At 41.8% G+C, this 72,089-nt stretch overlaps 1 protein-coding gene across 1 annotated transcript; it reads left to right on the top strand.

Moving 5' to 3' along the window:
• Positions 1–22,057: 22,057 nt before the first annotated feature.
• On the top strand, positions 22,058–67,814 carry Anxa13 (annexin A13). Its single transcript, XM_090339353.1, has 11 exons — positions 22,058–22,133; positions 38,086–38,161; positions 44,282–44,376; positions 49,590–49,760; positions 52,963–52,996; positions 53,099–53,178; positions 54,512–54,580; positions 55,027–55,128; positions 59,763–59,838; positions 63,305–63,417; positions 67,271–67,814. The coding sequence occupies exons 1-11, from the start codon at positions 22,119–22,121 to the stop codon at positions 67,388–67,390; spliced, it is 951 nt and encodes a 316-aa protein (XP_090195479.1). The 5' UTR covers positions 22,058–22,118; the 3' UTR covers positions 67,391–67,814.
• Positions 67,815–72,089: the final 4,275 nt, after the last annotated feature.

The raw sequence follows: 72,089 nt of genomic DNA, 5'->3' as shown, positions 1-72,089 counted from the left end.
TGAAAGACACGATAAGACTGTCTTCTATCTGTCCCCACAGTAACACTAGTTAGCCTCAAGAGTCCAGCCTCTTCCACTAGCTTTCCAAGTATAAGCTTTATACAGTATATGACTTCAATCCCTGAGTTTTGCTTGTGTTATTGTTTGCTTGACTGCTTCTAGTTGTTCTTCTAAACCATCTTCTTGAGTCAACTTCATCTGGAAGTCTTTTCCTGATTTTATCTCCCTCCCATTTATTCTCCTTTGGTTGGGCACCCCATAACACCCAGAAGTGATATGCCAAATATTTAAAAAATAACTCTTAACACAAATCCCCTAGGAAACAGATCAATAAACTTATATGGAATCATTGATATAATCTCATGGCCGCAAGAGTGGAAGGCAGGAAAGGAGCAAAGCAAATAGAAGAGAACGCCTTTTAGAGGCTAGCTGCTTAGTCTTGTGTGGCACTTCGTGGGAGCCATTTTGAAACCCCTGAACCTCACAGCAGTTACCTGGGAGAAGAAAGAGTGTTGGCTCTTTCCTGTCTTTAGTCTCCCATTGGTCTAAACTCAAGCCATGGAATAGCGGACTCCCTCTTGATGAAGACCTGGTATACCCAAACCTCACAGCAGAGCTTCCCTCCATCACAGTCCCTTCTATATTGTATAAAATGATGTTTTCTTCCACCATTATTCTGCCAATGATACCAACGCATTTACTATGCACACCTGTAGCGCTCAGCTAGCGCCAAGCACACAGTTGGGAGGTAGGGAATTTGTTTTGTGGTTCCACGATCGTTTATAGGACACCTACAGATTGTCAGTGGGGTGAATTGCACAAGCAGGTTATAAAAATGTTGAAACTCAAAACCTGTCTTTCAAACCAGTGCCACACCTTTCATGAACTAACTCCAAGAACACTGGCTTCTGGTGTTCCGTTGCATTCCAACTGCATTCTGGCTTGTCAGGCACCTTGGTTCTTACTAGATATCACAGGACAATCTTTCCTTGGATTGTTGCTTAGACTAAATTTCACATAATTAATAATTCAATGAGTATGCATAATATCGATAATTAGGTACATATAATTTACTATGGATGGTGTTGAGGAATGCTTACATGCAACTGAACTTTCTACAATAAGATTTGTATGTATCTTTTCAACCAAATGAAGGCATTCCTTTTAACAGTCTTCATTCTGCATGTCATTGCAAACAGACTTCTAACAGTCTTTGTTCTACATGTCATTGCAAAGAGACTTGCAACAACAGGGTATCAAGCCTAGCATTTCCCCCCTGGAAGCTAAATCATAATAATTGGCAGCATGGGTCAAGATGGCATAAAAGAATCTCTTTCTGCTTAACTTTGTGAATGAGAAGAGCCAGTGTAACAAAGAAGAAACTAAATTGGGGAGCAGGGAGGAGAAGAGAGAGGGGGGAGCATTAAGAAACATGAGAGAGAGACAGGACAGCAGAAAAACACAGAGAAACAGACAGGTGGAGTAAATTCAAAAAGTGAATGCAGCTACAGCTCCCTGGAAAAGAAGAACAGCTAAAGCTTCTACCATACACCAAGCTAGACAGCTATAATGACAAACTAGCAAACTTAGCTGAAAAACAAACCTGCACATCACAAATCTTAAACCCAGAATGTTGATTTGATGGGATTAGCTGTTATGACAGGATAGCCTCAGACAAGAAAGATAATTTTTTGCTCTTCATATTTCAGAGAGTTATACCAAGGCACCTTCTTGAGACAGGGCCTATTTATTTGAGATAGCTACTCTGGGGACTTCAAGGAATTACTACAAGTCAGGAAGTTTTAGCATACCCTAGCCAAAGTATATGGGAGAAGAAAATCATGTGAGGCAGTTCTGAAAAGGGAAAGGGTTTCAAGTGGGCCTGTTGAGAAGTTTAAACAGCAAGATGCTTAAGCAGTAAAAGGTATAGTAAGAAGATGGCAGTCCTTCATTTTTAAAGATAATGAAAAAAATAAGGAAAGTATGACTGGAATATGAATTACCTTTGGATCATCCTTAAGAAGAGATATAAGCTAAAAGCATACAAAACATATTTAAGACAATAGATGGTTTCCCAAAGCTTGAGAAAGAGACAGTCATGCATGGGAGACTTCTAGAACCAGAAATGGGTAAGACCAGAAAAGAATGTCTCCATGGAATAGTATAGTTAAAAAATATATTTTCTAGAACAAGGAAGGGATATTGAAAGCTGCAAGAGAAACACCAAGTTACAACCAGTCCTAGGGCTTCAACTCAGGGCCTGAGCACTGTCCTTGGACTTTTCTCAAGAGTTCTACCTCTTCCTACTCCTTCCATGTATATGGTACTAAGGTATCAAACCCGGGTCTTCATGTATGCTAAAGGAGCATTTTACCACTAGGCCAAACTCCCAACCCTGGAAGATTTTTTTTTAACATCTATGACAAATAAAAACTACAAGTATTCATGACCACTAAGCCAGCACTGAAAGAGACTTAATGAATCTGATAGACAGTAGAGGAAGATAAAAGCAATCTTGGAAATAAGGGAAAAATAACCAGGATATAGAATCAGCTCAAATACCCCTCAATGGATGAATGGATTGAGAAAATGTAGTATATATACAACAGAATGTTAGAAAGAATCCATCCATTAGAAAGAATGAGAGTGTACCATTTGTAAAGAAATGGAAAGAACTGGGGAAAATTATTACATGAAGTCAGGCCAAGAGAAACAAAGGATTCATGTTTCCCTTATATGTGGAGACTAGATTTAGCTTATAGTCTTGTAAGTTGATAAGTTGAATATAAATTTATTAACTATAATATGATAGATTCAAGGGATAACGCAAATAGTATAATTACTTAGAAAGCCAAAATCAAAATTCAGCAAAATAAAACACTAGAAAACAGGTACTCAAAAGGGATCATATCAAAGGGAAAGGGGTACAGAAATGGAGAGGATAAAAAGAGAAAAAAGAAATTAAGTATCCAATGTATACCCTACAAAATTAAGATGACATTTGGTGCATATATATTTACAGTTATTTCTTCTTGCCCAATTGTTCTCTAATATGCTTTATTTGTTGTTTGAAGTCTGCTTTTTCAGGCAGGTGTATAGTGAATTCTTTTGCTTAGACAATCTTTTTCTGGATTTTTTTTTTTCACTTTAAGAGAAAGGGGAGCTGTGGACTGAGGCTTGCAAAGTTGCAGTTATGGAGAATGAATAAGTCCAGAGACCTAATATGTAGTGCAAACAATGAATAATGTAGGTAGCTGAGATGATGAATATATTAATTTCCTTGACTACAGTAATCATCTCAATATACATATAGGCATGTGTATATGTGTATATCAAAACAGAATTTCACTTTAAAATATACAATGGCAAAAAAAACCCCAAAACCAAAAAACAACCCTTTCTCATTACAATTTATTCACATCAATTAAACAAGTGACTTCAGTTTTGGTTCTTTTTTGCTTAAGCTGGGCGTGGTGGCTCATACCTATAACCCTAGCTACTCAGGAGGCTGAGATCTGAGGATCACAGTTCAAAGCCAGCCCAGGCACAAAAGACCATGAGACTTTTATCTCCAATTAATCACTAGAAAACAGGAAGTGGGGCTGTAGTTCAAGGGGTAGGGTGGTAGCCTTGAGGTGAAGAGCTTAGGGACAGCACCCAAGCCCAGAGTTCAAACCCTGTGACCTGCCCCTCCCCAAAAGAAAATGTTTCTTAAGATAAGCATTACCTAAAGAAATGTGCCAAGGAGTATTTTTATTACTGCCATTTTTATTTCCTGATTCCTGGCAAGCGTATCCACAAAAATGTGTGTATCCACATCTGTTGTGTATATATACATGAATGTGTATCAAAACATAATGTTCACTTTATTTACAGTAGAAAACAAAAAACCCAAACCTTGTGCCTATCCTGGGGCTTGAACTCAAGGCCTGGACACTGTCCTTCAGCTTTGTCGCTCAATGCTAGTGTCACCAGTACACGTGAGCCACAGCTCCCCTTCTGGTTTTTCACTGGCTAATTGGAGATAAAAGTCTCACAGAACCAGGCTCACACCTGTAATCCTAGCTACTCAGGAGTCAGAGGATCGTGATTCAAAGCCAGCCTGGGTATGAAAGTCCATGAGACTCTTATCTCCAGTGAACCACCAGAAAACCAGAAGTGGCGCTCTGGCTCAAGTTCTAGAGTACTGGCCTTGTGCTAAAGAGCTCAGGGACAGCGCCCAAGCCGAGTTCAAGTCCCATGACCAAAAAAGAAAGTCTCACCTTTCACTCTCCTGAGTAGCTAGGATTACTGGTGTGAGCCACCAGCACCTGGCTGAGGAGAACAGTATGCCTTCAGATTTTTAGCCCTGTTTGTTTTGGGCACCTCTTGAGCTCAAAATCCTCTTTGTCTCCACTAAACTTCTACTTGGCCACTCTGAGCCTGCTACATGACTTCATTCACTGATGACGGAAGATACCTGAGGAGCAGATAAAAAGAGCGGATTTTTAAAGGCAAATTCTGCAAACTAAAATGATTCATCATGGCTACATTAACTAAATTTCTAGTGAGGCACAATGCCATTTGTGTTAAGAATTCAGTCTCTAAAAGCTGTCTTAACTATCATGAAAGGTAGGGAGCCTTAGTCATCTGTGGGAAAATGACATGCAATATTGGTCAGCAAGGACATTTTCCACCCATGCATTAGTCAGCAGGTAATTTATTAGCTTCCTGTTCTATTAATCATTGATCTGTTATCACTCCACATGACTGATAATATAGCCTTTATTTAAGATCACTTGGGAATTCTCATATGCTCCAAGAAAGGATGGGGAAAGGGCTTTTAACTCCCCCCCCCCCTTTTTTTAATGAAGCTGTGTTGCTTGGTCTTTGCTTCTGCCTTGTGGAGATAATCAAACATTAGTCAGACTCCAGAGTGGAGCCACACAGGCTGTCATCCTGGGGAGAGAGAAAGGCCTCCCAGCAAGAAAGTCTCCACATGTGCCTTCTTTATAAATTTCAGAGCTCAAGTCAGCCAACAACAGAAAGTCAAAATATGGGAAAGTTCAAAAGATGAAGGACTTATATCTCAGGCATCTTAGTCACTGTGTCTCCTCATAAAGTGAAATTAATTTCTTACATAGCACAGGCTTTAAAATGCCAGTAAATCAATGTGAGCTTGAAAATGAGAATGTTGCTTTTGGTTGTGGTTATGTCAGTAATAAAAATACTCTTTGGCACATTCATGCAGGTGATGCTTACCTGAAACAAATTTTTGAAACCAAAAATAAAGTCTCTCTCTTTTTTAAAATCAATGTGAATACATTTTCACATGACAGGGTTGGATTGATGCTTTTATTAGTCTTGAGATAGGAGATTCACAGTCTACCTGGTCTGTTCCTTCACTTTAGAGTTACAAACGTGAATGCATGATACATACAGGCAATTACAGAGCAGGGTCCCGATGAGGCCTACAATGAGGTCACAATGTTCCTAAGAGGATTTAGTCACCTGATCACTCTCCTTCCTGTCAGGCCAAGGCAAATTCTCACAAATTAAATATCATTGGTTCGTTTTTTTAAAAAATTAAATGAAGAATGTGTTCATATTATTTTTTAAATAATAAGATCTTGAGAAAAAGTAGCTCTGTACACATGAAACATATATTCCAGAAAGTCTGAAGCATGGCTTACTAAAATAAAATATATTTTGGACCTGCTAGCCCGGTTGAATACCTTCCCTCTACAAGTACTCATAGCTTATCTTCTACTTTATCTTCCTGTGTGCTCTTACTCAATCCTCCCCCCACCACCACTTTCCAGCTCTTCCACTTCCTCTTCAAACAGATAAGTGTTAGTCTCACTGCAGGGATCTCCTCCTTCCTCCCCTCCTCTCCCTACTGTCTTCTCCTCTTTCCTCCCACTTTCCAAAATGACTTTCCATCTGGTTTTTGTTGTATAGATGCATATGTCAGTGACACCATCCCCCAATCCAGACATTCACCTACACTTGCCACTTTGATATCTCCACCTGGGTATCTAATAAAAATCTCTAACTTCACAAAGCTAAAATCCCTGCATTCTGCACTTTCTTCCCTCCACTACATCTTCCTTATCTCCATTAATGGTACCAACTTCTATTTAGGTGCTTGCCCCCCAGTCTGAGAGGGGCATCCTTGATTCTACTTGGGTTGTCATTGAGAGTTAGATTTGCAGGCACTAGCAAGGCAACCAAATGAGTCCTATCTGACATAATTCCTTACTTTTCTTTGTCAGTCATGGGGCTTGAACTCTGATTCAGGTACTGTTCCTGAGCTCTTTTTTTTTTCTTTTGCCAGTCCTTGGGCTTGAACTCAGGGCCTGAGCACTGTCCCTGGGCTTTCCTCAAGGTTAGTGCTCTACCATTTGAGCCACAGAACCACTTCCAGCATTTTTACTATATATGTGGTACAGAGGAATTGAACCCAGGTCTTCATTGCAAGCTAAGCAAACACTCTACCACTAGGCCAAACTCCCTGCCCATCCTGAGCTCTTTTGCTCAAGACTAGTGTTCTACCATTTTAAGCCACAGTGTCACTTCTGGTTTTCTGGTGGTTAATTAGAAATAAGTCTCATGGACATTCCTGCCCAGGCTGGCTTTGAACTGAAATCCTCAGATGCGAGCCTCCTGAATAGCTAGAATCACAGACATGAGATACCAGTGCCCAATTTGATCATCGTAATTTAGGTCTGGAAGAAATGGAGAGATGAAGTCAAACTCTCATATTTGCATAACAAGAGACCTAAGAAGGGGAAAGTGTCTTTCCTGTAATTGCAACCCTAAATAGCAGAACTAAAACCCTAAGTTTTGCTTTGTCAGTCCATTTTTCTGCCACAAAATGCATATTAAATTAAGATGTTTCTCTTTATGTCGATGCTTTATTTCTCCTGTAAGATCATAAAAATTGGCAAGGGCTAGGGCAGGAGCTGAGTCCCCAGTCTGTCATAAGTCCCATAGTTCAAATGTGTCTTGCACATGGCAAATGTATATTAAATATTTCATGAAGGCCTGTCAGAAGCATTGCAAATGTGTAACTGTTAGGATAGTCACTACTGGAAAAGTGGGGACTCAAGAAATTCTGTTGCTTTCTGGAGCTATCATCCTTTCCTACACATTTCAGCCTTTTGTCTTGGTGAAGCAACAACCTTCAGGAAGCAGACACTACATGCTGACACTGTGGGACTGTGTCAAGCAGTAAGCCAGACTCTACGCTTGGGAAGGAAGCTAAGAACTCATGTGAAGAGGAAATATAGGCAACCACAAAGAGCATGTTGCTGTGTTTTTGCTCAGGTCAATCATCTCAAATTTTGGGGTTCTATCTAAATTACTGGATTTAAAGGAAATGCTACTTTGTCTCTCTGCAGAAGAAAAGATCAAACAAGTGTTCAGCTTTGGAAAATTGCATTTTTGTGCTTTTGTTGCATATTAATTCTAGATGGCTATAAAAGAGTCTGAAATATGGTCTTAATAGCCTACATCAGGAGCCAGGCAGGGACTTGAGCCAGCAGTGAACAAAACATCAACTCTTCTCCTCCCTCTCTTTTCTTTCATCCCCAAGGAGGATGAAAAGGCTGGACAAAGAGAAGTACACTGAGGAGTCGGGGCTATAGTACAGTGATAGAGCACTTGCTTCTGGGTTCAATCACTAGCACTGTAAAAACAAAATACGTTGAAACAATATATACTGATTAGAAGGACTAGAAGTTCAGAGAATGGGGCCAGAATGAGGCAGGGAGAGAGACAGTTTTTTTAAATGTGGTCAGTAAAGACAAGTAAAAAGTGATGTTTCAATGAAAGCCAGGAGGAGGAGGGGGAGGAAAGAGGAAGAAGAAGAAGAAGAAGAAGAAGAAGAAGAAGAAGAAGAAGAAGAAGAAGAAGAAGAAGAAGAAGAGGAAGAAGAAGAGGAGGAGAGGAACTGCTTACCCTGTTGTCAGAGCATGGCAGCTATGGGTAATAGCAGCATGAAGGACCTAAGGGGAAAAGAAATAAGAGAGGTTGCCAGAGATGGGACAGCAACCTTCCAAGTGAACCTGCCATTGTAAAGACCGTTTTTTGGTTTGTGCTTTTTTGTTTTTTGCTACGAGCAGTGGAAGCTATCAGAGGATAAAGATGAGACAATAGCATCCTGTTACCAGAATCATCTGCCTTGCTCTGCTCAGATGTGCCCAGAGTAAAGATGGAAGCAGGGGGATCCATTAGTGCAATGATGCAGGCGGTGCTTGGACTTTGGAGGTAGAGAGAAGTGGGCAAATTCTCTGAATACAGTTGCCAGATTGGCTGACAAGTTGAATATGGAGAGGAATCAAGGAGGAAGCCATGGTTTTTTTCATCTGAGCAATCAAACAAATGAAGTTGTCATTTACCAAAGTACCATGTCCATTAGTCCATTTTCATGCTCCTCTGCCAGGCTGTCCCCTTTACACCTTCGCCTGAGAGAACTATCACAATCCAAGAAGTGTTAAAAATATGCCCTGGCTAGCAAAGTAAGCTATCATCCCACACTTATTATAGTTTATAATCATTAATGTTTAATTATACAAGAAAACCACCCTCTCATTTATTATTTTTTTTTCCAGACCTGGGGCTTGAACTCAGGGCCTGGACACTGTCCTTGAGTCTTCTCAAGGCTAGGGCTCTACTACTTGAGTCATAGCACCACTTCCAGCTTTTTCTGTATATGTGGTACCCAGGAATTGAACCCAGGACTTCCTGCATGCTAGGCAAGCACTCTACCACTTAGGCCACACTCCTGCTCTCTCCTTTTTGCCGGGGCCAGCCGGCAGCAAACCAGGGTTCGCGGATTGGGATTCCTGAAATAGGGGCAAGGACTAGGAAAAAATAGAAGAGAGACAAACAGATGGAGTTCGGGAGGACTACAGCCCAAGTCAGCAGTCCAAGAAGACTGTGAGCTCCAGACTGCCGCCTAAGACTCTCTCGTTTATTTTAAGTTCCGACCTTAAATACTCTTCTTAAAACTTGTAGTTGCCAGAGGCTACATTCATACAAAATAGTAAACAAATCACATATAGGATAAATGAGAAAGGATTAACATTGCTTAAAGTCATCATGATAAGAACTGATTGACATTGCTTAAAGTCATCATGATAAGAACTGATTGACTTTGCTTAAAGTCATCCTGATCAGAGTTACTTCCTTGTGTATACAGTTGTGTAGGTCCAAGGTCAGGTCCAAGGTCATTGACCCCACAGTCGGTCCCCAACATCTCCCCCGTCTGTCTTTTAAAAGATGCGGTCTTGCTTGTCTTGGGTTGGGTGGATCGCTGACTCTGCCTTACCCGTCATGGGGAACTTCTTCAGATCAAGCTGAAGGCCCTGTCTTAGGTTGGTCAGAGAGCGTCCCCTCTTATCCCATCCTTGACTGCAATTCCTCTCGGGGGGGAATTCATCCATCTGGGGCTTAGAACTGCGGAGTTGTTCGATTGGTGACTGTTGCAGATGTGACCATTGGACGGCTACTGGCCATAGGTGTTGATTTGTTCCCAACCATAGCTTCAGTTGTCACTTTACTTGGAGTAGAAACAACAGCAGTTGGCTTGATATTGGCTGTTGGTGGATCTGAAGTGCTGGCAATTCCTCATTCTTCAGAAGCTGCAGTCGTTTTCAACGCAATTCCTCATTCTTCAGAAGCTGCAGTCGTTTTCAACGTGATCAGTCTCTGCTGTTCTGGGACCTTACTAGTAGGTTCTTGAGGCTCTTTTCTCTGCTCCAAGTGCCTCCCTTTATGATCTCGGAGTTCTCTCTCCAATCTACTGATTCGACCTTCTTAATGGGACTTAAGAGCTGTCATACAATCATCAAGTACATTTTTTTTTGATCTAACATTCCATTCTCCCCCCTCTTTAAAACAATGCAATAATTCAAACATAAATGATTTTCTTGATTAAACCTTGAACATGTTCACTCACTCATTCACACACATTCATACTCAAAGATTTTAAAGTGCACAAAATTAATATTGGCCATTCATTTTCCGGAAGTTTGTGTCAAGAGAGCTTTGCCAATTTTACTCTTGCAGGTGAGAACCAGGTTCAAAACAAAACTTTAGAAAAAACATAAGGATCCATATTTAAAACTGGTACCAATTTCAAAGACAAAACTGGACAAGAAAAAATATGTAACATAATTTTACTCTTGCAGGTGAGAACCAGGTTCAAAACAAAACTTTAGAAAAAACATAAGGATCCATATTTAAAACTGGTACCAATTTCAAAGACAAAACTGGACAAGAAAAAATATGTAACATGAACAAGACAAAGAAACAGAGACTTTTACACTTAACACAAAAACATGAATTCAGGTCTTTTCTGCATTACTGGATGCATTACTGGAGGGTTGGGGGTGAAGGTCCAGTGGGTCGCTGCTTGGATGACCACTGTCACTCTCCACAATCCGAACATAGCGTTCGGGCAGCCAGCGGGCATCATTTTCTTCCTGTGAGAAAACACATACATGCCCTCTACCCCAGGTTAGAACAGGATCCGGTCCGTGCCAAGCACCAGTTAGGGGATCCTTCCATTTTACTAAGGCAAAAGCACGCTGCTCTCTTTTTTCCCAGAATCGCTGAGCAGCAGATAAATTATTTGAATCCAGATTCAAAAAATTTAAAACAAATAAAGCATGATTAAGTATATTCACAGGAGTAGCGGGATACGACTCTCCTTTCTGTATTTTAGCAATTTGATGTTTTAATAATCCATTAGCTCTCTCCACGATGCCTTGACCTTGAGGATTGTAAGGAATGCCTGTAATATGAGTGATATTATAAGAATGGCAGAAGGACTGAAATGCTTGGCCTACATAGCCAGGGCCATTATCTGTTTTTATTTGCGAGGGAATCCCCATCACAGCAAAACATCGAATGCAGTGAGAAATACAATGTTTAGTAGCTTCCCCAGCAAGGGGGGTGGCTAGGATAAAATTAGAATAAGTATCTACAGTAACATGAACATATTTTAATCGGCCAAGTGATGGAACATGTGTGACATCCATCTGCCAAATGTGATTAGAAAGCAGTCCTCGTGGATTTATACCTAAATGAGGAGCTGGTGAGAAGGGCACACAGTTGGAGCAAGTTTTAACTATTTGACGTGCCGCTTCTCTAGATAATTTAAACTGTCGGCGCAAGGCTCGGCTGTTTTGATGATGGATGGCATGTGACTGCTTAGCAAGTTCAACTTGAGTTAAATAAACTCTGGTGGAAGAATCAGTAACTGCGTTACCCTCACTTAAAGGGCCAGGAAGATTAGTGTGAGCTCGAATGAAGCCAAAAAAACAGGGGTGGTTGCGAGAACAAAGCAAAGTTTGTACTTGGCGAAATTGGGTCTGGATATTGGAGTTAGTAGTTCCAATAAAGGGAACAGTTTCTATGACTTGAAGAGCACGAATTACATATTGGCTGTCTGAGTATAAGTTAAAGGGCTCATCTTGTAACAGGACGAGTGCTTGTAAAACAGCCTCTAACTCTACCTCTTGGGCGGAGGTAAAACCCGTAACCCAAGATTGAGTTTTCCCATTAATGGTCAAAGCAGCCGTTCCATTAGAGGATCCGTCTGTAAATACTAAAGCGGCAGAAGATAAAGGCGAGGCCCGTACTATGGAAGGAAATAGGAACGTATGACACGCAGCAAATTGGAGGAGTTTGTTAGATGGGTAGTGATGCAAAATTTTTCCCGTATAATTGGCCCAAGCAATGGCCCAAGAATCGCAATGGGCGAATAGCCAATCTTGTTGTTGTGAATTATATGGGACACAGATAAAATGAGGTTCCTGACCTAAATATTTACGGGAATCCACTCGGCACATATGTATCAGATTAGCTACCAATTCGTAGTAGGGGGTCAGCACTTTGCCAGGTGTTGATGGTAGATAAAGCCATAAAAGTGGGCCATCCTGCCACAATACAGCAGTTGGGGAGTGAGAAGTAGCTAAAATGTAAACTCCCCATGGTTTAGAGTAGTCACAATAGTTCACTTGTTGCTGGGAAATTGCCTTTTCTACGATTTGGATGGCCCTCTCGGCGTCGGGATTTAAATTGCGCAAGGATGTAGGGTTGGTATCTCCTTTTAAGAGATCAAAGAGGGGTTTTAACTCTCCTGTGGACAGCTTTAGATAAGGACGAAGCCAATTTATATCTCCTAAGAATTGCTGAAAATCATGAAGGGTTCTTAAGTGTGAAGTTTTTAATTGTATTTTTTGGCTTTTAAAATAGTGTGGGCCTAATATATGGCCTAAATACGTAAAAGGGGGATGTTCCTGAACCTTTTCAGCTGCTATTATAAGGCCAAAGCGGCTCAGATCTTGCTTTAGTTGTCCAAAGGCTTGTCGTACGACGATAGGGTCAGAACAAGCCAACAAGATGTCGTCCATATAATGAACAATATAAACAGAAGAGAATTTTTCACGGGTGGAAGAAATGGCTCTAGCTACAAAACTTTGACATAAAGTTGGGCTATTTGCCATGCCCTGTGGGAGCACAAGCCAATGATATCGCTTCATGGGTTCTTTAAAATTAACAGAGGGGACGCTGAAGGCAAAGCGCTTACAGTCTTGAGGCGCCAGGGGTATAGTATAGAAACAATCCTTCAAATCTATAATAATCTTATAAGTATCCTTTGGGATTGCCATGGGGGAAGGCAAGCCGGGCTGTAAGGCTCCCATCAGTTCCATAGTTGCATTTATCTTTCTCAGATCCTGTAACAGCCTCCATTTACCTGACTTTTTCTTTATAACAAAAATTGGAGAATTCCATGGAGAGTTAGAAGGGGCCACATGTCCCAAGTCTAGTTGTTCCTGTACCAGCTGCTGAACTGCAATGATCTTTTCTAGAGAAAGAGGCCACTGTTCGACCCATACCGGTTCTTCCGAGAGCCAATTTATGGGATCAGCATGAGGGGCAGGACAAACAACAGCCCCCGTTAAAGAATACCCTAATCCTTGTCTCATAGGGTGAGACTGGGGTTGGAGTGGCTCTAGCTCCCCCTGTGCTGCTCGGCCTAGTCCCCTAAAGGGGAGGAGGCCTTGATCAAGTAACTGCTTAGTGACCGCAGCACTAGGACTAAACATATACACTCCCATTTTTTCCATGATATCACGACCCCATAAATTAATTGGCAGATGATCCAAGACAAATGGCTGAAAATGACCAGAGTGCCCTTCTTCATCTCTCCAAACAAGGATCGCACTGCTCTGCTGTGGGTCAGTTGCTTGCCCAATCCCCTGTAGGGAAGTCATAGAGGTTGTCAGGGGCCATTGGGCTGGCCAATGCTTTTTAGATATTACAGACACATCCGCTCCTGTGTCTAATATTCCTTTAAAGGGTTTTTCTTGTATAAATATAGTCATCTCAGGCCTCTCTTGTTTTATGCTTTGTACCCAATAGATATCAGAGGATCCAAATCCTCTCTGTCCGCATGGGGCAGAAGAATTAGCAGTCTCCCCATGAGATAAAGGGACAAGTATTAGTTGTGCTAATTTTTGACCGGCTGGGATTGATACTACGTGTTTCGGGGCAGAGGCCATAACTTTGATTTCTCCAGTGAAATCCTGGTCAATTTTGCCAGGTGTAATCTGTATCCCTTTAAGGGCTGAGCTACTTCGCCCTAACAGCAATCCAGCCACTCCCGGGGGAAGGGGACCGAAGACCCCCGTGGGGAGAGCTTGTGTCCCCATCTCTGGGGTCAATACTGAGCAGGTGGAGGAACAGAGGTCCAATCCTGCGCTGCCTGGGGTGGCACGGAAGAGGCTGGAGACTGATTTTGGGGGGTTGTTAGAAGATTTACTTGTGGCCGAGAAGAGGGAGGGACTGCCCCATGGTTTTGCGGGGCCAGAGGCTGGCCCCTTCTCCAGTTTCCCGAAAGCGGGCGGCCATTGCGATCTGTTCTTGACCTGCAATCTTTAGCCCAGTGCTTCCCTTTACCACAGCGTGGACATGTGCCAGGTAATTTTTCTCTCTTTAACCTGGCCTGGCGTGGGCATTGCGTCATCCAATGTCCTATTTGTCCACAAGAGAAGCAACGCCCTGGGGGTCTAGCAGCCCGGGCCTCTGGCCTCTGGCCTCTATATTTTAGAAATTCAGTAGCAGTCTTTCCTTGAGGAGCGGCGGCTAAAGTAAGGCCTTGTACATGGGAGGGTCCAATATCAGCACATAGTGAAATAAAGTCATTGATTCCTCCCTTATTCCTATGGGGTCTGATAGCCGCCTGACAGGCGGCGTTGGCATTTTCATAGGCTATGTGTCTAACTATAATATTCCTTGCGTTCTCATCTTGTACTAGGTGGTCTGCAGTCTCCATTAATCGAGACAAAAATTCTAGATAAGGTTCATTCGGTCCCTGTTTAACTTCTACTAAATTTTTTGTACGATGGGAATTACGTAACCTTTTCCAAGCCTCTCTCGCCGCAGCATTTATTTGTAAATAGGCTTCCTTTGCATAACCCAATTGATCTTCGGTGTTTTTATAGATTCCCTCTCCTAACAACTGATCAAAAGTGTAAGGCAGGTTCTTAGACCTATTTGTTTCAATTTTAGCCCGACACTGTGCAGTGAACTCTGTCTCCCATAATAAGTACTCTCCCGCACTAAGGCATGCTCTGGCAAGCCGCTTCCAGTCATTTGGGCATACAATACCAGCACACGCGGCCTCTAATATTACTTGAGTAAAAGGGGCAGTTGGCCCATATTGGGAGCAGGCACTCTTTAAATCCTGCAATAGTTTAACAGTAACAGGTTGATGGTATACTTGTTCATCCTGATCAACTAAACTAGGGAAGCATCGAGGCTCTGAAATAACTTCCCTCTCTCTAGCAGCCTGAGCCAGGTTTAATTGCGATGCACTGTGCCTGGTTGTAGTGCCTGTTAAAAGGGACTTATTGCTAGGGCCTTTAGGCTTGAAAGGTTGGAAAAGGGATTGAGGCCGTAAGGCTGTAGCCGGAGGCGGTGGGTGTGAGGGATAGGATTTAGAATCAGAAACCATAGTGGCCTGAGGGTCATATCTCCTTCCTACTTCTGGAGGGGCTCTCTGCTCTATCCCCATTTTAGATAGTAGATGTAGCATTTCTTCTAACCTCTTTTCTATTGTAGCTATCCGGTCCTCCATCGGCTCATCATAACTTTCCTCCCTCATATTAAAATTTGAATTCTGATACTCAATATCTACTGGTTGTTGTTCCCTTATCAAGATCTCACTTAGACTCTCTTGGGCTGCGGCATATGGCTCAGTCTCAGGTTTTTCAGAAGGGTCCTTTAATTCATAAAGTTCCCTTAATTCAAATTCAGCATTCTCATGTTCAGGATCTATGCCTTCACTTACTAAATTATATACATCAATAGCCTCTACTGGGGTCTTTTCGGGGCCATATACATTATAATAATCTTTAATTCTTTTTCCTATCCCCTGCCAGGCTTTTTGCAATTCCTCCTCTATAGACCTCGGGCATGCCTCCTCGAGAAACTGTAGGAAGCTCTGAAGTGCCCCTTTTTCCACCCACATTCCGTGGGCTTCAAGTAGGCCTGTTAAGATCGGTAAATATGACATATAGCTATTAACTTGACCCATAATTTTTTTTCTCCTGACTATACACTCTCCTAATAGTCCTACGACGTGTTACTCACCACAGGGGGGGTCCTTCACCTTGTCCCAGATTTTCAGGTCCCTGTTCGGGCGCCAGTTGCCGGGGCCAGCCGGCAGCAAACCAGGGTTCGCGGATTGGGATTCCTGAAATAGGGGCAAGGACTAGGAAAAAATAGAAGAGAGACAAACAGATGGAGTTCGGGAGGACTACAGCCCAAGTCAGCAGTCCAAGAAGACTGTGAGCTCCAGACTGCCGCCTAAGACTCTCTCGTTTATTTTAAGTTCCGACCTTAAATACTCTTCTTAAAACTTGTAGTTGCCAGAGGCTACATTCATACAAAATAGTAAACAAATCACATATAGGATAAATGAGAAAGGATTAACATTGCTTAAAGTCATCATGATAAGAACTGATTGACATTGCTTAAAGTCATCATGATAAGAACTGATTGACTTTGCTTAAAGTCATCCTGATCAGAGTTACTTCCTTGTGTATACAGTTGTGTAGGTCCAAGGTCAGGTCCAAGGTCATTGACCCCACAGTCGGTCCCCAACACCTTTTCATTTCTTAAAATCATTTTTGGTAGTTGTACAAAGGCGTTGATGTTTACAAAGCAGTTTATGACTACAATATATCTTACCAACGTCACCCCTTTCATCATTCTCACCCATCCCCTTCCCTTCCACAACTTCCTTCACTCTACTTAATTTTGCAGGATATAGGTTGGATTCTTTACTTCATTTCCTCCTCTCCTCTTCATCTGTTTACCTCTGTCCCCTTGGTCCCATCCTTTTCATATAACTATTTCCCAGTGTTTAATTTTCCTTAACTTTGATTTTGGCTTTCGAAGGATGATACTATTTGAGTTCTCCCCTGAATCTACCATATTTCAGGTAATACATTTGCATGCATTTACATATTCCCCAATGTATTTACTTATGAGTTTGTAAACTAAATCTAGCTTCCACATAGAGGGGAAAATATGCATCCTTGATCTCTCTGGGACTAACAATAGTATTTTCCAAGTCTTTTCATGTCCTTACAAATAGTGCAATATCATTCTTTGGAATGGATGAGTAAAATTCCGTTGTGTATATAACACCACATCTTCTTGATCAATTCATCCATTGAGGGTCATCTGGGCTGATTCTATACCATGGCTAGTGCTACTGCAATGAATATGGTTGTACTGGTAGCTTTACTGTATCCTTATTTTCCATTTCTCTTCTTGTTCACCTTCATCCCTCAGAACAAGTCTCCTCCCCCTTCTTCTAAGACAGTTCCTTCCTCTCTGTCCTGAGTCTCCAACCACCACATCCTCCAAGAAATGGCCAAAGGTCTCAGAAATGCTCCTTTGGTCCCCAAGGCAGCTGCTGAGAGCTATCCCAGACAGTTTCCTAAGAACCCATACAAATGGAGAAAAAGACAGAAGGCATGACACCAGAGTTCTGTCTCAGCCCAACAGAAATCTAAACAATCTGTACTTAGAGGTAATGATCTAAAAATTAAAAGGCCACTTCCACTTTCTGTTAGGCCTGTTAGTGCTCTATCTTTTACCTCCTCTCTGAAGCCATAAACTTGTAGCAAGGCATTTCCTGTGCTCAGTAACTCAGCCCCCTTCAAAAGACCTTATCTCCATGTTAAGTTGCAACTCCAGTTATCACCCTCCTTCTCCTGACCTTTGAGCTTCCACAGCCAAGGGCAGAATGGGGAGGGGAAGAGATATCACTGGTCTTGGGAGGGGTTGGTGATTCTCCAGTGATTCTGGATCCTATTGGAAGAGGAGCAGTGAGAACGTGGCCCTGAGAAGTCCAGAGCCTGGCAAAAGGAAGCAATGGATTTTAAGGCAAAAATTAGACACTAAGGGAAAAAATTAATATAAAATTCCCCATTCCTTTCCACTATGAATTTCTGGAACCAGGTTTCTTTGGCCATCTTTTATTTTCTACAGTTCACAAAGTTGTTCCCTATTTTGATCCTGGGCACAAGATAATAAGTCAACCAATTGGGAAAACTCTCCTTTAATGAAAACTCCTTTTCATCTTTTAATTTTGTAGTTTAAATATTAGATCCACAGATGGCCATGGTGGTGTACAGCTATAAACCCAACACTCTAGAGGCTTAGGAAGGAGGATTGTGAGTTTGAGGTCAGCCTGGGCTACGAAGTAACACCCTACTTCAAGAAAGAGAGAGAGAGAGAGAGAGAGAGAGAGAGAGAGATGAGAGAGAGAGAGAGAGAGAGAGAGAGAGAGAGAAAGAAAGAAAGAAAGAAAGAAAAAGAAAGAAAGCTACACCAATGATCAGTGTTAGCTCTTGAAAAGTCCTATTGAAATTTAAGGGATCTCTGTCTCAGTCTCTCTCTCTTTTTCTGTCTCTCTCTCTCATACACATGCATTATAATATTCTGTTAAATCTTCCTTAGAGCACATGTAACCATTTATTGTGGAGTGTGAACTTCGGTCCGGGGTGCTGTCCTTTAGTTCTTTTGCTCAAGGCTAGGGCTCTACCACTTTGAGCCACAGCACCACTTCTGGTTGTCTGGTAGTTAATTGGAGATAAGAATCTCATGGACTTTCCTGCCCAGGTTGGTTGAAACCATGATCCTCAGATCCCAGCCTCCTAAATAGCTAAGATTACAGACATGAGCTACCAGCACCCAGGCTTCTTTTGGGTTGTTTTTTTTCTTGTTGATTTTCTTGTTTTTATGATCTATTTCAGTTATATAGAAAGGGAGTTCATTATTACATATTCATACATATTTAAACTCTATTCTAATCAATCTCCCTTTCCCATTAATCATATTTCCTCCTCTCCCCCCACAATATAGAATCCTCACCAGGCTTTCTTGTGTTTTTATAGCTACAAATAATCTAATTCAACTATAATCAACCTTCTTTATTCTCTTTGACAGCCCAACCCTCTTCTGCTAGTCCTCCGTATAAGTTTTAACTATAAATTCTAACAAGAAAAAAATTTCTGATTAATCTTTACTATCATAGTCCAAGTAATTGATACATCTAAAGGCTTAAACAGACAAAAGTTAAAAGAATGAAAGAGTACAAGACTCTCTATTGAATTTTAACTCCACAATCTAAGGTAATTTAGCATAAAATAAAGATGATGTCTTGAATCACTAGAAGGGAGATGAACATGAATTAAGTAATAATTGCTAAAGATCAATTAACCAAAACTAAGCCAAGTCCTTTTCTTCCTAGATGTATATCAAAAATCAGTTCCAAATAGTTCAAAGATAAAAACCTTAAAGAATGAAACCGTAGGGCTGGGATGTGGCCTACTGGTAGAGTGCTTGACTAGCATTCACGAACACTGGGGTTCAATTCCTCAGTACCACATATGCAGAAAAACAAAAAACAAAAAAACCGCAAGTGGTGCTGTGGCTCAAAAGATAGTGTTCTAGCCTTGAGAAAGAGGAAGGATAGTGCTCAGGCCCTGAACTGACAAAAGCCCCAGGACTGGAAAAAAAAAAAAAAGAATGAAAATGTCAAGATTTAATCATCTTAATTCAAAAATATTTTTCTAAACAAATGAAAGAAAATACTTATACACTCTCTTTACACACACTCACACTCAAAACATAAACAGATTGAAAAGGGGTCTATTTTACTTAAAGAGTTTTGCAAATAAAAATTAAAAACCTAGTAACTCAAAAGGAACACCAAGAACTCAGGCTATTATTGAAGAGAGAGAGAGAGAGAGAGAGAGAGAGAGAGAGAGAGAGAGAGAGAGAGAGAGAGAGAGAGAGAGAGAGAGAGAGAGAGAGAGAGAGAGAGAGAGAAGAAGAGTGGTGGTACATTTTGACACTTGGGAGACTCAGGGAGGAGGATCATGAATTCAAAGCCAATCTGGGCTACATAGGAAGGTCCTGTTTCCAAAAACAAAAACAAATAGGAAAGGAAATACAAAGGGCTTGAACACGAAAACCACAATTCATAAAAGTGGCTTTTAAGAAATAGAATATACTATTTTAAGACTATTAACTAAAAGGGATGAAAATTACAATGTGAAATAATCACCACTCTTTGAAATTCACAGAAAATTTTGATAATGATATGTGAGAAAAGAGAGAGCTAGCAAGTAGTTGTAGGGGCTGAGAATTATTTTCTTTCCTTTCTTTTTTTTTTTTTTTTTGCCAGTCCTGGGCCTTGAACTCAGGGCCTGGGCACTGTCCTTGGGCTTTCTCAAGGCTAGAGCTCTACCACTTGAGCCACAGCACCACTTCTGGCTTTTTTCTATGTATGTGGTACTGAGGAATTGAACTTGGGTCTTCCTGCATGCTACCACTAGGCCAAACTCCCGGCCCTGAGAATTATTTTCTTTTGAAAGTAAACCCCATGATCAGTTCATCCTTAAGAATGGTCCAATGTAAATGGATCAAGAAAATATATGGAGTTTTGTTTATGTATCAGAAAAAAATTAAATTGTGTTATTTATAAAGAAATGGATGGGCCTGGAAAAAAGTCATATTGAGAGAAATTGTGCTCATGTTTTCTCTCATATGTGGAAGTTAGATCTAAAATATACATGATCAAACTGGCTAAACCATAACACAGGTGGGAATGAGATCTCATGGTTATAACCCTTTTGAGCAGTTAACGAAGTTTCATAAAATAAAATAATGTTTCAGAAAGCTGAAATAGGTCTTGACTGGGGAAAAGGTAGGGAGCTAAAAGAAAAATGGAAGACAACTGGATCAGAGGAATTCTGGGTGAATACTATTGTAATACTCAATGTACACACATGAAAATGGAAACTTGATGGAGACTGGTGAGGATAGGAGAAGGGAAGAGGTAACACTGTTCAAGATGTAATATACACATAAATGGACATGTTAAGTCAAACCCTTCTTGTACAACTAGTTTCAGAAAATAAAATTAAATAGAAAAATGGTCTGGCTGGACACCAGTCAGTGAAGCAAACACACCTGTAATTCTAGTTACTAAGGAGGCTGAGATCTGAGGATGGTGGTTTGAAACCAGCCCAGGCAGGAAAGTACATGAGATTCTTATCTCTAATTAACCACCAAAAGTCCTGAAGGTGGAATTGTGGCTCAGCTCGTAGAGCGCTAGCCTTGAGCTCAGGGTCAGTGTCCAGGCCCTAAATTCAAGTCCCAGGACTGGCACACACAGACACACACAAAAGAATGAAGGAAGGAAGGAAGGGAGGGAGGGAAAGAGGGATGATAACCTGGAAACATCTATTGACATTTCAAGTATTCTCTGGTCAGCAATTCCATTTCAAAATTTTATTAAGTAGGCAAACACAAGTAAACATGTGTAGAAGATATTTATACAAAAGACCAAACCCAGTCTAAATGAATACCATTGATGCACTAATTAAGTAAGTCTTGGTCTACACTCATAATGATCACTATGCTTATGCTGCAAAGGAAATATGTCAATATCAGATACCTCTTTAGTATAGGAAATATACAAGGCATGGAACCATGTATTATTAAAAAATGAATGAATATAATAAAACCTGCTAAGAAAGAAAGACTAAGACAGATGAGTTTATGAGATCCGTAGCCTTACTTTTCATGATATCTTTTTTGCATTATTAGAAAAAATTGCCATGTAAACACAGTATTTTTTAAATTTATAAAGTAATGAGCAAAACTCTGCATTTTTATCTTCACCACTACAAAACCAAACCAAAACAAAACAAAATTCAGCTAGTAAAAATGATGATTTAGAGCAACTCAGTGAAGCTGTAGCCAGGAACATAGGCTCACACCCTGGATTCCCAACTCAAAAAGCAGGCAGTGGTAGAGTGTCTCTTCTTCCCAGCTTCATGGCATGGCTGCCTCTGTCATCTCACCTACATGAAAAGCTTAAACAAGAGAATCAAAATCCAGGTAGGCTGGGCAAAATACAAGACCCTTTTTGGAAAATCACAAAGCAAAAGGATCTAGAGGTGTGGTTCAAATGGTAAAGCACCTACCTAGCAGTTACAAATGGCTTGAGTTCAACCCCTACTTCATAAACAAAATTCCCTATAGCAACAATAATGATATTCAGTAAGGTACTTTAGATTTTTCAGTCTGGTTAATACTTTCATTATTAAGAGAAAATGTTAAACTCAATATGAAAAAATAAATCACTGATCTAGTAATGAGGCAGAACAGCCTTTTAGTTGTGAAAAAGTTACTTAACCTAAAGAACTTCAACTTTATTAGTATTTTGTTTTTAAAAAGAGGTCCTGCCACGGCAGTTTGGACAGCTTAAGCTTACTGATAAAAATCACCTCTAGAAATCTCTAAGTCTGTACCGGGCTCAGAAAATGTGCATTTCCCCGGAGTCTGCTGTCCTTAAAACCACCCTTGGGAAAAAAAAAAATCACCTCTATCTGCCCATCCCAAAAGATGTATAGAAATCCAATTCCCAAGTTACTTATTAAACACAAGAACTGGTAGGCTCTAGGAAAGGCATTATAAACTTGGTCTGTTGGAAGACTGATCTCTCTTAATAAAGCAGAGAACAAAACATCAACATGGGCAGTCATCATGTGAGTATTAATTGCCTTTTGGAACCAGTTTTAATTTTGCTTAGTCTGTGGGGGAACTTAAACTATGAAATCATAATTAATAATGCCATAATGTACCCCTTTGATTGCTGTTTATTGCTGGGGTTAGCAATAGTATGCCAGTTGTTAAGTGCATCTGAGATACATTTCTTCCCGTTGGCTAAAAATGTCATCGGAGGAGCACAGGAGAATTGTTTATAACAGTAAATTGTATTTTGCAGAGAACAGCAAATGGTTAACCTATATTTATGAACTGTATAACTAATGCTGTTAGGTTATGTCAACATTGTACAAAAAAAACCTTTAGAGTTGCTACCAAAGGCAAATTCATGTCATGAAAACTACATTCAGATTTAAAAAAAAAAATACTCTTATAGGCCATATAATTTGCATTGAAAGGTGAAAATATCCCACTATTATTTCTAAATAATATCAAAGAGCCAGATGTTTGAAAATAGCTATAGACTGGGTTGACTATTTTATTGTTTGCTGGAAATGTCTTAATTATAAATAGCCTGTGTATAATTTGTAATCAGTAAGAATTGGCTAAATCTTTATTTGGAATCAACTATGTCAAAAGACCTAACCATTGAAATATGTATATCCCAGCTATGCTCATAAAAACGTTTAAGACTTTTCACAGCAAGATGGTATGTTCTATGTCTACTAAAAAGAGAATTAAAGGGGCTGGGAGTTTGCCCTAGTGGTTAAAGTGCTTGCCTAGCATGCATGAAGACCCAGGTTCGATTCCTCGGTACCACATACATAGAAAAAAGCCAGAAGTGGTGCTGAGGCTCAAGTGGTAGAGCTCTAGCCTTGAGAAAATCCAAGGACAGTGCTCAGACCCTGAGCTCAAGCCTAGGACTGGAAAAAAAAAAAAGAGAGAATTAAACTGCCTGTAGACTAATTTTGCTTATAAGGTTTTTTTCTTTGCTACACAGGAAAACCACACTAAGCTGAATACAAACTTACAAATATTTTTTGCAGTCATTATTTTTGAAATCATTATTTTGTACATAGCCTTTCTTTTTATCTCCTTTTTTTCATTTTCTTTGTCCCCAGTTCTGGGGCTTGAACTCAGGGCCTAAGCACTGTCCCTGAGATTCTTTTGCTCAGGGCTAATGCCCTACCACTTGAGCCACAGTGCCACTTCTGGCTTTTATCTCCTCTGGTAGTTAGTTGGAGATAATAGTCTCATAGTCTTTTCCTGCCCAGGATGGCCTCAAACCATGATCCTCAGGTCTCAGCCTACTGAGTAGCCAGGATTACAGAAATGAGCCACCAGCCCCTGGAGTACATAGCATTTTTATAGCAGCCAAAACGATGAGCTATCTAGTCAAGATGTCTTCCAAATAAGCTGCTCTACTTTTAAAATGCTTGAAATTGATTCAGATGACTCGCTCAGGAGTGATCATTGATTGATCTCTGTATTAAATTTTCTCTGTGGGCTGGCCTTGAACTGTGATCCTCAAATCTCAACCTCCAGAGTAACCTAGATTACAGAGGTAGGCCACTGAAATGGGCTAACATTCCCTTAGAATGAAGTGTTGGAAGTAATCTGGCCATTGAACATGTGCAGGAGGAATGAACACACTGAAATAAAGTTAATGTCCTACAAAATATTTTCCCAGCATTGGCTTATCATTAAAATGTATTAATTCATAAATTTTATTTCATTGAGGGCCCAGCACAAGGCTCGCATCTATAATACCAGCTAGTCAAGAGGTGGCGATTGGAAGGCTTGCAGCTTGAGATCAGCCTGAGCAAAAAAAAAAAAAAGTGATATTCCATCTCCACAAATGAGCCTCAAATGAGCACACAGCTGTACTTCTAGCCACACAGGAGATGGAGATAGGAGGACTATGGTCTAAAGCCAGTCCGAGGAAAAACCATGAAACACTATACAAAAACAAATTAAAGAAAAATATGTATGGCTTAAGTGGTAGAGCATCTCCTAGCAAGTTCAAATCCCAGAACCAACAAAAAAAATGTTGCTTGAGCATGCCAAACTAAAACTAGAATGCTATGTCAAATACTTTTTCATTACTGTTATTGTAAAGGTGATGTACAGAGCAGTTACAATTACTTAAGTCAGATAAAGAATACATTTCTTTTTGAACACTGTCTCTTCTTCCTTTGCTCTCTTCCAGTTTTTCCCTCCTGTCCCCACCCATAAGTTATGTAGTTCTTTTTCAATTTAGTGTCAAGTAAGCACCCATGACTATTTATTCACTCTTTGTCCCTCTATTTCTGTGCCCTCCTCCTCCCTCCCCAAACACAAATAAATGAATAAATAAGACAAAAAGAAAAGAACAAAAACAACAACAAAGAAAATGCTTCTTGTTTACATTTCCTGGACTTTGTTTTCAGCAATATTATAAAATGCTACTTTTTTTATTAAAAGATTTTAATAACACTGATTTTTTTCCATCATATTTCAAATGTCAAGTTTAACAATGTATTCAAGAATGGAATCTCTATGCAATCACTGGCACATAAATTTAAGAACAAAATTAAAATTAACCTGAGGATTTATATGTCACAGACACATACCAATCTATATAGTATATAGCATTCTGTCCACAGAGTATATATCCCATCATATATTTTTATGTCTATGTAGTTATATTTATATCTCCAAGACCATATCCATAACCTTGGGTACCCAAATACTGAGTCATCACTCTTGTACTGTTTGGATCTAATATCCACATATCAAGGATACCATGCCTTTTGTTCCTTTGGTCTTGGCTTATCTCATTCAATATGATTTGCTTTAGTTTCATCCACTTCCAAGAGAATGCCATTATTTAATCTTATCTGTGGCTATGTAGAATTCTATTGTATATATGACCACATTTTTTTTGCCAGTCCTGGGGCTTGAACTGAGGGCCTGAACACTGTCCTTGGGCTTTCTGAAGTCTAGTGCCCTACCACTAGAGCCACAGCACCATTTCTGGCTTTTTTCTATGTATGTGGTACCGAGGAATCAAACCCAGGTCTTTGTGCATGCTAGACAAGCACTCTACCACTAGGCTAAACTCCTGGCCCCTGTACCACATTTTTTTTGTATCCGTTCATCTGTCTTGGGGGGCATCTGGGTTGTTTCCATCACTTGGCTATTGTGAATAGTGCAGTGATGAACATGGCTGTGCACGTGTCCTTATCATATCCTGGGTTATGATGTTCAGGGTAGATGCCCAGGAGTGGTATGGCTAGGTCATAAGGAAGGTCTATTTTCAGTTTTTTGAGGAACCTCCAAACTGCTTTCCAGAGTGGCTGAACTAGTTTACATTCCCACCAGCAGTGCAGTAGGGTTCCTCTTTCTCCACATCCCCATCAGCATTTGTTGTTGTCTGAGTTCAGAATACTGGCCATTCCGATTGGGGTAAGGTGATATCTTATGGTTGTTTATATTTGTATTTCCTTTATGACCATGGATGAGCATTTATCATTTTTGCCTCTTCCTCTGATAAATCTCTCTTTAGTTCCCTTGCCCATTTAGTGATTGGTTTGTTGGATTTAGGGAGGGGATTAGTTTCTTGAGTTCCTTGTAGATATTGGATGTTAAGCTTTTGTCTGATGTATTGCTGGTAAATATCTTCTTTAGGTTTTTATAGTTTTCATTAAATAATTCCTTTACATCCTTGGTTAAGTTAATTCCTAAATATTTTATTCGTTTGGGGGCTATTGTAAATGGGATCATTTTCTTGATTTCTTGTTGGCATACAGAAAGGCTGCTGACTTTTGAAGGTTGATTTTGTATCCTGCCACTTTGCCAAAGTGGTTTATTAATGCTAAGAGTTTGGGACTGGAATTTATTGGATCGTTCTGTGAATAGGGATAGTTTAATTCTTCTTTCCCTATGTGGATCCCTTTAATGTTCTTCTCTTGCCTTATTGCTGTGGCTGAGGGTTCCAGCATTATATTGAAGAGAAGTGGAGAGAGTAGGCATCCCTGTTTGGTTTCTGATTTTAAGGTAAATGGTTCTAGTTTTTCTCCATTTAGTATAATACTAGCTGTAGGTCTGTCATATAGGGCTTTAATTGTTTTAAAGGATGTACCTCCTATTCCTGTTTTCTCTAGTGCTTTCAGCATGAATGGATGCTGTATTTTGTCAAATACCTTCTCAGTGTCCAGAGAAATTATCATAGGATTCTTAAAACTTTAGAATGCTACTTTCAAAATTACTACAGAACAAAAGAAATGTTTAAATTAAATATCAGTAAGATGTAAGTCAATGATAATCAAATACATTTTATCAGCTTCTTATTATATGTAATGTTATCTTGGTAAATGGGTTTCTATTTTACTGTTTGAGTTTCAGCAAGTGTAAATAGGAAGTGGTATGGGGTTTCAGACCTACAGGGTTTGTCCATTCAACCTACAGAGAAATTTTTATAAATTATACTCCCTGTATATTCTAGTCCCTGTAGTGTTCTCTTGGTTCAAACACATGGTTTTTATATATGAACTCTCTCTCTCTGTTCTTTATTCTTTTGCTCCAGCAACAGTGAAATATAATTTGGCATCTATACAATTATAAGTATAGATATAAATGCAGGCATTGAAATTGTGAGATAGTTCTTGGTCATCGTTAATGAGCCAGTGCACTTCATATTAATTTTTAACTTAATATCAGCATTAAGTACCAAGAAATAGTGTTTCAATTCCTAAGGACATATCCATAGACTGAAGTCCATAGATAATTATTTGATAAATCCTATTGTAAACCTGTTATTCTATTGCCCAGAAATTTTCCCTAGGATATTATAATCTAGAATCGTAAGCAATTCTGAAAATGAACCTTGTGCTTCATGCTTTTTTCATTTGTTTATTGTGATCGTTGCTAGTTCTTTCAACTGAATATCTGGTGTTTGTGGCAATGGCTCATACCTGTAATCCCAGCTATAAATCTACTTAGAACTGCAATAACCAAGATATTGGATTATTATCAATTGTTAAGTCATACAACATTCAAAGAGTATGCTTAGTCTATAGGAATGCCCAGTGAAGTTCTCAGAAAAATATGATTTACAGAAAAATATGTTTAGTTAGCGAAATGGCTCTTTATTTCTATTTCAGTGGGGTGCTTTCAAAGGGTCTAGAGGGAAATGGAGAATTAAGGTGGGTTTTTTTTGTTTTGTTTCGTTTTTTACTGGCTCAGTCATATTTATTGAAACTTTCTTTGCAAAAGCTAAACTCTAGTTGCCCAGCAGCCCATCAACAAAAGAATGCATAAAGAAAACAGGGTACATATTTGCCATGAAATATTACTCAGCCATGAAGAAAAAAATAAAATTATGTAGTTTGTATGAAAATTAACAGAAACTGGAAGTCATCATGCTGAGTAAAGACAAGATAAAATAAACCCCAAATATCTCATGTGGTTAGCTCATTTGAGAATTAAGTTTTTGTTACCATGGGCAAATGGTTATAGAATACAGGCAGGACAATGGGGAGGAAGCAAGACATAGGAGAGCCATTAAAAACCATGGAAATAATCACAAACTCAAAATAATTGATGAGCCAGGTATAGTGACTCACACCTGTAATCCACGCTACTCAAGAGGTTTGAGATTAGGAGAATCAGACTAGGGCCAAAGTTCATAACACTCACTCTCAACCAGAAGCTGGACATAGCAATATATGCCATTATTCTAGCTATGGCAGAAAGGATAAATAATGGGATAAATACCCAGGTCAGCATGGGTAAAAAGGGAGACCCTGTTCCAAAATTAAGTGCCAGAATGGCTGGAAGTATGGTCAAGTGCCAATCTAGCAAGTATAAAGTCATGAGTTCAAAGTCAGATACTGAAAAAAAATAGGAGGGAACAAAGGAGCTAATAATTTCTAGGAAATTATTTACAAGAGGCTCTTGAAAGGACTACAACAACATGTGTTCCGTGGACTAGTAGAAGTAGCTATGTTGTAAGGACATTTGCCCGAGATGCAGAATCTGAGGTACACCAGACCGCTTGAATCCCATCTGCATTTCACAAAGAACCTTAACTCTCACAGTAAAGCCTTGAGCAAGGATGAGTCTGGGGAACAAGTTCTCCAGCTTGCCTCATATTGAACTTGCCTGGGGAGGTCTAACAGCTACTTAGGCCTGAGTTCTACCCTCAGTGGCTCTGAGTTAATTAGTATCATGTCCTAGGCATCACAATTTGTAGGTGCCCCCTAGGGGACTCTTGAAGGTACAGTAAAATGGAGCATACCACTAACCTCACAGACCAGCTCTGCTGATTATGGCTGAGACAAGTGGGTACCCTGTGTCTATCCATGAAAATCAATTTGTAAATGCTACAACATATGGCCAGCGGTCTGCCATGGTGTTGATGGACATGCCAAGTAAGTGACTTGCTTGTGCCAATATTTAGCCACCATAAATATTGTCTAAATGAGAAACACATTTAGGATTGTGGCAGATGAACACAAGGTAAATTTACATGAAGGTGCGCCAGAGTACCTGGAAGTTATTGTGACAGGTGGGGAGTAGGTCCAGATTCTTGAGAAAAGAAGAGAGGTTCTAGAGGTAGAAAAATATGTGGTGGGAAGTTTGAGGGGAAAGGCAAGTATGGCATGAATCAAGTAAAATTGTGATTCCCAAACTCAAAAGAATCATAAGCCCGGTGCCAGTGGCTCACTCCTAGCTACTCAGGAGGCTAAGATCTAAGGATCACAGTTCAAAGCCAGCCCGGGCACTAAAGTCCATAAAACTCTTATCTCTAATTAACCACTAGAAAACTGGAAGTGGAGCCCCATGGCCAACCAAAAAAATGAAGAATCAGGCTAAATCATGAAATCATACCTTCCATACCAGGAAATCAAGTTTGGTGCATATGAGACTGGTGGATATGTTGATTGTGTTCTGGGTAGACAGCAATGCATTCAAGCAATGGAAAGCAAAGTGGAATTGAGAAGTCAAGGGAACAGTTGAGCGGAAGACCCAGCAAGTGACTCCACCTTGAAACTCAAGAGAGAAGTGTGAGCTGAAGGCAATTGCAGAAGCGTGAAATGAACATTGTTATCGTTTTGAAAAATTAGTAGGTTTTGATTACACTACAGGATTATGAGTGGATTTTTAAACAAAGAACATTGCATTATCAGTCCTAACAGGAAGTTTGAAAGCATTTCAGGGACATCTTTAAGGATGCCTTTCCATCTCACCATCTATGTATGTGGACCATGTCCCCGCTGGCGGGCACATGTATCAATCCCCTATCATTAGACAAAAAAGAATTTGTCTGGAAAACTCCAGGAAAATATCCCTTTCTACATCCCTAACCAGAACTGGTCAAAAGACCAACCCTAGACTGGTAAAGGGAAAGAGGATAGAGTGTTATAATTTGTCTCTAGGGCTGAGAACATCATTTTGTTCTCTCTCTCTCTCTCTCTCTCTCTCTCTCTCTCTCTCTCTCTCTCTCTCTCTCTCTCTCTCTCTGTGTGTGTGTCTCTCTCTCTCTGTGTCTCTCTCTCTCTCTGTCTCCTTCTCCTCCTCTTCCTCCCCTCTTTCTACTTCTCCTTCCTTCCTTCCCTCCCTTACTCCCTCCCTTACTCCCTCCCTCCTTCTTTCTGTGTCAGCTTCATTCTCTCCTGATGAAAATGAGCTTTGTCTTTGCAGTGGCACAGAAGGCCAAAGGGAGTTAAAGGGAGGTCTTACTATCAATAGCTCAGGCACTGCACGCACTGACTATCCCCAGGGAAACACAGTCATCTCAGTGTCATGGGGTATTAGTTCCAGAAGCCCCTCTTAGATACCGAAACCTATGTGTGGTCAACTTCCTTATAGAAAATGTTGTATTTGCACATAACGTGACTATCCTGCCATGTGGCATAAATCATCTCTAAATTGCTTATTATACCCAATACTATCTAAATAGTTGTTGTGCTGTTTCAGAAATAATGACAAGGAAAATCTCTATACATATGAAAATTTGGGAAATATTTTTGTGTTCTATTGAATCTGTAGGAGCAGAGCTCAGAAATCTGAAGGACAGGCTCTCTCTTCCATCTCTCAGTATCTATATGTAAAAAGTCAGGGAGAGGGCCGGGAGTTTGGCCTAGTGGTAGAGTGCTTGCCTTGCATGCACAAAGACCCAGGTTCAATTCCTTGGTACTACATATATAGAAAAAAGCTAGAAATGGTGCTGAGGCTCAAGTGGTAGAGCTCTAGCCTTGAGAAAGTCCAAGGACTGTGCTCAGGCCCTGAGCTCAAGCCCAGGACTGGCAAAAAAAAAAAAAAAAAGGTCAGGGAGAATCTAATTTGTACAAGTCACGAACCCCGTGCTTGGATGACCTCTGTGATCAAAGCTGATTTAACCTGTCCTTGTCACAGGTTAATCAGTAAAAGCATGACTGATACCTTGTAACTATTATTTTTATTGACGTTACCAGTTTTGCCAGGACTGATACTAAAATTTTTTGGTTACTGAGACAGAATAAAGACTAGATTAGATAAGAAGGAAGTAAAACAATTCATCTTTCAGGTGATGGGGGCTTAGATGATTATAGTGAGTATAAAAAGAAGATTAAAATGTTACAAGATGAATTTATAAAGAAAAGAGAATTAAGCAGGCTTCAAGCCAATGCTTAAACTCTCTAAGAGAAAGAATGACATCCATTGTTTTGATACTGATTGAGATAGGAATTTGCTCAAAGGAATGTAGCTATTTTACCTTGTTTCCTTTATAGCAAATCAGAACTTGTTCACACAATGTTGGTTAGATACCAAGATGCCCCACCTTGGCCCCCAATAGGCTTTCTTTTCAATTTTATCTGCCCATTTAACTTTGACCCTCAGGGATTAAAAAATGAGTCTCAATTTCGGTTTCTGGTTGAATTGGCCAAAAAAAAAAAAAAAAAGAGCCAGCCCTTGGCAATATAAAAAGAAAATAGATCATTCTTTTCTAATGAGAAATATGCTTCATTTTTCATACCTCCTAAAAGCATAGTTCTTTTCATAGTTGAAAAATAGTCATCATCTCCCTACAAGCACCTCACCATACAAGCTCCCTTTTGTCAATGCAGTACAGCAGTAATTGGCTATCTGGAAGTGTAATGCTCTTTAGAGGCCTCTGACTCCCAAAACAAGCCATGCAAAACCTCAAAGCAGGCTCTTCCCCAAGACACAAATGTTGTTTTCAGATAAATGAATGTTATTCTGCCCCTAGTAGGAATTCTAAGTTCTCAAGCCCACAGCGCACTAAAGGGTCCTCAGATGAATCACCAGAGGACTGTCAACAGAGCTATGATGTGAGCTGTGAAGCCACAGCTATCAGACTGCAGATGAAAAAGTGTCAGGTGGTGACAGCTGGGTCTGATCTCAGCTCCAGCTCTTCCTGCTCTTCCCTGATCTCCCTCCTACTTCCCTGATCTTGCTGCTCCTCTTTCATATGTATCCTCTGGGTTCTTTTGCAAAATAAACACACACAAAAGATAGACATGATGGCCTACTTCTAATCTTTCCTTTCATGGAGCCTTAGCAATAGGTTCCTGGAGATGGAGGTGGTATTTACTTATCACAAGTGACTGGGGAGATGGCCAGGAGCAACGAAATGAACCTGTGCTTCTAGTGGTGAATGGCATATATCTACTGATGACTTCCCTGAATAGCGCTGGGGGAGAGGCCCATAGCTGTCTACTGTGGGCATACTGTGGGTACAGTGGCCCGCCATCCTGGTTTACTTAGCACTGCCCCAGTCTTGTCATTGAAAGCCTCAAAGCCCAGGAAAGCCTGGGCAACCAGAGGTCAGGAATTCCTTCATATTAAGGGGACATTTTCTTACATACATTCATTCTTTACAGTTGCATGACTTTGATGGTAATTTTTTTTATGATGGAGAGATATGAGCTGTCATTCAATCCCAACTTTCTCTGATTCTGAGGAATCAGGAAGCTACAGAAAGGAAGAGAGGATGGGAGAGAGGGATGGATTTGGAGGCATGACTCAAGTGGTAAAGTGCTTGCCTATCAAATGTAAAGTGCAGGGCCCCACATTCAAATCACAGTACTCATAACTATTGTTCTGATAATGATCCCTCTATTATTCTAAGGGTAAGATGTTTTAAAAAAGAAAATGGTGAGAAGAGAAGTAAGATGGGCGCGGTGGCTCATGCCTGTAATCCTAGCTACTCAGGAGGCTGAGATCTGAGGATCAAGGTTCAAAGCCAGCCCAGACACAAAAGGACCAGAGACTCTTATCTCCAATTAACCTCTAGAAAATAGGAAGTGGGGCTTGGCTTAAGGGTAGGGTGGAAGCCTTGAGCTGAAGAGCTCAGGGACAATGCCCAGGCCCTGGGGTGGGGTGGTAGCCTTGAGCTGATGAGCTCAGGGACTGCACCCAAGCTGAGTTCAAGCCCCATGATCCACAAAAGAGAGAGAGACAGAGAGAGAGAGACAGAGAGAGACAGAGAGAGAGAGAGAGAGAGAGAGAGAGAGAGAGAGAGAGAGAGAGAGAGAGAGGAAGAAGGAAGAAGAAGAAGAAGAAGAAGAAGAAGAAGAAGAAGAAGAAGAAGAAGAAGAAGAAGAAGAAGAAGAAGAAGAAGAAGAAGGAGAAAGAAGGAGGAGGAGGAGGAGGAGGAGGAGAAGGAGGAGGAGGAGGAGGAGGAAGAGGAGGAAGAGGAGGAGGAAGGAAGAGTGTTCTCAGAGCTTGTAGAGGAATAGAAGAGGCATTTTTCCTCCTCTGCCAGCCTCTGAGTCATAGATAAAACTCTCTGCCCAGCATTCTTAGAGCACCTCATCTAAGAATTTTGATAGGGGCCCAGAAAATCAGTAAAGCTTCTGGATCCAAACTGTGAAGATTTGAACCCCATTCTATCCATTAGCAGCTTCCTGACCCTGGGCAAATTCTGAAGCTCTCTGTACAGTCCCACAAAGCATCACCAACCTCAGAGGAGTGTTGCGAGGTATTTAAACCTCATTTAAGAGGTATATATAAGTTGTCTCAGCCAGTGCCTGATGTAAAACAAGTTCTCTGGGTTTTGCTGTCATTCTTAATTTTCCTTTTCCCCCATTAGTTTCTCTGAGACTTTTTGCCCCTATGATTACTTTTTCTAAGTACAAAGTCATTTTCAACTTTGTAGTTTTCTGTGCTGGTTCTGGGCCTTGAATACAGAGTCTGGTGGTCTTGCTTAGCTCTTTTGCTCAAGGCTAGCACTTTGCCACGTGAGCCACACCTCCACTTCTGGTATTTTGCTGGCTAGCTGGAGATAGAGTCTCTCGGATTTGTCTGCTTGGGGTAGCTTCCTACTATGCTCTTTCCTTTTGCTCCTGGTTAAGAGACTTAGACCATGGTGTGCTGTGAATCCTGGTCCTTGCTAATCCTCTCCTCTCCACATCCTCATTTCTTACCAGCCCAGACAACAGCTTTCCATGGATGAGTTCACAGCCACTTCTTGGGCCCTCTTGGCTTCAAGCCTGGACACCAGACAACCATTTTCAAATATTTACCAAGAAGGATTCCACTGGAAATATTAAACAGCCCCACTGCCACGCCCTTAGATTCTCATCACACTTCGGGTTTACAACTGACCCTTCTCATTCTCGTGTCACCAGACATCCTGCAGCCTACGTGCTGTCAACTGAGTACAGTACTGCCCTTCTGTACCCCCAGCATGATCACACCTCAGAATCACACAGCACCATCAGCAGGCACATGCCCACTGGAAAGATGACACAAAGCAGGCTCAAAGCAGGCCAGCTTGCCAGGGCTGTGCACACAATATGGAAAGGTCACTTCCCCCAGCACGTCTTTCCACCTCTCCCTTCTCATTGTTTGTTCAATCTGTCGTCATCTTTCATGTACCAGCACTGATGTCACTTTCTCCATGGAAAGGCCTTTCTCTTCTCCGCTCTTTGTACCCAAAGTGCTACTTGTGTACAATCGCTATACATCTATTTAATTGTTTATTTTCTAACGAGTCAGGACCTGGCTTGAGGGATCATTGTAGTCCCCCTCGTTAGCAACTCCACAGAACTTCTGTGTCTTTAGTGAAGGGAAGGAAGACAGGGAAGAAGGGGGGCGGGAGGAGAAAAAGGAAGGACATTAAGGAAAACAAGAGAGGGAAGGAAGGGCCATGAGAAGGAAGAGTGGTTGAGTAGAGTTTAATTTGTCTACTGTGTATGTGTATATGTGTGTGTAATATGCATGTGTATATGGAGCATATATGTATATGGGACATAAATGTAAATGGAATATATAAATACAGAGAGAATATATGTATGTATATACATATAAATGTATATTTGTATGTGTGTGTACCAGTGTTGAGACTTGAACTCAGGGCCTGGGAATGTTCTTTAGCTTTTTCACTCATAGCTAGTGCTCTACCACTTGAACTGCAGTTCCATTTCTGCTTTTGGGGTAAGTTAATTAGAGAAAAGAATCTCACCAACTTCCCTTCCCTGGCTGGCATCAAACTACAACTCTCAGATCTCAGCTTCCTGTACAGCTAAGATTACAGGCATTAGCCACCAGTCATAGTGACCTGCCATTTATTTATTTATTTATTTAGCCAGTCCTGAGGCTTGGGTTCAGGCACTCTCCTTGGACACTTTTTGCTTAAGGCTAGCATTCTTCCACTTGAGCCACAGCACCACTTGTGGCTTTTTCTGTGTATGTGGTTCCAGGGAATCAAATCCAGGGCATCATGCATGCTAGGCGAGCACTCTACCACTAGGCCATGCTCCCGGCCCTGCCATTTATTTTTTAATTCATTCACATGCCTCTTGTGAAAGAATATATTCTCCTTTTCCAATCTTGATGCTATCCAAATAAAAAATCAGGATCCAAGGACTAGCTAAGTTTGAGTGTAGTAAAGCATGTGTGAATTTCAGGCTGTGCCCTGGATAATCTTGGTAACCATATCACACATAGAGCAACCAGTGTGCAATCTCCTTTGAGACCATCCCCATCTGGGAAGCTGCTGCTACCCAGAAGATCTTACTAGAATGATCCCTTTCCATTTCCAGGTTCTGACTTCCTCCATCTGGGAATTAGACTGGGACAGAGACCTTTCCCTAGGTGTCCGATTTGGTCTGTCCCCTGGCTGTCATCTCAGGGGCTCCACAGAGAGGCCACTTCATTTCTGAGTGGTTGCTGTGCTATAGCAGAGGCTTCTTGAGTCAAAGTGAGGGTGGGGGCTTTAGTGTTCTTTCTTTCTCTAGGGGATCCTCGCAACTCAGTTTATTTTCTCTGCCTCCTCCTGTGACAGCAGTGGGTCATTCACTTTCTTGTTTTAAAAGATGTACAATATATGAGCTTACCAAAAGGAAGAAGACTGGAGTTGGAAAGTTCCCAGCTTGCCCAGCCCCAGGCAGTGCCTCCAGTCCCATGGACCCCAGGCCTCCCTCTTCCACCCATCCATGCTGGGCAGAGGGCCGGGGTCAAAGGTCGTCATAACCCTCTCCTCCCCTGGGTACAAGTGCAACTGGTGTTGGGACTTTATCCCAGCTCCAGAATGTCACAGCAAGGATTTGTAACCACTCTACTTCCTTGTGTGAAATACATGCCTGCACTTACAGCTCCAAGCTGTCGATGATGCTGGGAAAAGGAAGTGCCATTTACAAGATGGAAATTTCTCCTGCAGGAAATACAAAATGCACATGCTTCGTTAGTCTTTGTTTTGAGCTTTTCACAAATGACTTCATTTATGTTATTATCTCCACTGACCAAGAGGAAGCCACAGCACAGAGAAGTTGCAGAGCTTACCCAAGGCCACACAGCTAATAAGCTGAGATCCAAATCCAGCTTGATTGGAAGTACTGTAGTCTGTATTCTGTGACTACATAATAAAGATTATGATAGCTTGGGGCATGGTGAGCTATAGATGTATATAGGCTAAATATCTATCATCTATACAGATTGAAAGCTGTTTAGCTATATAGCTTCAATGCTGAAGGTGTAGCCCAAGCAGTAGACCACTTTGCCTAGATAGCTCAAAGCTGTGAGTTCAAACCATCGTACCCCTTCAAAAGGAAAAAAAAAAAACTCGCTTAGAGAAATAGCTTCAAAACTGTTGAAATGTGTAAAATGGGAATCCCCTCCACAAATATATAGTATTAGACATACATGTATAAAAGTATATTTACATATATCTTCATATATGTGCATACATCCCCTAAACGTGTTGAATATAAATCTGCATAAATATCCATTTATGAAATGTTGGGAATGCCATTTTGTAAAAAGTTTGTAGATTTTGCAAATCTCATTATACAACAAAAAGCTAAATGATGGCCCAAGAATCAGAGAAGGCCTGACATGGAAGCAGTCTCTTATAAATTCAGCAATGGAAGGGTTATCTCACATAAACTTCCCACCCTTGCAAAGCAAATACTGCCTCCCTTCCACAGATGAGGAAAGCACAACTTATAGGTGAGTGGACCCAGTTCACATGCTGCCAAGGGGCAGTAACACATTCAAAGAAGAGGTCCCTTGGGCTAAATGTCCAGACTTTTTATAACCACTTCTATTGGTGCCTAAACTCCTGTCATCTTTGTTTCCTGGATATCCATTTGAGCCCCATTTAAACAAAACAAAGGGAGGTGTGTTGTTCTGCTTCCCCACTGCCCAGAGGCCAAAAGCAAGTGGCATCTCCAGGGAGTCTCCCCTCCCCCCCCCCTCATCCCTGAGCCCTTGCTAGAATCCCGTGCCACCAACTCTGCACCTGACTGGCATCTGTGTCCTGTGAAGTTTTGCTCTGTAGATTTAGGTTTTAAAATCACAATGAAGTGCATGAACTGCTGGGTCCCCAATTAGGCCAGAGAATATAAGCTCTTCCCAGCTCCTAGGAAGGAGACATAGGACACCCCTGCATCAGAGATGTGAGTAGCTGGCAAATATAGACAATTATAGATGCAGCCACCCAGATGAAACAGCTTCCAGAGTCTGTCTGCTGTCTGCCTGCCTATCCCTCCTCCCTCCCTCCCTCTTTCCCACCTTTCTCTCCCCCTCTCATCTCTCATCAGCATCCTTTTCACCATAATTACCCCCCTGATTCATTTGCTCTGAAACCAATGACTGCTTTTTCTTCTTAAGTACATTAGAAAGTCAACCACTATGGTTAATGGAGGACCATATAAAAAGCCAGGACTGTATTTTATATTACTTGTCAGAAAACATTATCAAGAATTAAGAGGTCATCTCTATGCCAGCAGCCTTCCATAGAGTCCCCCAGATAACAATGATTTGAGCGATATTACGCATATTGACTTAGCTTTTGACCTTGGATAAGCAATTTTCCCAGTTCCAAAGGCCTTTCCCTCATCCCCACCCCCTCTGTTATGCAATGAACTGCCAGAGTCAGAAAGTCCCAGTTCTGGGCCTGGCTCCAAAGCCATCATTCCTGGCCTGGTTCATCTCAGACAAGTCTCCACAAACTACTGGAAGCTCTTACACCTTCTTTGTTCAGAGAGGAAAAGCTATCCTGTACAAGAAAGCCCCCCTGCCCTTACTAGGCTGGGTGAATGTGACCCTGGGCCTCCAGGGCCTCTAGGCACAGCCACTTTCAAAGCCTTGCAGTGGAGAAGCTTCAGCTTTTGACCAACAATCCATGTTCCTTAGATATACTTGTGTCTCATTGCAAAAGCAGGGAACCAGCATTTGAGGACATTGGCCTACTGTGTTAGTCTCTGGTTTAGAAACAGACCCACAAAGATGTGGATGACATTAAAATCACTTTTCACAAGTTTGGCCAGGCCAATTATCCTTGGGAACAGAAGAAACTATTCCACTGTGGTTACCCAAGGCCAGCAAACTCCAAGGAGTACCAGCCATTCTCTAGGGCCAGAGCCTCCTCATCTGATTTCTGCACTCACCACATACAAAGTGACAGCTGGCCTTTTGTTTGCTCCAGTTAGCCACCAATTAGCAAAAGGTAATTTAAGCATGACTGTATTATCTATTCACTTTTTGACTTATTTCTTCCAGACCAAAGAAAAAAGTCATGAGGGTTCTGCTGTGGATCGAGATGTCAAAAAACTGCATAAAGCTTGCAAAGGAATGGGTATGGCAAAACATTTCACTTGCTAAGTTGTTTGTGAAGTGGACTAAACTTGATTTCATGATCAACTTTCTCAGGAAGATGGTCTACTTGTTAGATGCATTCCAAGCCTGATCCACTGATTCTAATGACCTCTTTACTCCAAGTCCCAAAGTTATAATCATATCTTATTAGTTGGGGGGAATTATGTAACAGAAGCTAGATCTTGTGGCATTTAATTTAACCTTCTGGGGGAGGGAAACTTCCTGAAAAGTACAGTTTCTACAGTCCTAATCTTACCTACATCAGACCCTTTTATGGAAGATGCTAGGGCATCAGTGGGTGGGAAACTCTATCTGGAAGTAAATCAAAAGAGGGCAAGGAAGTGGTCAAGGTCAGCCATTCAGGGTTAGAACTGGTAAAAAATATAATATATGTCCATGAGTGGAGCCCTAGGCAAGAGATCATGAAGGTGAATCCAGGACCATGATGGACTAAGGCTCACAGCATGGAGATCAGTGCCTTTAGTTAAGAATATAGGACCCAGTGTGATGCAATGCCTGTTGGCCTGAGAACTGGAGATGTGGATAATGAAGGATTTTCAAAGCCAGATCAGGCAAAAAAGGAGTAAGATTTTTTTTTTGTCTAAAACAAACCAACCAAAACACACCAGGTGCTAGTAGCTCACACCTGCAATCCTAGCTACTTAGGGGGCTGAGCTCTGAGGACCACAGTTTGAAGCCAGCCTAGGGGAAAAAAAAAGTCCATGAGACTCTCACTTCTAATTAGCTGCCCAAAAGCTGCAAGCTGCCCTATGGCTCAAGTGGTAGAGCTCCTTGAGCACAAAAGCTTAGGTCCTGAGTTCAAGCCTCAGGACTCCTGGAACACACACACACACACACACACACACACACACACACACACACACAAACGTGGGTAGCAAATACATGTAGGATCTCTGGGTCCGAGGCCACCCCTGAGGCAAAAGGAGAGACAGTATTTAGAAATAAACAAACTATAGCAAAAGATCTTGAGCAGAGTAGTAAAGTGTTTGTCTAGCATACATGAGGCCACATGAGTCCCTGAGCACAATTCCTAGTAACATTATAAACAAAATAAAGTTAAATAAAAGAAAAAGAAAAGGGGGCCTGGGACCCAAGGAAGCAACTGATGAAATATGGCTCTAATCCATAGAGTCAGAAGGAGGGAGGATCTAAACCACAGATAGAAGAATTTGCCTTGAATTGGAGGGTGGAGGGAAGGAGGATAGATTGAGAGCTGAGTAGCTAGATAGACTCTAAGTGTTGCAGGGGAAGAACTTAAAGGTAGTCTTCTGGTAACTTGCCATTGCTCAGTGAGTGGGAGGTGAAATTGCTGCTGGCTTTGACAATGGAGGATAAGGCTTATGTAGAATATACCCTGAGTACCAAAGGAGGGGGAAATATTCAGGAAAGTGTTGTCTGACTCTGAGATCCCCTTTTGATAGGGAGACAATGGTTTCTCATGGCTGCAGCAGAAGTCAACATTCTCTTACATCTCGAAAGCATGCTAGGAGAATGGATGTCAGATTGACATATTGATGAGAGGTTCGGAAGCAAATGAGGGTGTTGAGAGGATATAAAGGTCAAGGGTCAGGTTAATTAATTTCCTACATCTCTTATTTTACATTTATTGGGAAATTTCCAAGTTTTAGGCACTTTTCTATGCAAAATCTCATAAAGGTCTTATTCTATTTTATTCTCATGAAAATCTATTTTTCTGATGAAGGAATTAAGGTCCAGAGAAGTTAACTAACCTTTCCAAGTCACAAAGCTAGTTAATGATGAACACAGATTGATCTTATTCCTGTTACTCACTCTAAATACCACAACTTTAGAAGCATTAGAATTAGGTCACCTAAGCTACACTGCTACTACACAGAGGGGTGGAAAATGAGACTGGAATGACATTGCCCAGTGCTACTATCAGCTGAGAAAAGCCACTGGAGTTCCCAGGGTACTTCATTGAAAAAACTTGTTGAATTATTCATATACCCTAGATTTTAAGCTTTTACAGTATATAATTCCATGGGTTTTAGTATATGCACGAAATGGTGCAACCATCACCATTAATTTAGAACATTTCATCACCTCCAAAAAAAAAATCCCAAGCCTCTTAGCAGTCTCTCCTTCTTTCATCTCCCTGCCTCCAGCTCTAGGCAATCACTAATCTAATACCTGTCTCTAAGGATTTGCTTGCTATGCTCACTTCATATAAACAGAATCATGCAATTTGTGGCCTTTTATACCTGTATGCTTTTAACTTGGCATGGTGTTTTTGTATAAATAAGCACTGGACTTTTTAATCTAGAAAGCTATTAGTAGAGATTCACTTTCCTGGAAATAGGTGCTACAGTAGAATAAATATTGCCATCAATTATGACTCCAGAGAAAAACTAAGATCCACAATGCAAATTCTAAGAGGATGTATTTTGTTTCCATATGAGGAATAGTCAGTCTGCCTTGAGCAAGAACTATTGCAAAGTCTCAAAGGAGTTGGATTTGGCGAAAATCTACTAGAAAAAGGGATTTCTACAATTAAATATCCTTGAGTAAATCAGAGATAGAGGAGAAAGAAAAAGAAAGTAAAGAGGGGAAGAAGTGAGAAAGAAGGAGAGGAAAAATTAGAGGGAGGAGCATGGGAAGGAAGGAGGCAGGGAAAGAGCACACACTGCTGGCAGTGAAAGGGAATGAAAAGTTGTTGGTTTGGGGAGTAGGGCATCAGAGGAACATTCTGAAATCTCTCCCCTCCTTGCTCACAGCCACTGGTACCTAATCTTAAACTGGAAGGTGAGCTGTTGGAGGCTGGCTTTCCGTTAAAGTGACAAGATGCTTATGACTGAGCCTTGCTCAGTAGCTGTGGATTCCCAGGGACTTTCCAAGCAGGCAAAGTTTCCCTGCCACTCTGTGAGGCCCCACCATGACAGTGTAGTTCAAGACACACAGGCCGAACATCTTCTGAATTCAGAGTCACAATATCCTCCTTTCAGTCTTTTAATGTAGCCACAAAATGGGACCAAAATAGCATGTTTCTTTTTGTTGTGGTAGTTGTTTGATGTTTATCTGTTTTGTTTTGGGGTTGGTACTTGGGCTTGAACTTAGGACTGGGTACTGTCCTTTAGCTTTTTCTTTTCTTCCCTTTTTTTTCTTTTTTTTTTTTTTTGCCAGTCCTGGGCTTGAGCTCAGGGCCTGAGCATTATCCTTGGACTTTCTCAAGGCTAGAGCTCTACCGCCTGAGCCTCAGCACCACTTCCAGCTTTTTTTTTTCTATATATGTGGTACAAAGGAATTGAACCCCGGTCTTCATGCATGCTAGGAGAGCACTCTACCACTAGGCCAAACTCCCAGCCCTTCCTTAGCTTTTTCACTCAAGGCAAGCCTTCTACTGCTTGAGCCACACCTCCATTTCCAGCTTTTTGCTGGTTAATTATCTCATAGAGTTTCTTGCTCAGGCTGGCTTTGACCCATGGTCCTTAGCAGCACCCTAAGTAGCTAGGATTACAGGCATGAAACCACCTGCACTGGGTCAACAGAGTTGGTGTCTGTGTAGAGCACTTGCTGTATTCTCCGTGCCAAACTGGACCCACATATCCATCATCCTGTTTACTCCTCTGAACCACTCTATAAAGTTAGCATTGTTTCAATACTTAGATGACAAATGAAGGTTTAATATCTCTTCCATGGTCACTGAGCTGTAGGTCATAGAAGGAAAGTGGAGCCACAGGGAACTAGAGTCTGTCCAAAGACCTCTGATTTAGCTGACAGCCTCTAGTCCCATGGTTAACTACATGGATGCACGATGGCACTATTGGCAACATTTGTCTCCAAGACGCAGTGTACCAAAACACGCATAGGATGGCAGGCAGCTGCCATTCATAGATTCTGCCTCAGAGCCTCTGGGGAACTTGGCTCCACTGATCCTGTGACTTCAGACTTCGGATTTCAGAACTGAACACAGAAGCTGTTGTATGTAGCCACCAGGGTTGTAATCATTGATACAGCGGCCTCAGGAAATGAATACAGAGAAAGGTCATCATGGGCACAGGCAGGCAAGATCCTTCATTGGCATTTGCCCTGCCCCTATGTCCAAGGAGGACGGTGAGTGGTATGGGGGAGGAGAATGAACTTGAACTGGGACCACAGCCTCCTGGGTCAGCCAGGCCTATGGAGGGACAAGCTGCACCCCTGCCACTGTTTATTTGGCCCTGTGGCCTCTGCCCAGCTAAAACACCACTCAGTAGCCTTTTAGAAAATTGCTAGGAAAGCAAACCACAGAGGCCCCAGGCACTTCGCAGGCTGGAGATCACTCCAGCTCTGACCTCGGCTGTGTAATTACTCCTGGCCTCTAACGCATTGCAGGGTTTCAGGGTCTTTCTTGTCTCTGTTTGAAAGTCTTTCCCAGAACCACTGGGGACTGGCCCCCGCGCCTCAAACCATTGTAAAATGTTTACAGGAAATTGGTCACCAGCATGCACCGCTTATGTGAATGGCTTATGTGTTGTGAAATGCAGAATGAGGTCACCTTTCAGCAAATTGCTTCTTGATGAGGTAGCAGAAAACTCTCCCAGGATCAACCGAAAACCTGCACTCCAAGAGCTGGAGAGAAACCATGGTGCCATTGTCATAAGTCTAGAAAAGAAAGGTCTTTTTTGGTGTTTTTTTTTTTTTTGTTGTTGTTTTTTAAGGAACCTAGTTTCCCTGATTACACAGATATGGATAAAGCACTTTGTATTATAATGTATGATACATGTTGCTTCAGAGTAGTGAGAGTATAGTGTTGGTCCTGGCTGTATACAGGCCATTTGAGTATCACATGCAATTCAGGAATGCAGACAAGATTCCATCACAGTAGAATACAAACTTTCCATTCATTCCTTTGTGTGTGTGTGTGTGTATATACCTTCATTAATTCAACCCCTCCCCAACAAACACTGGGAGCTGTCTATGTGGATGTGTCAGTAGACAAACACCTACGTGAAACTTGCAGCTTATTATAGCCTGGCCATCCAGAACAGAGCATGTGAGAAACAGCAGGAGGGCTGCCCTATTTGTCTAGAAAAGCTTGGTGAGTTGAGTCGTGAATTGGGAGTGGAAAAGAAGGGGAAGATCAGAGACAAATGTGTCCTGGGTAGAGAGAATGGCTGTGGCAAAGACCTGCTGGTAAGAAGGGAAGTGCTGCTTGCTCTAGGAGCTGCACTTCAGATCTAGAATGGATTCACCGGAACTTGTAAGAGATGCACAAGAAGACAACTAGAAGGTACTTCACAAAGTCCCATGGGCTCTTCTGAACAGTCGAGACTATTCTACGTTGGAAGAAACCCATGTGGAAAGGTTAGAACAGAAGGCTAATGGAAATGGAGTGTAGGAAATCAGGAAGCCAGGATGTATCCCAGGTTCCAGTCAAGCTATCACACCTAATGGAGGCAGGAGGGCTTCTTGCACAGTCTGTGTCATTTCTAGACCTGAGGTGCTCAAATCCTGAATGTGGATGAAGCAACCCAATGGCAAGTGATTCTGTTGAACTGAAAGGGGAAGGTTCAAGTTCTACTAGTAAGAAAAGGAAATGCTTCTGAGATTTCTAGCACTCTGAGATTGAAAACTCAGTCCCAAAATAAGTAACAGGATATCTGTTACATAGGTGAACTCCAGGAGAAAATGGAGAGGAATGATGTAAACAATAATGTTGGAATCTAACCAGAATGAGTAGGGCCATTAACTCTTGCTATTTATTTATTGTGTGTGTGTGTGTGTGTGTGTGTGTGTGTGTGTGTGTGTGTGTATACCAATCCTAGGGCTTGAACTCAGGTTCTGGGCACTGTCCTTGAGCTTTCTCAAGGCTCTCACTGTACCACTTGAGCCACAGCACTACTTCCAGCCTTTTCCGTGTATGTGGTACCACAGAATTGAACTCAGGGCTTTATGCATGCTAAGCAAGCACTCTACCACTAGGCAACACTCCCAGTCCCCATAAAACCTAGCTAGAGGGTTCATTTGGTCCCACTAAGGCTTCTGACTTCCTTTAAGCTAGAGATATGGCTTCCTCAAACTTGTGCCTCAGCATCTTGTCTCTTGTTCACTGTGATTTTGTTTCTTTCCTTCACTTTAGGAACTGATGAAGCAGCCATCATTGAAGTCTTGTCGAACAGGACATCAGAGGAGAGGCAGCAAATAAAGCAGAAGTATAAGGCCAAGTATGGCAAGGTGATTACAGGGTCTTTAAGACATGGCTTTGACTGAGCTAGCCCAGGAGAAAAACTGAAACCCTCATTTACAACTTTTAATTAAGTGCAGAAAAACTGAAACTGCTTTGCTAATGTAATAGCCTATAAAATCTAAACTCTTTAAGTCATTCTTTTTGTTGTTGTTGGTGGTGGTGGTGGTGGTTGTGGGGTTTGAACTCTAGGTAGGCCTCAGTGCTGCCCTAAGCTCAAGAATAGTGTTCTACCACTTTGAGCCACAACGCCACTTCCTAAGTCCTTCTTTAGGCAGCATGTTTCTATTTTAAAAATGGTCCTTGGACATTTTTTCCACTCAATTTGGAATAATCTACATAGTAACATATAGATAGCCCAGTGATATAAAACTCAGGGTTTTATGCCGGGCATTGTGGCTCATGCCTATAATCCTAGCTACTCAGGAGGCTGAGATTTGAGGATCAAGGTTCAAAGCTAGCCCAGACACCAAAGGACCTGAGACTCTTATATCCCATTAACCTCTAGAAAATGGGAAGTGGGGTTTGAGCTGAAGAGCTCAAGGACTGCACTCAGGCCCAGGAGTAGGATGGTAGCCTTGAGGTGAAGAGCTCAGGGACAGTGTCCAGGCCAAGTTTAAGCCCATGACCCACAAAAAGTACATTAATAAATAAATAAATAAAACTCAGGGCTTTATAAAGGAACTTTTAGTTTATTCAACCATCATCATAAATCATATATTCTTCCTAAATTCTTAGTATAGGAAACGTAACCAAAAAAACCCTTTCATTTCCCATCTTTTTTTTTTTTTTTTTTTTTTTTTTTGCCAGTCCTGGGCTTGCGCTCAGAGCCTGAGCACTGTCCTTGGACTTTCTCAAGGCTAGAGCTCGACCACTTGAGCCTCAGCACCACTTCTGGCTTTTTTCTATGTATGTGGTACCGAGGAATCAAACCCGGGTCTTTGTGCATGGTAGGCAAGTACTTTAACCACTAGGCCAAACTCCCAGCCCCAAAAACCCTTTCATTTCCTTAAGCACTACCCATTTTCCTTTACATTTCTTTGCATTTTCTCTTTTCTTTTTTTTTTTGCCAGTCCTGGGCTTGAGCTCAGGGCCTGAGCACTGTCCTTGGACTTTCTCAAGGCTAGAGCTCTACCACTTCTGGCTTTTTTCTATGTATGTGGTACCGAGGAATCGAACCAGGATCTTCATGCATGTTAGGCAAGCACTTTAACCACTAGGCCAAACTCCCGGCCCCTTCTTTTGCATTTCCTTCCTTTTCTTTCATTCTTTTTGCTCTTGATAATGTTATTATGTATAGAAGCCTTCAACTATGCTGTCTTGATTCTTCATTAATTATAATGAATACTATTTTAACCTTTTCTTATTGCCAGTAGAATTATCTTTATGGAAAGTGACATTACTCATTATGATTTGGATTTTATTCATATTTATAAAAACCTTTATGGTTTTGATCACTATTTGGAGAGCCAGAGATCATGAAAATACAAACAGAAGTGGGGGTTGCCAACTTATTTGCCATTGGTCAGCTAACAACATGTGCATGTGTGCACATATGCACACGTGTGCATAGACACACCTATATGGTGGTACTGGAGCTTGAACTCAGGACCTAAGCTCTGTCTCTTAGCTTTCTCACTCAAGGCTGGTGCTGTACAAACTTAAGCCACAAGCCCACTGCCAGGATTTTGGTGGTTAATTGTAGATAAGAGTCTTATCAACTTTGCTTCAGGACTGGTTTTGAATCATGATCCTCAGGTCTCAGCCTCCTAAACAGATTGAAAAGATGATCTACTAGCACCCAAGTAGCTTAAAAAATACTTTCATCAGCGGCGGAAGTTTGGCCTAGTGGTGGAGTGCTTGCCTAGCATGCAGGAATACCCGGGTTCGATTCCTCAGTACCACATACATAGAAAAAAGCTGGAAGTGGTGCTGAGGCTCAAGTGGTGGAGTTCTAGCTTGAGAAAGTCCAAGGACAGTGCTCAGACCCTGAGTTCAAACCCAGGACTGGCACAAAAAGAATTCTTTCAGCTTCAGTATTTTCACATACAGAATGAAGATGATCACTTACACCCCTATTTGGTTACTGGGGTCAAACAGAATAATTCCAGAACACATCTATAGAGGAAAATGACAACAGCTAAGATTGTGTCCATTGCATAGATAAGGAAGTGAATTTTATACATATATATGACTGAAAGAAAATCATACATGTTCTTAAAAAGTCAGAACTCAGCTAAATTTTCTGTCTTCAAAGGCAGTGTCCATTCTAGGAGAATCCAGTGCCACTGAGGAGCTATTTACTTATTATATACAAAATGCCTAGACACCTGTAATTTTGGAGTTTTTCTTCTCTCCTAACAACCAAACTTGCCAATGTCATTTTTTATGAAAACAAATGAGTCTCCAGATCAACTGCATTTGAACTTGAACAGAATAGAGTTTTCATCCTGTCCACACATCTAACTTGAGCCACCCCTTTCCCAATTTATATATTTATTTCCACTAATATGGAAAGTCAGACAGCAAGGCATCTTAAATTTTAGTCTGAAATAAAAGTAGGTCAGGGCTGAGTATGTCTGCTGTAAAGAGAGGTAACACACTGATATAATACATTGTGATATCTCCATGTGTCAAGTGCTTGCTGCCTTTCTAGCTTTCAGATGGGCTTCAAAGAGTTAAGATCACCAAACTATTGCTCCTAAAGCTGGAGAATGTCACAGATGATCAAACCCAAGTCTCCATGACAACTGAACTCCAGCAAGAATAGCCATTCAAGGTCACACAGCTAGTTAGTGGGAAAAGCCAAGGTATCCTGAACCCATGCCTTTAGCCCAGCAGAACATAAACATACAAGGATTTGTTCTCATGCTTGTGGCTTATAAGGGCAGGCAGCTGGTATTTTTCTTCTCTACAGGTCTCTATCTAATGCCCTTCTGACTTGACCAAAATAGACTTCCAATTTTTAGGTGGATTTATACCACATAGCCTTGAGCAAAACCCTATCTTCCTGTACTTTACCTTCAGAGGATGCATTGTGAAATGCTGTGACATCCATGGCACAGAAGAAAATTCTTACATCCCTCTTTTTGGGGGTACGGTCTTTACTAGGCAGGCGCTCTACCACCTGAATCATGCCTCCAGCCCCTTGCATTAGTTTAAAGTCCAGTCTTCATTTATTCCCAGGCCAACCTGGGCTGTTGTCTTCCTACTGGTGATTCCCCATATCACTGGGAATCATAATGATGTATCATCATGCCAATCCATATTGATTGCCCTTTGGCTGAGCTAACAGGCTGCTGCAACCCATCCATGCATCCGTTGAGATGTTGTCTTAAAAACTTCTTTTTTCCCTCAAACCTGAAATCACTCCATCTCCATCTCCCAAGTAACTAGTATTATAGGCTTGAACCACTGAGACAAGTTATTACATATCTTAAGATGTCAGGTCCCATACGTAACTTGTGGGCAGGGATGGGAGGGAAAAACTAGGGTAGTAAAAAGAAAGGTGTGACATTGGCCAAAAACAAAAAAGACAAAAAGCGGAAGTGTCTTCATTACCTGACGTATAAGTACTAACCCCTCTGTACAGCATCTTCATAATAACAGTAACCAGGCACTGGTGGCTCACATCTGTCATCCTAGCTGCTCAGGAGGCTGATCTGAGGATCACAGTTCAAAGCCAGCCTAGGCAGGAAAGTCCATTAGATTCCTATTTCCAGTTAACTACCAAAAAGCCAGAAGTGAAGCTATAGCTCAAGTGGTAGAGTGCTAACCTTGAGTAAATAGAGTTCACAGACAGATCCGAGTTCAAAAACCCCAGGACCAGCACATGAAAAAAAAATTATATTTTAAAAAGATGGCAGATTCAAGGATCTTGCACGCAGAGATTCATCTGAAAAACCATCGATTTATGTCCTCTCAGAAAATGTCCTGCAGTGTGGAATACTACGCATATACATAATAATATGTAATATGTAACAATACTTATATAAATAATATAATATACATATAATGTTCTACAATCTATATTATATAAATATAATAATGTATCACATAATATATATGTGTTTACTATTATATAATATATAAATATATACAGGTCATATAATTTATATAATATATAGTATATAAATATTACATATAACATATACCTCGTAATAGATGATATTACGCTTCATATATTATATATCTTATATACTAGAAAGCATTTATTTAGCATTTTAAATGTGCCAGACAGTGTGTTCATTGTTTATTTGGATACTATCATTTAGCTCTCCTAATAAGCATAAGAGGTAATCCTGTTGTTCTTCCTTTTCTCTAGAGAAGAAAATGGACTATTGGTAAAATTAATTTTCTCAAGGTCTCAATGCCCCTATGACCAAGTCCTAGTCTCTGTGTCCAGTTGAATAGCTAGCCTCTGCCCTTGCTTTCATTTGAGTCCCTGAGACACTGGCTGGGCTTCAGGTCTCCTCTCTGACCCACCCTGGCTTTCAGTTAGCATGAAGGTCCTTCATTGAAGTTGGGCATTGAAAACTCCAGATAACGCTATAATCCAGATGTCTATCACAGCAGCTCATCAGAGGGAGAAAGGAAGGAGAAGACAGTTCACTTGTGATGAGAAGATACTTTCAGAAAAGATGAAGACAAAAAAACCCTACTGAAAACAAGGTGCAGGGAGATTTCATGAGTCCTTTCTCACACACAGTCCTTTCAGGATATATCAAGATAACCAAAGTGACTATCCATTTGACCAATTCAGACAGCAAATGACCAGATTCCTCTAAAAAAAAATGGCTCTTTCAGTTTTCTGTAGCTGAATGTTTGAATAGCAAATCAAGTGTTTCTGAGGTTCAGTAAACAGACACAATGCCAATAAATCTCCTGCTCACTTTGTAGGACTTTCTTGAAAATCAGCTGAGAAAAGTCCTGTGACCTCCAAAATGTCCTATAAACATTATTGTGATTCACCTTGGCATCTCCATCCCTGACCGGGAAAGTTTCACTGCTTCCTGGCCAACCTTGGGGAAGATACATGGGTGGTCATGGCACTCACTGCCTGTTAGAACAGGTGCTCTTGTGTTGCATCACTCCATGTATGTCCAGGTGTCCTTTCCACCTTGAGCCCATGGAGTGAGTGTTGGCGGACACCTGTCCATCTCTTCCCAGGTCACACCTGCTCAGTCTCTTGTGTTTCCTACAGGACCTGGAGGATGTGCTCAAGAGTGATCTGAAAGGAAACTTTGAGAAGACAGCCCTGGCTCTTCTGGACCGTCCCAACGAGTATGCGGCCCGGCAGCTACAGAAGGCTATGAAGGGAATGGGCACCGACGAGGCTGTGCTCATTGAGATCCTGTGCACAAGAAGCAATAAGGTCAGTGTCTCACGAGCCCTCGCACCAGGTCCTTGAGTTCCCGTCCACTCACCCAGAAGAGATGGCTGCCCCCGACAAAGAAGCTACCTGCTGCATTCTGTCCATGAATGAGCAGAAGTTGGGTGGCCTTATGTCTCCCTGGCCTGTGCAAGAGAGACATGTCTACCAGAGGTTAATCTTTGTAATGCCACTGGCTTGATAAGATTAGATCCTTCTAGAAGAGCTATGTCAATCTAGATGGCTTTTTTCCCCTTACCTGATATAGTTTTGTGTGTAGGAGGGGTAATTCTACTTGACCTCTCACCAGATTCTCGTCAAAGCATGTGGGGTTGGTTTTAGTGTCTCATTCATGGTGGTTACTTGACATACAGTACAAAAAGTCTATAATGACGCAGAGAGGCGGCTGGTTCTAGGATCCCCAGCAAACATTCTAATGGCTTCCAGCACCCTCTGAATGGTTGTATGTCTTTCTATCAGGACACCCCAACCCCTTGTTCCTTGGCCACATGCCAACCTGAAAAGAGCTTTTGTTAAGGGCCAGCAAAAGCTCAAAAGCTCACGTGTCATCAAGGAATTCAACAAGAGTAAACAGGGTCCACAAATGGTCAGTAGGAACTCTTCCCTCTTCCACAACCACCCATCACAGCAGAGCCAGGAGGTCTAGGAAAGAAACTTCCAGAATAAACATGCTGAGGCCTCCCAGTAAGAAACAGCAGCAATGGTGAGTGCAGACAACAAAGACAAGGTGAAGCAGCTCTTGAAGGTTAAATGGCTTTACAAAGCCTTGAGTGCTATCTGCTCACGCTATTTGGCCCTAGCTGGGGCTCCACTATTTTGCCAAAGTCTTGCTCCCACTTCAAACCTAGCTATTAGCATTCCTGATCTCTTTCCCATGAAATGGTAACACCCTCCCCCCACCCCCAATACACAAATATGCACACGTGTCAGAATAATGCCTCAGAGGAAGGTTAGCACAGACTCCGGTGACGTCACTAAAGCAAGACCCAGGTGACGCCACATCACTTTTCCTCGTCCTATTCCTCCTCTTCCCAGAAGCAAGAAGTCCAATATTATCACAACCAATGCTTGCCTTTGTGAAAAGATTGATTTCATTATTATATTTATTTCCTTCAGGAGTGAACAGCCAAGGCTTTTTGTCCAATCAGATAGGTGTGCTGGCACACAGAAGAGAGAAAAAGCACTGCCCTCTGATTTGCATTCTGAACTATGTGTGGGTGGTGCCATGAGAGAAAGACCTGCTCTTTCATACTGTAGGCTCAAGGGTAAACTAAGGCTACTTTGAAGTGAGCTACCTGGCATAAGTTAATATGCAAAACAATTCCCTGTCCTGGAAAGAAACTTTCTCTCCTTCCCACATCAAATTGTTTCCTGAATGAAGCCATGTTTGAAGAAGAGAAAAACTAGAAATTATCCAAGCCACCCTCTGTAGGCAGCTGGCTAAATAAACTGCAGCTTAGGATAGGATGTTTTTATTTATTTTTTAAATTTTTTTTGGTGGTTCTCTTTTTTATTGTAATTAATAAAACGGTTACATGATATTTGCCAAATAGAAGGTGCATTAATTCACATATATTGATACCCTTTCACATGTCTTAGTCCCCATTACCCTCCCCTGCACCCCGCCCCCGTCTTGGTTGTCCCCCCTTCCAAAACACCAGGCAGACCAGACATAGCAATCTGTGCCTATAATCTCAGGCAGAGATCAAGAGGATCAAGGTTCAAGGCCAGCTAGCCAAAAAGTTAGCAAGACTTGATCTCAATCCATAGCTGCGCATGGTGGCAGGAGCCTGTCTTTTTGGCTAGGAGGAAAATATGGGCAACCTAGGAAAAAGCATGAGCTCCTATCTGAAAAATAATTAAAGCCAAAGGGCTAGAAGTATGATTCAAGTGATAGGGCACTTGCCTAGTAAGCATGAGGCTCTGAGTTCAAACCCTAGTATCTCCGAAAAACAAACATTAGGTGACTATGTCCACACAAGCTGCATCTCCAGCACAGCAGGGAATGAACACATAGGTGACACCTGACACATGCACAAAGCAATTCTTCATGTTTCTGGTAGTAATATACAAGTACACAAAGCAAAGCAAAGTGCTTACAAGATACACTCATGGATGGGGCCGGGACTTTGGCCTAGTGGTTAAAGTGCTTGCCTAGCATGCATGAAGACCCAGGTTCGATTCCTCAGTACCACATACATAGATAAAAACCGGAAGTGGTGCTGAGGCTCAAGTGGTAGAGCTCTAGCCTTGAGAAAGTCCAAGGACAGTGCTCAGGCCCTGAGCTCAAGCCCAGGACTGGCAAAAAAAAAAAAAAAAAAAAAAAAGATACACTCATGGGCTTAGGGGAGAGAACTGTGACAGGAAGAGGAGATGGTAAAAGGTGTTAGTTTAGCTGTAAGATTTTTCACTTCTTTTCTTTTTAACTGGCATGTAAAAACTACTTATGAACAGATTACAATGTACTTTGTATATGGATCCATACTGAACATCACCTCAAATACTTACTATATATTTAGGGTAAAAAAAATTCAAAATCCTTCTTACCAACTACTTCAAAATAGACACAATTTATTATTGTTGTTATTATTATCTTTGGTCACTCTATCATAAGATAGCTTACTAGAACTTCTCGCTCCTATCTTAATGTAACTGACATCCTTTCTGTCACTTCCCATCTCTTTCACTTCCATTCTCCCCAGGTTCTCTAACCACCACTGTGCAATTTTGACTCCATGAACTTCTTTAGAGTCCACATGAGTGAGATCATGAGGGATTTGTTTTTTTTTTTTCTGTGCCTGGCTCATTTGACTTAACATGACATCCCCCAGGCTCAACCATATTATCACAAAAGACAGGATTTCATTCTTTGTTGTGGCTGAATAGTATTCCGCTGTATAAAATACATTCCATTTTGTTTACCCACCCATCCAGTGATGGATTCTATAGGTTGATTTCACTTCTACGGGTAATAATGGCATGTGTTATTTCATGTGTGAAATGCTTGCACAGTGAAGCTTCCTTCACGTGCAAGGATTTGCCCCCAGGCTCTTCCTCTGCCCTCGAGGGAAGAAGACCAGCGTCCTGTGTCTGGAGACATACTTCTATCCCTTCTCCCTGTGTCTCCATATCTCTTATCCAGTGGTCCTGCATGGGTACTGATTGCTTTTCTTTGCCTTCCTAGGAAATCCTTGCCATCAAGGAAGCCTACGAAAGGCGTAAGTGACCTACTACTCTGGCTTTGGATAAAGTGAGTTCTATTGCAATTGCCTCTGGAAACTGAATTATTCACTTTCCCTCTCCCTTTCCTTCCTCCAAAGTCTTTGGCAAGAGTCTTGAATCTGATGTCAAAGATGACACGGGTGGAAACCTGAGGAAGATCCTAGTGTCTCTGCTGCAGGTGAGAATATGGCCCTCACCCCTGAAATGACCTTAGAGACAGCGTGGCACCATGGCCAAAAAGGCAAAATATACAAACATTTCCATCTTTGATTGCTTAGTGATGTGGTTCCAGTGGTTGAGTGCTTGCTTTGCAAGCCCAGGACCCTGAATTCCATTCACAGTACTACCACAAAAGCAAAATGGTGCTCAGGACTCGGTGATCCTGAATCCATCCACCCAGCAACAGGGAAAGTATCTGACTAAGATTTCTCTTCTCCTAACCATCTGCCCAGTCTATGCGATCAAGGATCTCTTTGGTGAGTACACTTGCTCATCATGCAAAATGGCCTCATTTAGCCAAAGAGCACAATCTAGTATTAGATGGGTAATCTACTCAGGCTCTCAAACAGTGAGCACTGAGATACGGAGCAAGAAGCAGAGTGTCTGAAACCAATAGGGGCTGGTCTATCCCTAGCTGTACACCTACAGCAGGAGTCCAACTTGCTACCCCATGGCCTCATGCCCTTCTTCTACCACTGCTCTTCAAGAACTCGAACCTGATTGGATCAGGTCCACCAACAGTATTGCCCTGTGGATTTTATTTAACTGATTAGGTACCCTACAGAAATCCCCCAGATACCATCTTGCCTCACAGAATGCAGGAGTGACCTCTCATCATCACTGCTTTCACTCACATTCAATGCAGGGCATTATTAGAGGGTGAAGTAGCCAAGGGATCTTAGAATTCTTCCTACCATCCAGGTTATACAGTAGACTTCCATAACTACCCATGACCAACATCTTGAGCTCTTTGGCACTAGGTTAGTGGTTGAAATTAGGTATTTTGAAAGGAAAGACACTTCTTTCTCAATAGACTCATCCTAGGAGATGTTACAGGCTGTTGTCCCTGTCTGAGGTCAGTAACGGGTTTGTGGAAAATGCTAAAAAGGAGAAACAGAGGAAGGAGAGGGGAAGAGAAAGAAGGAAGGGTAGAAGGGAGGAAGAGAGGGAGAGAGAAGAGGAGGAAGACGAGAAGAAAATGGAAAAAGCGAGGAGACAGATGAAGAGGGAGAGAAAGGCAGAGGAGGGAGAAACAGGGAGAGTGAAAGAAGAGAGAGGAGAGGAGAGGACAGATGGGGAGAAAAGAGAACAAGGGAGGGGAAGAGAGGGGATGATTCACCAAAGCTACACTATTTGTTATGCCCAAAAGATGGCAGCAAAGAGCAGGTCTTGAAGCTCAGCCAGGCACAACAGCTTCGGGCCATATCTGGAATCATTCTGGGTTCCAGGACTTTGTTTTCTGTGGTGAGCACAACCTCAAGCGAATAACAATGTCTTGACTCTTCTTCTAGGCTACACGGGCTGAAGGAGATGAAGTGGATAAAGATCTGGCGGGGCAGGATGCCAAAGATTTGTATGATGTAAGTGTGCACGTGTGCCAGTCTCCACAGTGCCTCTTCTGTCCCATTTATTGGCATTGTTTTCAACAAATGTTTCTTTATTTCATACAAATGGAAGTTAATAGGAAAGAAGTGTGACCTTTAAGAAATCACTAGATGCTTACGTTTGCTGTGGACCATCTAGAAAACATTTGTTTCTATTCTTCTTTTGTGAGATAGAACCACCTCAGATCCATATGGGAGCACAAGACAGTAGTCGTAAATAAATATGTGGGTATGTAGAATGTAAATCAATATGGGACTTGTGGGTTAGATGTTTACCGCTCTTGGGCAATCCACTTGACTTCTTTCTATTCAGTCTATATTTTATAATTTCCTGTAAGGAAGGACTGGTTAACTTGATATTCCATTTCTTCCCCAAAGTATCAAAGGACATCATTTCCCATTGTTTGTATCTGTTCTTCCAGGCAGGGGAAGATCGCTGGGGCACCGACGAGCTTGCCTTCAATGAAGTGCTTGCCAAGAGGAACTACAAGCAGTTACGAGCCACCTTCCAAGCCTATCAGAGTGTAAGTAATGTGCCCCCGACCTGTCCTGCTGTTTCCAAAGGTTGAATATAGACCTGGCGACCTCTGACGTTGGTGGGAAGATGAGGTGCTAGATGCTATAGACATGGTACTGTGCACAAGACAGTCTCAGAGTAAAGAACTGTCCACAGGGGACATTGAGGCTGGGACGCCTTGCTGGGGAAGTGGGAAAGCAGTGAGCAAAATGTGGTTCCACCATTGACAAGTGATGACATGTCTCCATCCTCTGTTGTGAAATGGGGACTACAAGCAGCACACTCTCTAGGGTTATTTTAGGGTTAAGTGCTGGCTCACATCTGCAATCCTAACTTCTCAGGAGGCTGAGATCTGAGGATCATGGTTTGTAGCCAGCCAAGGCAATCAAATCCAAGAGACCCTTGTCTACAATGAACCAGCAGAAAAGCCAGAAATGGAAGTGGTACTCAAGTTGTACAGCGCTGGCCATGAGCTTAAAAGCTAAGCAAGATCAAAAGGTCCTGAGTTCAGGGCCAGGAGTTTGGCCTAGTGGTTAAAGTGCTTGCCTAGCATGCATGAAGACCCGGGTTCCATTCCTCGGTACCACATACATAGAAAAAAGCCGGAAGTGGTGCTGAGGCTCAAGTGGTAGAGCTCTAGCCTTGAGAAAGTCCAAGGACAGTGCTCAGGCCCTGAGCTCAAGCCCAGGACTGGCAAAAAAAAAAAAAAGGGTCCTGAGTTCAAGTCATAGTACAGGCACAGACCAAAGAATTAAATATAATTACGGTGTAGAACAGTACCAGACAAATGATACATATGCAAATGCTTGCTCTTCTTTTTTCTGATTCCTATTTAGGGTCAGGCTAATGGTACATGGCAGTCTAAATAGCATGTGTGTTACTGTGCATTGGTAGACTGCTGAAAAGACATGTATACATTGTCTTTAATCTCATGATCATTTTAAGCCAACCAAGTGAGTTAGCTAGTTTAAAATACTTAGTGAAATATCCTTCCCAAAAGGCAATCTCTAATTTGATAGCAAAAACGAAAAGCATAAGATGCATTACCAAGTCTTTTTCTTTTCAGTTTTTACCCATTGTCTCAGGTATTTTCACCTGGTCAAAACACCTCTATGCCCTGTGCGTCTCATTTCAATTTCACTGTACCTTAACTCTCATGCAGGCTATACAACATCGGGGTTCACAGCTGTTGGACAAAGCAAGTCTGCCTACCGAGTAGGGCGCCATCTGTAACTTATCAGGACCACACAGCAAGTCAGTAGCAGAAAGTGGAGGAAAACTCCAAGACTCCCCAGTCCGAGCTCCTGCCTCGGCTGGAACTGGCCTGTCCTCATTCCAAACAGGCTTTGCTATGTGTTGCCAATAGATGAAAAGACAAAGCGCTGGAATTCTATCATTACTGTACATAAGCCTTGAGGCCCTCTCCTTTCAAATCGTGCCCAGCAACCTGATCAAAGGCAGCTGACCTGGGTCTATGCCTGAAGCCCATGGCCTCAGAGCTGGAGGACTTCTCCCTGACCCATGTCCTCTTCCCATGGGATGGGGCTGGAGGGGGCGGAAGGAGTCCACAGATGAAGTTTTGAACATGGCTGTCATTGGGGATGAAACACACACACACACACACACACACACACACACCTGTATGAACTAGTGATTATCTGTAAGGATACTCTCTCAGTAAATTAATTCAAATTAATAATTCAACTAAGTCACTGGAAGAGACTGCTGAAAATAAGACTTTCTAGTTCTTTCCTTCACCCCACTGGACCATTCCCTGGAGTTCAGCTCTTAACATCTAAGGCTTAACAAGTCTTCTAGAAGTTTCTGATGTGTGTGAACGTTTGCAAAGTCAGCCCTAACTTGCCTTATAACCTTGGGCAAGTTTTGATTTTGTGTTTGTTTGTTGCTGTTGCTGCCTATTTTTTAATTGTTATTGTAAAGGTAATGTATAGTGGGTAATATATAGTGAGTACATTTTATTTTGAACACTGTCACCTCTTCCCTCGTTTTCTCCTAGGTTTTTCCCTCCTGACTCCCTTCCCCTACAAGTTGTGTAGTTCATTTTCAACATAGTATCTAGTGAATATCACTGCTGAATTTGTTCACCCTTAGCCTGGGCAAGTTTTCAAGGATCCTATGCCTCAGTTTCCCATCTGCACAATAGAGCTCTTACTAACTACTTGAATGGGTTAGAACAAAATAAATTAACAGAAATAAGCACTTACCTAATACCTGGTATGCAATAGTCACCCAATATTAGCTACTTTTAATAATTTCCCTACATTAACCAACAAGTGCCAACAATCAGAGCAAATGGTTAATATGGACAATTTAGGTAATCTAAATATCGAGAATTAGCTATAAAATGTTATGTATTAGTCTGCTCAATGTTATGTATTAGCCTTGCTCAATGATTTCTTATCTTGACCTTTATTGTTGATTTAAAAAAAAAAGTTCACTCTTTTCAGTAAGCTATGGATAGGCTCTGCTGGTAAAATGCACAAAGACACAAGCAAGCATGCCCTAGCAGAGTCGAATTTTCATTTTTGGCCCCCAAACTTTAAGGTTTTACCCTTTACTTATTTGGCTGGCATTGCACTCAATCCATAGCCTCTCCAAAGTTCTATATCTTGCAAGATTATGTCACTCTCAAAGCTTACCAGGCATGAAAACTTATATACACATTGGCAAGGCAGAGCAGCACTTTGCAAATACTATGTCCTTACCTGAAGCCCAGTCTTGAGGTCTTCCCGTCAGGTACCTCAGGATTTGGCCCTTCCCCCGTGCATGTCTCTAAGCTCATATAAGAGCTCCAATACTTCCACTGCTCTGAAAGTCAGGCTACATAGGGCCTACCATCATTACAGGAACTGACTTTGAAAGAAAAACAAGTTACCTCCATTCTTCTAGCTAGAAGCAATGCTACCCATTTAACTCATCTCTGAGATTGTTTGGAATCCACCAGACTAGTGTGGCTTTGTCCTGAGATCAACAAACTTGATGCCATTCAAAGAGCTCAATAAGAATTAAGTGTTCCAGTAACTAAACTGAAAAGTTCTTGGAGAATCTCAATAGTTTGGTCCAGTCCATTGTTTTTAGTCCACAGTCCATGAAGATCATGGAGAAGCTACCAGGAAGGAGTGAGGCAAGACAAAAAAAAAAATACACACACTGTTATCTCTTTGTATTGTGCAAATAGTGCCCCCTGGAGTTGTGCACAGAAAAGCTCTGAGAGACTTGAACATGGCTCTGATGCCTAGGGCTACTGTAAGAAATCCATCTCTTTAAGACAGCTCAGCTTGTCACCCTTTGACTGTTTTGTCCACTGGAAGTCTACAGAAGATTGCAAACCAGCTTCTATCCTGGTATTAACAATAGTGGTTTCATGGGAGGATTTTTCTAGTAAACACAGGTCTGGTGAACAAAATATCCTGGTGAAACACAATCTCAGTCTGTAGAACAAGAGGCCTGTTTCTGGGGAAGTGACACCTGTCTCTTCTAAAAATACTAACTCCCACATCAAACCACGGAAAGGTGGGGGCAGCTAAGGACAGCACAGGACTCTAGGCCCCTTCCCCTTCTACTCCAGTTTGCACTGGTGCACACATGCTAACAAAAGGCTGGAAACACAGTAGCACGCATTCAAGTGCCAGGGGTCCATTTTTCTTTTTCTTTTTAAAATTATCTTTAAGTAGTTGTAGAAAGGAGTTACCATTTAACAAACAGTATATGAATACAATGCATCTTAATCTGTGCCACCGCTTTCAACATTCTCACCCCTTCCCTTCCTCCTCTTCACTTTGTAGGAGATAACATTTAATTTTTGATTGCATTCATCACCCTATTTCCTCTTGTCTCAGTTATTTATAGGTTCAATTGTGCCCTATCCCCAAAAGATAATTTCTAAGAAAGAAACACAGTGCTCAGTCCTGGCAGAATATTTTTTTCTCTGCCCCAAGTTTAACCCGGGAAGTCACGATTTACTGAAACTTTAGTTTCTGTAAATATTTGGAAAGAAATCTAATGTGTAATGTTGTGCAGAGTGACATGTAAACTGGTGACGACTATCAGATCATTCACCATCACCTCGGAGTGAAGGAAAGAGGTGTTCTGATGAGGTCAGCTCCTGGCTGTCAGCCCTCGCAGACCCACTCTACCAGAAACAGCAGATCAAGTCCTTATCGGGGACTTCACAGCCTTCTACTTACTTCACACAAGCTCCAAGTGTCACAGTCCCCATTCTCAACAGAAGGAAGGCAAGACAAGAGGGCACATGGCTATCACCATAGCCTCCTGGGAGTTTGGAATGGAAACCATGAAAAACACATTGGAAACCAAGATGCTTTTGTTGTTTTCATGTGTATTCATGGTTCCTCTAGCCCCTGATTTGACAGATGAGGAAACTGAAGCCCGGGGAATAACATTAATTGACATCAGTTCCATTGGGGGGGGGGTCAATTCAGAACAACTGAGAATTAAACTAACTCCTTGCAAGTGGGGTGAGAGGAAGGAAAGCACCCCACCCAGTTCTTTACAGCCAGAGCACTGACTCTGAAAGAATTTAACACTCTTCCTAAGGGAAGAGCACCAAGATGCAAACCAAATCCTAGAGTAACGGCTGAACTCTGCTCGTCTCTCCAGCTCACCGGCAAAGACATGGAAGAAGCCATTGAAGAAGAGACATCGGGAGACTTGAAGAAGGCCTATTTAACTATAGGTAAAGTTAGGGGAAGGTCCATTGTGGTTTGGGCTCCCTGGGACCACGCTCAGAGATGAAGCCCTATCACAGAACATTGTCAGAAAGTACTTTAAGAAATACTTCTCACCACAGCAGGCAGGGAGACCATGGGTGTGATACTTCTCTTACCCCAGGAGCTCTGAAACAGGGATAACCAAAGGTGAGCAAAACACTGGGTCCTTGCCGAGCATAGTGGCTCAGGCTGTAATCCTAGCTGCTCCCAGGCACTAAAGTCTGGGAGACTCTTATTTCTGATTAACTACTAGAAAATGGGAAATGGGGCTATGGCTTAAGGGACAGGGTGGTAGCCCAGGCCCAGAGTTCAAGCCCTATGACTCACAACAAACAAAACAGAACCACTGGGTCCTTGTACCCCATACTGAACAGTTATTGCATGCTAGCTGTTGTCCCCTAACAACTTTGAGCAGCCAGTGGTCTTGCTTGAGGAAGATTCCTGAGAAGGAACCAAGCTATGAGCACTCAACACACAATCCTGGTGATAAGTGACTAAATTCTGAAGCTGGTGTCAGGGTGACGCATCACAGTGTCAACTCTAGTCCCACCAAGCCTGTAAATCACTGAAGGCCTCTGTCAATTACCTGGCACCATTGCCTAGCTTGAGTGTCAGTAGAGAGTTCGTATGGCACAGTTCTACAGTACTCACATTTAGGACCCCTAACAGACTTGGCACATGCCTGATGGCCAGAGGGTTTCCTTTTGCAATCAATTCTCTTCAACATTTACAAAGAATGAGATCTATTTAGAAAAGGAAGGGAGAGAGACTAGATGTTGGCCATGCCAAGCAAATCCCTGAGCCTTCTCTCCAGGTATTGCCCAAAGGCAGGAAATAGCAGAGAGATGGGCACGGGGCCGTGGCTGGCGAGCTACCTCTCTTTTTGTAAACTCTGGAATGAAGGTATTGTCTGTCGTCCGTGCTGCTGTGCTGAGGGCACCATCCCAAATGGCACAGGAATCGGGAGACACATCCCCAACGGAATCAGCAGCCCGGAAAGTTAAAATATGCGTGTCACTTGCCAAGGTCTTTCGTGTTCTGAGCAACAGTTGATAATTTTTTTTCTATCCACCTTCATTTTGCACTCAAGTTAGCAAAGCATCTACTATGATGTACAGAGGACTGCTCGTCCCCAGTATTTATGTGTGACCCACACGGACACACTGAGGCTTACTATAGGCCACACAGTTCAGGCTCCAAAGAGGGAGACTCATCAAGGTTCTGAGGCTCCAAATTCTTTTTTTTTTTCTTTTTTTCTTTTTTTGCCAGTCATGGGGTCTGAACCCAGGGGCTGAGCACTGTCCTTGGGCTTTCTCAAAGCTAGAACTCTACCACTTGAGCCACAGCACCACTTCCAGCTTTATTTTTCTATGTATGTGGTATCAAGGAATCGAACCCAGGTCTTTGTGCATGCTAGACAAGCACTCTTACCACTAGGTCAAATCCCGGCCCTTGGCTCCTAATTCTTGCTGCACTAGAAGTTCTGACAATACTGCCATTCCATGATTTACCACTGGTGCACCGCCTGTCTGGCCCAGAGGTTGTGGTAGGAGTAGGATCAGAGGCAAGTAAGACCAAGTTCTTGCTCTTAAATTTAATGTCTCTGAGGGCGGGGGCAGGGGGAGGGAAAGAGGGAGGCAGAAAGAGAGTAAGAGAGAGAGAGATAGGGAGGAGGAGGAGAGAGAGAGATCAGACTAATAGCAATGGAGCAAGGAGGATACTAAACAAGGAAAAAGCTAATTATTAAGGTTGGGCATGGAAAACTACAGAAGATGGTAGACTCACCGTACTCAAAGTAAGTGGGATTAGAAAAGACTTTCAGGATAAACCTTACCAATAACAAAATAAGATTTTACAACTCAACTACATTTTCTAGACATTTCTTACTTGGTTCCCACTTAACTCATAAATTTACCAGTTAGTTCAAAAGTAGGCTAATGCTAAGTTACCACACAGCTAATATCTAGAAGGTAAGGTTGAGACTGAACCAACCCTATCACAAGCATCACTTCTCACTTAATGAGGTATATGGAACCCCTGCTTCAAGCATTCTATTTACAATAGTTTCCTGGGCTCCTTCTCCAGATTTCTCCTGGATGAACCAGAAATGGAATGGAGCCCAGGAAACTATACTTTTTACAAGCTCCCCAAAGGTGATCTTATGCTCCCTGAAGTGTAAGAACCCCAACCCTTTGGAGGCAAAGAAGAACGAGATGCAACATGCAATGGTTACCCCTTGCCTCCACTCACCAGGAGCATACATCCATGTCTTCATAGCTCCCCTAGCTATGTCTACCCCACCTGATGACAGATTCCTGCTTCTGCAAGCACAGAGGTTGTGCCCCAGGCATAGATCAACAACAGTAGAAAAGTGGAGAACAACAGTAGAAATATGTGGAGAGCTTTCTCTTCAGGAAGAAAGAATAACAGGAAAGACATTTAGATAGTCACTGAACATGCTGACTTTGAGCAATGATTCTGGAATCAATTGGTGCTGCCTGGGACAGGAAATCTTTGTAGATGTCAAATAGTCTGAAGCCTACAGAAAGTCTCAAATATTCCTCACAGTAGCACACACGGCTGTCCCCAAAATGTCGGGAGTTTGGGGATTGTTCCCAGGATAAAAAGAGCAAAGGGCTTGTTGAGGCAGGTAATTCCAGCTACTCAAAAGGAAGAGGTAAATGGATCTCAAACTAAGATTGGCAAAAGCATAAAACCCTATATGAGAAACAAATTAAAATGTAAGTGATAGAGTATTACTCAATTCCTGATACCTCGAGAGAGACATAGAAAGACATACACAGTCTGAGACCAAACATAGATCTGGGCTTTTTCACTAAAATTCTAGTGACTGCTATGTGGCCTATAAAAGAACCAAACTGACCCTCAGCCTAGGTTCTGCCTCCCTATCATGCCTCCTCTCCCTTACTTAGAAGCTTCCTTCACACAGATAATTACCTAGAAAAAGGGAAGAACAAGAGTCCTGTTGTAGGCCACACCAAGTTTATACATTCCATACTTAGACCACATTTATTACTTATTAATCCACAACAACAAGAACAAAAAACTACAGACATTCTAGTAAAAGAGTAAATGCTTAGTTCCTCCTAAGCCTTAGTCATGTGGATGTATATGAGCCTGCAGGGGTGAGGAGGAAGAATGATTACTCCATGTCCAGGTTTCCAAGTAGAAACAAAGCCCTATTCGTTTGTAGCTAGGGAAGCTGACCCAAGGAATCTTCCAGATCTCATTACACAACTGTGTGAAGTCAGCTACTTCCCAACTTCTGTCCTGTAAATCCATCTGCTACCACGGTAGTCAGGTGACACTCTGGGCCCCTGCGGGCCGGTGGAGGGTTCCCATGTTACTCACTGAAGCATGAAGACTTCACGTTTTCCTTCCCTAATCCTTTTTTTTTTAAATTCTTCCCAGTGAGATGTGCCCAGGACCTGGAGGGCTATTTCGCTGACCGTCTGTACAACTCTATGAAGGGAATGGGGACTGATGAGGAGACATTGATTCGTATCATTGTGACCAGGGCTGAGGTAAGATACACACTCAACTTACTCCAAAGAGGTAACAAACAACTTCTGGTTCCTCTCCCCACACGGATGTCACTGACATGTAAGGTTTATGGAAGGCCTCTTGACAGAAAAGTAAAATACAGACAAACCCTTTGCCTTTCCTACAATTTCCCAGAATTTGTAGAAGACCTTGTACTCTGCTTCAATCTTTTTTTTTTTAAGAAAAATGCAATAAAGCTAGTTGTTGCTATGTTTGAAAAACTGGTAGCTCTGTGCAGCGAGACCTTGCGGAGAGTTGAGAGGGAGTACTGTAGCTCCATTGCAAGGAAGAGAAACCAGAGACACCAGAAGAGGTGTCCTGGCAGCAGAGGCCAAAGAGCAAATGCTTCCTCGTTCCTGAGCATTGCTTTTATGTAATCAAGCACATCTTACATGATTTCATGCAAGATGCACCCCAGCATAACAGAGTAAGCCTCTGCCTTCTTTTATCATCATCCCCCCCTCTCAGGAGCCTGCAAAGATACACTAATAGTCACACATCCACCAAAACAAACCAAAACAAAAAGATTTTTAACACCATAGATAATACTACAGAGCTGTCTGCTATATGAATGTCAACATTTGGTACACTAAAAGATTGACTATTTTTGCCCCCTCAGGACAAGTTTTTCTCCCTTCACAGAGGAGAATGTATGTCTAAGGAAAAAGGGGAAAATTAACAATGTGCTAGTGGCTCATGTCTATAATCCTAGCTACTCGAGAGGCTCAGCTCTGAGGATCTTAGTTCAAAGCTAGCCTGGGCAAGACAAGTCCATGAGACTCATATCTCCAATTAACCACCGAACAGCCAGAAGTAGGGCTGTAGTTACAACTTTAAGGGGGAAAAGAAAAAACCCTAAAGGAAAATGTCCAGGACCTGAGTTCAAGCCCCAAGACTAGCACACACACACACAAAATAAGAATTAAAATAAAGAAAGGGAAAAGGGCAATCTGAAAGTCTGAAAGCAGCTAATATGTGGGGATGGAGGGCCAACCTTCAGAAGGAGACACAAAGAGAGGGGAAATGGTATTTCCTCTGCAATAGAAAAAGACTTAGAGACTGAAGTTGAGGGAAGAGGCTGCAAAACCACAGACACCTTCCTTCACAATGCTGTCACATTGGCTGCGAGAGGCACCAACCCAGATTCTGATCCAGGCCTTTTGACAAACATATCTGACTTTGCTTTAAAATAAAACTTCGCAGCAAGGCAGCAAGACAGTTGTTTCAATTTTAGTTCTATTCCTGGAATTCCTTCTCCTCCTCCTCCTCCTCATCCTCCTCCTCCAAGATTCTGCTCTCTCCCTTGCTCTCAAAGTCTATTTCTCTCTCTCTCTCTCTCTCTCTCTCTCTCTCTCTCTCTCTCTCTCTCTCTCTCTCTCTCTCTCTCTCTCTCTCTCTCTCTCTCTCTCTCTCTCTCTCTCTCTCTCTCTCTCTCTCTCCTCCACCCTGGCTCCCCTCACTTCCCCTGGTAGCCTCTCTGCTACTCTCCTGGAATTCTCTCCCTGTGTTCTCCCTGCTCTGAATCTCTCTCCTCCTTTCTCTCTAGATATTTGCCTTCTCTGGCTCTCTGAGCAAACAACTTCTAAGCCCAAGTCACCAATCACCAGATCTTGAGGAACTCAGTGTTCCAAAAGATACTCCCACCTCTGGTAGATCAGATCCATCCAGAGGGCTTGCCATAGTTCTATGTTTGTTCCAGCGTAGACCATGGAATGCTCAGTTCCAAGATGTACTTTCCAGTTCACAGCCTACCACATCCTTGGGTCATCTCACCATGTGAACAGTTTCCTTACAAGATATCAGGCCTAGCTAGAAATAGTTAGGCAGAATCCCCTAGTCCACAAAGCCACACATACTAGAACAAGGAACCTACAGTCGCTCCTTCCTCCCTTCTTCTTCCCTAGCACTGAATAAGATGCCAGACCTACACCATCTGCTTTCAGTAGTCAGTCTCCCTTTCATTTTGCCACTCTTCTACCTCCACATTCCCCTCCCTCCTTCTGTGTCTGTCTCTGTCTCACTCTGCCTGCAGTTCCCCTCCTACCTCCCTCCCCTCTACCCTCTGACAGTGCAGAAGAAAGAGCCCCAGGTTTTTGAACCTGAAGTGCAAGGTAGGGTCTAAACAAAAAAATTTAAAAGAAAGAAAGGCAGGAAAACAAAACTCCTAGCAAATGCAAGCACTTTTCCTTTTCTAAAAGATTCATTTTGCTCATTCTGAAATTACATCTTTTCTGGTGCCAAGAGTAATCACCCCCTCACAGCAATCTTTGCATCTGTTTTCCCCCTGAGTTCCAGCTCTACCACTAGCACCTAGATTTTTAAGCTCCTAATGAATTAGACTCAAAATAAAAACCTACAAATGGATAATGATTTTGTTGACTGGAAATAATACCCTTGCTGATCTAGGTTCAAAAATTTTTTAAATGCTGAATTTCATCTGAACAACATTCTTTTTTTATTGAAAGATTTTATTAACACTGAGTTTTACATCATATTTCAAATGTCATGTTTAACAAACAAGCATTCAAGAAGGGAATCTCTATATGCAATCACTGGCACATAGATTTTAGAACATAAAATTAAGCTGAGAGTTTGTATGTCATAGATACATACTGATCTATATAATATAATATTATGTCTATAGAGTATATATCCCATCATAGATTTTAATATCTATGTAGTTATATTTATTTCTCCAAGACCATATCCATAACCTTGGGTACCCGAATATTGAGTCACCACTCTTGTACTGCTTGGATCTAATATCCACATATCAAGGAGACCATGTGCCTTTTGTTCCTTTGGTCTTATCTCACTCAACCTGATTTGCTCTAGTTTCATCCACTTCCCAGTGAATACCTTTATTTTATTTTGTCTGTTGGCTATGTAGAATTCCACTGTATGTATGTGCCACAATTTTTTGTATCCATTCATCTGCTAGGCTATTGTGAGTAGCACAGAGACGAACTCTGTGCAGGTGTCCTTACCATATCCTGGGTTATGATGCTCAGGGTAGATGCCCAGGAGTGGTATGGCTGGGTCATAGGGCAGGTCTATTTTCAGTTTTTTGAGGAACCTCCAAACTGCCTTCCAGAGTGGCTGAACTAGTTTACATTCCCACCAGCAGTGCAGTAGGGTTCCTCTTTCTCCACAACCCTGATAGTATTTATCATTGTGTGATGAACAACATTCTTAATCTTCTCCCAAGTATTAGTAAACTATGGCTTGCACATTATCCTATAATCCAAGAGTGACTCATTTTAAATACCTATTAAAATCTCAAAAGAAAATTAATATTTTGTAGTACATGCAAATCATATGAAATTTAATTTTTTGTAAGTAGCGTATTAGTGAAATACACACATACACTCCTGCACGTGCACACACACACACACACACACACACACACACTTTTCTATCCAAGGCTGTGCTTGTATTTCTTTTCTTCATTCATACAATGAAATGACACTAGCTCTGCCTCAAAAGGCCATTAAAAGTATACCTGAAGCCGAGCACAGTGGCTCATGCCTGTAATCCTAGCTACTTAGGAGGCTGAGATCTGAGGGTCAAGGTTCAAAGCCAGCCCAGGCAATAAGGACCTGAGACTCTTATCTCCAATTAACCCTAGAAAATGGGAAGTAGGGCTTGGTTCAAGGGTAGCCTTGAGCTGAAGAGCTCAGGGACAGCACCCAAGCTGAGTTCAATCCCCATGACCCTCCCCCCCCACACACAAAGTGTATCAGAGTGAATAAGCATAATGGTTTAGGTAAGTGTGCCTACCATCCAATGTGAAGACATGACCCAGGTCCCATGTTGTTGTCGTCTTCCTCACAGGTGGACCTGCAAGGCATAAAAGCCAAGTTCCAGGAGAAGTATCAGAAGTCTCTGTCTGACATGGTTCACTCAGACACTTCTGGGGACTTCCAGAAGCTGTTGGTAGCCCTCTTACACTGAGCTGAGCCAGAGCAACAGGAGCACAGAAAGAAGGCATCTTCATCAAGATCACATTCCGAATCAAACATGCAAATGACACTCCAGCATGAAAACCCTGGGAGTCCTGATTTATTTTCTTTGCAGCTTAAGAGGTACAGAAAGGCCAGCCTATTAAAGTTACAAGCAGGAACCTCAAGATTCTTGGGCAAGTCACCCTGAGTGCCTTCTTAGCAAGAATCTACATGGCCTTTTCAACCTTCTTTTAGCATGCTAACAATGCTTTCTAGGTACAGAGGAAGTCAGGCTTAGAGAAAAGCACAATGCATTTGTAACAAATCTATGCATTTGCATTGGACATTAGAAGAATATGAATTGCTTAAAGATAAGTGTGAGTCTGGTGTGTTTTAGTACAGGGATGACAAAATAAACCTGTTGGTTAATTTTCCTTCTGTGTGTTCAATTTCAAAACTTCAATGTCAATTAAAGTTGTGGATTATGCCTCCATCAGCTGCTTCACCAAACTGGCTTTATTAGTTTAGGTTCCTGCCTAGGAAATATAGGACATTTGATATTCAAATGCACTTGGGGAGTGCAAACTGATACATTTATGATCACCAAAATCAGTAAACAAAGCTGGCAGCTAGGAAACAGTCATCTTGTCAGTATGAAATGTAAGTAGAGGTTAAAATTTACTAACTGCTGCCTGATTTCATTGAGTTTTCTTGTCTAGACATGTGACTCACTTGAGTCTTCCATCTGATCTTCAAATACCATTTGTCAGAGAGAAGTGTCAATAGGATCAAGGTCAGTAGTCTTCCCTCAAGTGGATTGATTCTGCACCAGTAGAATCTCTATTCTGAGACTATGGTTTCTTAGTCACAGGGAGCTAGATATAGAGGCTGAGTTAAGGGAACCTGGACACTGGTCCAATAAACATAGCTATCTCTTTTGAAACATTTTTGCTGTTATTACAAATGTGATATATAGAGGGGTTACAGTTATGCAAGTCACGTAATGAGTACCTTTATTTTGGGATAGTGTCTTCCCTTGCTCTCTCCCAGTTTTCCCTCCCATTCCTGCCCACAAGTTGTGCAGTTCATTTTCACCCCAGTGGCTAGTGCGTACCAAGGCTGCATTTGTTCACCCTTCGTTCCCTCCATTTCTGTGCCCCCCCCCACTCTCCTAGAGACAGTAGATGAACAAAAAAGACAAAAAGAAGCACTGGGAGTGTGGCCTAGGGGTAGAGTGCATGAAGCCCTGGGTTCAATTCCTTGATACCACATACACAGAAAAAGCTGGAAGTGGTGCTGTGGCTCACGTGGTAGAGCTCTAGCCTGGAGAAAGCTAAAGGACAGTGCCCAGGCCCTGAGTTCAAGCCCAATGAGTGGCAAAAAAAAAGAAAAAAACAGCAACAAAGAAAAAAAAACTTCTTGTTCATAGCTATCTTTTATTGCATGAGTATTTTTTGCAAGTACTGCTAAGCAGCACAATTTTATATTTAATATTCCCACAGCTTTATAACATTGTCAGTGGGAGGAAACAGACATGGAATAATCTGGCTAAATTCACTTACAGACATACTCCAGTAACCTACATCTTTCCCCTAGACCCTACTTCCTAATAGCCCATTCTGCTATAAACTCCTTACTGGGATATCCCATTGATGAGGTTAGTACTCCTGTGATCCAATCACTTCTCCATGATGCCACCAGCTGGGGTCTGAGTCTTCAGTATACGAGCGTTTGGATCCATCTTGTATCCAACCCTCACAGGGTATATGGACAAGAAGAGGGAACACAGAGCTCTGCCTAAGGGAATCTGTAAAATGTCACATCAATGCCTTTACACTGGGTTTTAAATAAGGCATACAAGCTCTTCAGAGAAATACATAAAGAAAGCCATAAGGAGAGGCCTAGAAACAAGGGCAGAATGTGCAGAGAACAAGACAAAGGCTCCAACTCCTCCCCTGGCCACACTAGAAGATAAGTGTCCAGCACATGAGCTATTGTGGGCCAAACCATGCCCAAACCTTAACACTCCTTATGTGTTCATAAATATGCACACATGTGCACACTCAGAGATTTAATTTGCCTTTCAAATTTATTTATGATATGTACTATTTTCTTTGTGCATGGCAGAATTTGTACCCAGAGGCTGGACAGAAAGGGCAGGCCATTGTTGAATGGTCTTTGGATTTCAGCTCCCAGGTACTCATGAAAGTGGCCTTCAGCTTAAAGAGAATGATTTATGGCTTTTGTTTTTCACTAAACCAACAATATTGGTGTCTTCTGTTCCTACAGCCACTACCATGCCAGTGAGTTCACAATATATTCAGGCAATATTGATCCCATGCAAGGGAAAAGGGAAAGAGAATCTGAGAAACATGAGTGCAAATTGGAGAAACCGAGGAAGCTAAAGGAACTGGAGCCAGTCCCTGGAGGGGAAGTACTGATTGACACTGGCTGCTTCCTCGAGTGCCTTTCCACTCTCAGCCTCCCAATCAAAGAGGAATGAATTGGTCAGTCACTTCCTGCTAGTGATTTTTTTTTTGTGGTCCCCAGTAAGTGGAACTTGGGGATTGTTTAGAACAAAGGCAGCACAGGACAAAAGAAATCTGAGGAAATTTTAAACTCTATGCTAGAAGACCAAAAAAAAAAAAAGCACTGGTTTTGAATTATTCCTCCCTGTGAATAATGCCAACCAGGTTACTATGACTCATAGACCAAAGTGGACAACACTAATTGCCTGAACTTTGAACCCAACCAAAGAATTATTTTTTTTTACTGCCCTGAAAGCAAAATCAAAGCTGTTGTTTTTTAAAATTCTACTGAACCAGTTCAAATTAGAACCAGTCTTTGGAAATGGTTGCGCCAAGAGAAAAGGATCAGAAAATCATTTCCATACAAGTATCCTATTCATTTCAAGTGCTTGGCACACACAAACGTGTACTATATATCTGGATTTCTATCAGCAGAACTTCTCTTGATTGAATCTCATTAATTTCCCAGATCTACCAGCATGCCCCGCTTCTCCTGCAAAGCCTGTTGGGTCTCAGGTAGGGACTTAGGAGCTGGTCCCCTCTCTTCTGGTAGATCATATACTTTGCAATAACAGGTTGTATTTGCAATAATTGTGTTCACTATTGTAATAAAGCCCTCAATAAGCTGAGAAACTCCGAGTACAAACATCTATGTTTCTGTGAAAGCCAAGTTGAAGGCTTTGAAAATATTAGAGAAGGTTGGGTTGCATTTAGGAAAAGAAGTGGAATGTTCAACTGTGACTCCCTGTTCAAGAAAACTTCTCAGGAAATTGCTGTACATTTTCATATAAAAGTTAAATTCCATGGTGGCTGATTTATTTCAACAATGCTGTACTTCAGGGCTGGCCTAATACACACTTTTCTTCTTCCTTCTGGAACTCTAATTTGTCTATGACTGCCACTCACATTTCTCTTCAGTTCAAAGACCTGAATGGCTCTGCTTTTGCCTGCCATTCTTTCTTTTTTTTTTTTTTTTTTGCCAGTTCTGGGCTTGAGCTCAGGGCCTGAGCACTGTCCTTGGACTTTCTCAAGGCTAGAGCTCTACCACTTGAGCCTCAGCACCACTTCCAGCTTTTTTTGTATGTATGTGGTACCAAGGAATCGAACCCGGGTCTTTGTGCATGCTAGGCAAGCACTTTAACCACTAGGCAAAACTCCCGGCCCTGCCTGCCATTCTTTCTATCCTTGACCTTACTGGCGTAAATGAAAATGGAGGGCCAAATTGAGAAAGGCCCCACCACTCTGCCCCCTGGCTGCCTCTCCTTGGGGAACCCCTTTGCCCTGCTGAGTCCTAGCTCATCCATAAGTGGATAACATTCTAGAATTGCCCTAACTTAAGAATCCAAATCAAAAGAGCCTTCAGAGATGCTAGTGATAATTCCTAGGGGGCAAAGAGGGTAACTCACTCAGCTACCAACAGCTGACTTTAGAAGCCGCTTACACAAGATCATTTTTGAGTTTACCAAGAAAGGACAGCCAGTAAGATCAACTCAATCCAAGCAGATGCTCTATCCCTACCTTGTAGGATCCTTGTGTAGAGTAAGTGACAAAAAGGCCTGGGAGCACAGATGTGAACACAGGCCAAGAGTTCGCCACACGTTGGTATTCTGGAGTTACCTGGTCATGGTATATTAGGAACTGGACCCAAGGAGTCATGAGACCAAAGAAAGAGAAGTCTACAGATCTAGGATTGCACAGGATACAATTTATTGCTCCTGCACAGCATCAAGGCCAGTGAGTCATCAAGATTTGAATTAGAAAGAGTTCATTTATGGATTATGACAATGCCTTCATCCTGGCTAAAATCTACCTGGCTTATCTTAAAGTAACATTGACAATTTAGGCACACCCTTGGAGAGAAGATCCGGTTATAATGTTCTACCTATGATTCTGATGATTTCATCTATTTGTTTATTGGGAAACTATGCATGAAAAAAAAAACCCAACTACTGTTAGTCAGGAGGTAATCATGACCATTAGGATTCAAGATGGCTTCAAGAGGTGACTGAAGCCATTCAGCTATTCTGTTTGATCAAGTGACCCACTCCTCCATGCTTGGTGTCAGCCCTGAAATAGAACTGTGAACCTATCTATTGCCTAAGGAGGAAAACAATGAGGTGAAGATGTGACATGGATTCAGGTCCCTACTTTTTCCCATCTGGACTGACATGACAGGCCAGA

The sequence above is a fragment of the Megascapheus bottae genome, chromosome 9, assembly GCF_031878675.1.
Source record: "Megascapheus bottae isolate mThoBot1 chromosome 9, mThoBot2.hap1, whole genome shotgun sequence".
NCBI lineage: Eukaryota > Metazoa > Chordata > Mammalia > Rodentia > Geomyidae > Megascapheus > Megascapheus bottae.
Note: the sequence above shows the minus strand (reverse complement) of the source record. Positions and strands in the feature narration are given on the sequence as shown.

Coding starts and splice junctions, on each gene's coding strand:
- Anxa13 (XM_090339353.1), top strand. Junction 44,377..49,589: donor ATAAGGCCAAGTATGGCAAG/GTGATTACAGGG, acceptor TGTTTCCTACAG/GACCTGGAGGATGTGCTCAA. Junction 54,581..55,026: donor ATGCCAAAGATTTGTATGAT/GTAAGTGTGCAC, acceptor CTGTTCTTCCAG/GCAGGGGAAGATCGCTGGGG.